Source organism: Aotus nancymaae, unplaced genomic scaffold (genome assembly GCF_030222135.1).
Source record: "Aotus nancymaae isolate 86718 unplaced genomic scaffold, 86718_ANA_hifiasm-v0.15.2.pri h1tg000006l, whole genome shotgun sequence".
Taxonomy (NCBI): Eukaryota; Metazoa; Chordata; class Mammalia; order Primates; family Aotidae; genus Aotus; species Aotus nancymaae.
In genome coordinates, this window is record NW_026988417.1 from 32,568,748 (window position 1) to 32,640,836 (window position 72,089).

The following is a 72,089-nucleotide window of genomic DNA, read 5'->3' on the forward strand; positions in this document are numbered from 1 at the left end:
GTCTTACATGGTATTGCTTTGTTCCTTTGCTGCTGATCCAGAAGCTTGAACTAGGTTTACCTTTAAGGAAAGTTATGTTCCATCACCTTAGTTGGGAAGTAGCCACATAAAGTATTTGAGATTCTTTTTCATGGGAGATTTATCTATTTCTACCCAATTACTTATGTATTTAATTATTCATGTCATTATGAACACATGAATGTTTACTTTATACTTCTGTTTTAATTCAATTCTTCTTTGTTTTCTTGTTCAAATTGTTCCAGCTTTGAGAGTTAGAAACTTTTGTAGTTGCTTCCTTTGTCATACCCCCATTAATAAAGGTTGTGGTTTTTAGCACACCTGCTTGCTTTCTGACACCATACTGTGCTCAACATTCATCTTGAATATTCCCTGCCCCTATCCTAGAATCAGGCATTATCCCTGACTCCTTTATTTGAGAGTAGTGTTAGAAACCAAGACTTGGGTGTGGTTTTGAGTGTATTTGTTGTGCTACTAAGGTGTCACTGCTTCTAGACCCTGACAGCAGGTAGAGCTTGGAAAATATAGATGTATAATATATGCTAAATGCATTTAAGATTATCAAGCAAAGGTCACTGCATATGGTTTAGACTCTATGAGAATTGTACCTACTAGAATTGGGGAGTTCACTGACTACACAGTCAAGTTCAACAGCTCTGATAAAGTTAACACTGAAGTGATTCATACAATCAACTTGTATGAAAATAGCAGAGATAGCCTATCTACTATTAGCACAAGCTGCCCATAGGAAGCAACATTTTAGGCTAAAAGCAATTGAATAATTGTATCTAACAAAAAGTCATTTAAAGATAAATATACATATACATATATGTCTTCCTAATAAGTTGGTTTACTTTCACTATGCTGAATGCTGTTCCTCATACTAATAAGTATATGAAACCATCATAATTAGTAAGGCAATTAAACAGCAAATATGAATAAGCTCTACAGATAAATTGTACTACATTTTACCTATAGTCAATAATATGGAGCTGTTCACTTAAAAAGATTGTTAAGAGGGTATATTGCATGTTTAGTGTTCTTACCACAATAAAATAAAACTAAAAAAATAAATATTTAGAATATTTTTAAATGCTTATTTTGAGGTAAAAAAAATGTACCATTAATAAATGAAATCAATATACAAAAATATTTCATTTTATCAAATTAAAAATATTTTAAATATGTTTTATATTATTTATAATGTCTTGGCACAGTGGTAGTGGAAAGTAACAGTAATATAGAAAATATTTAAATAAATGAGGGATTCTGCTTTGGGTCAAGAGGGAGTAATAGTAACACAGTAGAACAGAAATCTGCTTACCTCCCTCCAAAGAGGATAAAATATATAAAACAATAGTTTGCAAACATTTCACAGACAATAAAGCACTATCATCTTAAGAAGTAGAACAAGATAACAAAAACTAAAAAAAAAATTAAATTAAGGACTGCCGAAACTGATTGGCTTAAGAAAGTTTTCAGGATGCAATGAATGGAGAAAGAAATCAATAAAAACCTGGTAGATTCCCTGTCTTCAGAGAAAACTTTGGTTGTATTTAAGACATGTCAGGCTGAGAGAGGATGTTGACCAAAGGGCCTTTGTATTCCTCTCAACCGAATTAAACTTTAGATAGGTTTCTTTCTGCCAATTGGTCTTACCTTCCTTTTATTAGAACTTTTACTTTCGAAAATTTGCAGGGATAAATTCTTATTCTGCCTCTTTGAGATGCAGATCTTCATAAAATCCTTGTATACTCATCACTTTGGGAGGCCGAGGCGGACTCCCGATCATGAAGTCAGGAGATTGAGACCATCCTGGCCAACATGGTGAAACACCGTCTTTAATAAAAATGCAAAACTTAGCTGGGTGTGGTGGTGTGTGCCTGTAATCCCAGCTACTCGGGAGACTGAGTCAGGAGAATCGCTTGAACCAGGCAGTCAGAGGTTGCAGAGAGCTGAGATCATGTCACTGTACTCCAGCCTGGTGACAGAGTGAGGCTCCATCTCAAAAAAAAAAAAAGCCCTTGTATACTACTTGGACAACTTTGTATCGTCTTTCTCAAGAAACTGGAAGCCGTTTCTTTGAAATGTAACCATCAAAGAAGATAATGCCTCTATCTCTCAGTCACTATGGGAGGGTAGACACCTAGCTTTCATGGGTGCAAATTAGCAAATACAGGTGACTTAATCACAGAGAAAAACATTTGCATACTGAGGACTAATTCAATGTGCTCAGCACATCTCATTGATCAACCTTCCTTTTAATGTTCTTCAGTACATTTCCACTATCTCACCATAACTGTTCAAATACCCTTTCCTTCTGTTTTAGTGCAATTGAGTTCAGAGTGAGTTCTGGCCTCTCTCCCATTGTAATAATATTGAATAATATCTTCATTACTTATTCAATTTTGTCCCGGTCAAATTTTGATCTGATAATGTGAAAATTGACTAGTTGCAAAATACTTTTACTTTGTATATTGCAAAATAGAATTTACGTTTCAACCATATATTGGGCTTCTAGAGTTGCACAGTAGAAACTTTGAGAATGTTGGGAAGAGGGTGTGGATTGACTAGGAGAAAGGAAGTGCAAAGTAGTAAAAAGCTCAGAATATAGTAGAGGATGAAAAACTCAGGTGCTTACATATTGTGTTGTGAGTCAAAATAACAGCAACATGAGTCCTAGTGGAATTAGTTTGCCCCAAGCTTTACAACAGAACAATTCTCAGCAGGTTGTCGTAAATATGAAGACAAACTTCTCCCCAGAGGGAATCTGCTGCAGCTTCCTTATTTATGATATTTTAGAAAATGACTTCATCAGCTTTTTCTATTAACCACAAGGGAAGAATTCCTCTAACTTGTCCAAGGATGACATTTATTTTATATTTATGAAGATTTTGAGTTCAGTTGGTGTTTTGGTTTTTTTCCTTGCAATAATGATCTTGATTCTGACTTGGTCTATTACCTAATTCCCTATGTCTAGTTTCTTTATCTGTAATTTGGAGATAACAAGATGTGGAGTGGTTGCCAGGATTAAAGCAATTAATATATGTAAAGTGTTTAGTAAATATCTAACATAGTTAATGCTCTATAATTACGTATTATTATTATCATTAATCAAAGTCAATGCAGATCAGCAAATACAAGGAAGGAGAACTTTTTAAATGGTTGTTTCTTGGTAATATACAAAACAATGAGATATGGAATTTTGCATTCCCCGCACTTCATCCCTTACTTCTAAACTTTGCATAACATTTCTAAATTATCACTCTTCTGTACAATTTATTCACTAACTTAATGCTCAATCAAGAAGTAGCTCATTTCATTTATAAAGTGAATAACATTATTTACTTCATGTGCATTACACAGGAAAAAATATGTGCTTTTTACTTTGTTCAGTGAGCTACACTGAAACCTTAGATGAATAGAGTATAATTTAGAAAGCATGAAACATTCAGGATGGCTGCTTATATTCAAATAACAGAAAGATGGTAAACAAATCTCGATGACTAATGACACTGAAATATAGAGTATTGTTTAGAAAAATGAGGCTTCCTCTTATGTTTTTATCTTAAATAAATTACAGTAAGTTATATGTTTGTTGCAAGTTAATGAGTATAGTCTTTGTAAGTCATCTCTGATTCATATAGTATTTTACATTAAATCAGAAAAACTGACATGTTTTTCTCTTTGTGTTGTTATTCTGCATTAAAAAACTATCAAAAATAATTCAACTAAAATATAGCTTTAATTTTGATTCACTATAAAGTCATATTATTTCTAGAAATCTCTATGATTAAGGAAAAGGATGATATTTAAATTATTAAAGTTAAGTTGCTTTGGGTCTGTGAACTATTTTTGTATGTCAAAAAATAATCAATTGTTTAAACATGAACAATCTGATATCTCCCATAGTGTCAGTAAATGTATTTATTATTGAGATCATAGGAAAATTGTTTTTATAAATCCAGAATCATTGAATAAGCTATATAAACTTACTTGTCTCTAAGGTAGTTCTCAAAAAAATGAATAAAATGGCATTTCTAAATATCTTATGGGATATTGCCTTGCCTCACATTTGAAATGATTGCATTTATATACCCTAAGTATATTCTAAGCTCCCTACAATATTTTCAGTTACCACTAAGTTCTCACTGGGTTCTGAACATCTTTCTTTCATGCTGTTCATTTTCCTTAACTTTTGAAAAAAATTTAAGGGAGAATCCATGTAAACTATAAATTACCTTTAGTTCCTGATTCAACTAAAGGAATCAACAGACAATTGTCATATGTGATTTGTGTGTGTGTGTCTGTGTTAGCATGCCATTGTACCTCTATTTAGGGGGTATATAGTGTAGATCACTTCATTTGAAATATTCTGTAAAGGTATTTTAAGTATTAATTACAATAAAATAAACCTTAGAAATGTACCTAAAGAGACATATTTTCCTTTTACAATTGAACCTTCATAATATTCAAACTGCAATATAGTATATTTAATCACAGACTTAAGACCAAAATGTATGCCTAAGCATAGGGATAAGGAAATATTTTGCTTTGAAATGTTATTATTTTCCTTTTATATTTATGTTGCTATTTGAGATTAAATTTTTGTTGTTTGCTTCTCACAAAATTCTCAATACCAGGAGTTGGGAAGCATTATTCTTTGTTTTTCAGCTGATTGGTAATCTTCAGCATTGGTACTTTTCTTTGTCTTAATCTTAGTCATTTGAAGCACAGCCTCGTTTCTGAGCCTATCATCATGAGTGCTCATCTTAACTCTATTATTCAACACTCAGTATACTAATATCAATTTAAAAGGCCATTGAAATATGAGTTCAACCAAATATGATTTTTACATCAAGTCTCTCATTTCAGAAGTTTCTGATACTCAGCTTAGAATTTCTATAGTGTTATAAATTAGTCACACAAACTTTTTGGGTCATCTGAAAAAATCCAAATTATTATTATAATTTTTGCAAACAGCCAACAATTATTGTCACTTAATCTCTTAATTCACTTGATGATGAAACAATATAGAAAGGGGGTAAATAAAGTAGACTCTTGAAATCTGAATGTATTTCTTATTTTAGTAGTGGAACTAAAAATAATTTATGTACACAACACCTAGAATCTTTCACATTTTCGTATCTCAGTATGTCATTTCTATAGTATTACCATGTTCACCAAATAGCCTTTTCCTCCAGATTTGAATAATTAAAGAATTCTTGACTGCATGTGATTTGTTTAAGGTATCTCCCTGAAACCAAGTGATCTTTAATAATTCAACTACTTCAGATTAACTTCCCTGGCGTTGGTAATGCAATCCCATATTGCTAGCTTTCTTCACGTAAGAGAAAGACCCCTACCTGAAGCTTCCATCCAATGTTCATCCCTAAGACATTGTATCATCCATTCTACTAGTCTCCCAGAATGAGGATGCCAGGATACCTCTATCGTATCATCAGTCTCTTGGGTAGAGCTCAGTATGCTACCCTTTTTCAACAATCTGCATTCTAAGAATTTTTCATCTGAGTCTCCCTCCTTCTTTTTGTGGCTCCCTCTTCTGCTTGGGAGTGAGGAGTGCACAACTTAATTTTACTCAGTCATGCCTAATTTGTTTCCTTGTTTTTTCAGTTAGTTCTTTCATCTCGGCATGCTTCTTGTAATGCCCACCTCAGGACAAAGGTTCAAAATCAGACTGTAGGCTCAGAGATCCCTATGTTCTTTACCAGAGCAGCCCCCTTCCCAAGTCTTGTACCAAAGCTCCCAACACTTCTAAACTTCACTTTGATATCTTTCCTTTCAATACAACTAAATTTCATTTTGCCGTGTTTTAAATTTAATATCTCTACTTGAAAATATGCTTTTCTGTCTTCAGTACTTTTCTGCATTTGCTCAAGGAAATTTTTTAAAATACTGCTCCAGCACCCTACCTATTTCATATCCAAGCTCAAAAACCACAGAAATTACGGACATAGCCAAGATACCAAAATTATGCAAACATTCATGCATCCATGCACAGACACTTGAATAGATACATGTGTGTGCATATGTGTGTTTGTATATAAATAAGCATACTGTGCTTTTCTGCAGGGTTCATAAAGCTAAGAGCCAAACTGTTCAGCCTCCTCCGCTTATATCACAGGCAAGAACATCATCTTCTTTTAGGAAAAATAGTTGTATTTTTTCATTACATTCTAGGTTTCCATTTCAATTCTAGCACCTGGAAATTAAGAATGTTTCTGGAAATACAGAAACGCACACTTTTTATATTCTTACACATCTCATCCCAATATGGTACAAGAGTTTCATTAAGCCAAGCATAATGACACATCTGTTTCCAGACAAATTGTTTGAAAGGAATTATCATTAACCAATGGAAATACACTGTTATTTAAGAAAACTCTTTAATGTCTCAATTCTAATGTCTTAAATGTCTAATTTTAACCAAAATAATTTATATTACTCTTACAAAAATCACTGTTTAAGGTCAACTTTCTTTCACATAACATGAAATATTTATTATACACATTTTGAAACAGAATTCCCACAGTAAAATGCTACCTTGGAATAATTCTCTTCCTTAGCTTTCTCAAGGAAAGTAAAAAATAGGATATTTTTAAAACAACTCTGTCACCTTTTCCATGTCTTCCTTTCTGGAACTTATTTATTTTTCACTTGTGGAGTCACTTTATGGCTGGCAACATTTTTTTTTGTCACATCTATCTTTATTTTCATGAAGGCAGAGTCCCTCATAAAAGAGATAGACCATTTCCCCAACCAACCTTTTGTAGCCTCCTCAGTCAAAAATATTTGGCTACAAGGGCAGGAGGGAGGTTCTCAACAACCTATCTGAGATTCTGACACTTAGGTTTATACATTGCCTTCACAGAACAGGTAAAATTTACCTTTCTGGCATACCTGTTTTTATGTTCCAACTCTCTCAGTCTTCACAGTGGCAAAATCCTACAGAGGGATCCCCTTATACTGACTTGTTAGTGTCTACCTTTTTCTTCTAGCCATTGTTACAGCCTGGCATTTAATAAGGATCATCCTCTTCTGAATTGTAGGCTTCTGGGATTATTCTTTTATTCTCCCCTAAAATAACTTTTCCCATTTCATCATTTGGATTATATACCTCCAAGGATCATCTGAGAAAGTAAAAGATTATCCACTTCACTTTTTAGAAGTGGCTCTACTAAAGAATAAAACATGAACTGACCTGCAATTTTAGAAATCGATGAGTTTTTCTTAAAATTCCTGCCCAGGTATTCATGACGGATGCTATTTTTCAGTTTAGTGGAATCTCCTGTTTACCAGAGTCCCAAAGATATGTGCTCACACATTCTCCTGCTTGTCAGGTCAAATTCTTGACACTCTATGTACATTCTGTTCTGTAGAAAGGATGATCCTACAAGGTGAGTATAATGAGAGAGGAGCAATATAAGCAACAACAGCTTACATTAGTCTGAGCTCCAACACAGAACACCAGGAGAGGAGGATCCATATTTTTCCTATTTTTGGTCCTTGAATCTAGGCTTTCTTTCCAAGCATTGATGCCTATTTAACAAGCCAAGGCAGCAGCATGAGTGAATACAACTACATAATTTATTACTTAGCACTGACCCAGAATGAAAAGGTGAGCTTTCCTTGAGTGGTGGGAAGGTGGGAGGTCTTTCTTTTCCTGTAATAACCAATCTCAAGTTTATTCTTTAGAAGTCACATTCTTTCTCCATGACCTTTAGCAGCAAATCCTTCCAAATTCCTTCATGACCATTCCCCAAGCAAGAAATAACCAGTCTTCTTTGCTATTTACTTCATTTACCTATGTTTCCATTACCATAGTATCACTAGCATCAGGCAGTGGTTCTGTTGTCAAGGCAACTAAAATGTTTACTTCTTATAATCTCTGCTAAGTTTTTGGCTGTCCTCACCTTTTTTAAATTCAGTAACAAAATTCATTCCTTGTTTCTATATACTTTTTTACTGATTATGTCTTCATCAGTGTCTTTCTCACCCTCATTCAAATCTGAATAAACTACATGTTTATCTCACACATACTAATTAATTTATGTCTACTATACTAACTTACTTTGGTGCGTTTTTTTGTCCTGCTAGATCATAAATATTTCCTCGAGTCATTGTTTGTCACTAGTAAAGAACTACAAAATATTTATGTTTAAAGAACAAATATAAGAAGAGCAAATATTTGGAATGGGAATGGGTGGCCAGAGTTTTGAAAAGCAAACCAAGAAGGCCATAGATCCCAGAAGGCAAAAGACAGGATCAAGAAAGAGAAATGGTCAATCTTGACAAATGATGAAAATGACTAAGTAATATACCTGAAAAGAGAAAATTGTAGTAGAAAAATTTGAATGCTTAATTCCAATGTGCAGTATTTTTCAAATGTCTACTTCATATTTAAGTAGAAATATGAAAATACGTAAAGAGAAATACCTAACTAAATATGAAGTAGACATTTGAAAAATATTGCATGTGGGACTTAAACATCCCCCACACTCATCCTATACAAGGTTGTTTTGCACTGATAGTGACTATAGTGAAAGTATCTACTTCACTTAAGGATGAATCAAATCAAACCAAACCAAAGCCAACTTCTCTCTCAGGAACCATGCTAGATGCTTTACTTTTCATCATAGTATTTGATTATTAAAACATTGACTAATTAAAAATGAATATCAGAAGAAAGCAGGAAAGAAAATAGAAATAGTAAGGAAGCATTGGCACTGAGGAACATAGCCAGGGCTAAAAACATTTTGAGGAAACAATTCACTTTGCAGATCCTCTCTGTATTGAGCTTTATTTTATTAAAAGTAGTATTCCTTTTAAAGCGGCAGTGGTTAATGACAATTTCAATGGCTTCTGAGTTTTCTGACTGTGGAAGGTATTCTTCAAAAATGCCAACTTTCTTCCTGCCTTCTTCCCCAATAATCCACTCCTAATTTTCTCCCTCCATGTAATCCCTTTTCACTTTGAAACGTCTGGCCTATCTAACAAAGAGATTGCAGTGCAGATGATAAAGTAACAATTCTGAAGCTGGATCATAGAATGCTTGTGGCTTCTTGTCTTGATGACTTGGAATTTTCAGTTCTGGGAAACAAACAGAGACACAAATACCATGTGCTGAGAAGCTCAAGACACATGGAAAAATTATGCACAGGCTCTCCAGGTGACAACTGCAGATAAGCAGGCATTTGAAAGCCAGCATCAGCCAGATGATTGAGTTTCCTTGGCCTTCCAACAAAGCTGAGCTTCACATGACAGCAGTCCTATCTAACAACTAATTACAACTGCTTGAGATACTCCAAGAAAAAACCACTTAGTTAAGACCACAGTCCACCCTACAGTCTACAGAATTATGAAAGATAGTAACACGTTTCTGTTTTAAGCCACTAAGTCTTAAGTATTTTCTTATGCAACAATGGATAATGGAAATATAGTTTCTAAGTAGAAGATGCTTTTTTTTCTCTGCAATTTTTCTCTAGCTTCCAATTCCACTCTCCATTAAAAAAACAAAAAAAAAGGTAACACAAATAGACAAACAGGCCTGAATGACACAATTAGACTCAAATGAAAGAGCCATTCCAGAATTACTATAACAAGTGATTACTTCAATGCAGATGTAAGTTATCATTTTATCCAAATTAACTTTAGTCAAAATGCGTTGACTTATATGAAAATACTTCTGAATGTTTAAAACTTCAACTGAACTATGCTGCATTGTAGATGTTTAGGTATAAGTGTTACATCACTGCAAAGGTTTCTATTGCTTGTCCTAGGATAACAAAAGCTGTATCATTTATCTTGATGATTGCCATCAACTATATTATATCCAAGTAAATTTCTTCCAGAAATTTAATGGAAGCAGAGGTTTGAGCAGTTTTGTTTTATTTTATTTTCTAATGTATGTTTTAAAAATCTATTGCATGGGTTTTAATTTTCTATGTTCTTTTTTTTTATTATACTTTGTTCTGGGATACATATGCAGAATGTGCAGGTTTGTGACATAAATATGTATGTATCACTGTGGTTTGCTACACCCAACAACAGGTAACCTACATTAGGTACTTCTCCTGACAATATCTGTCCATAGCCCCCCACACCCTGACAGGTCCCGAGGTGCAATGTTCCATCCCTGTGTCCATGTGTTCTCATTGTTCAACCCCCACTTATGAGTGAGAATATGCAGTGTTTGGTTTTCTGTTCCTGTGTTAGTTTGCTGAGAGTGATGGTTTCCAGCTTTGTCCATGTCCCTGCAAAGGACATGAACTCATCCTTTTTTTGTGGCTGCATAGCATTCCATGGGGTATATTTACCAAATTTTCTTTATCCAGTCTATCATTGATGAACATTTGGGTTGGTTCCAAGTCTTTGCTATTGCGAATAGTGCTTCAATAAACGTACGTGTCCATGTGTCTTTACAGTAGAATGATTTATAATCCTTTAGGTATATACCCAGTAATGGGATTGCTGGGTCAAATGGTACTTCTGATTCTAGATCCTTGAGGAATTACCACACTGACTTCCACAATGGTTGAACTAATTTACACTCCCATCAACAGTGTAAAAGCGTTCCTATTTCTCCACATCCTGTCTAGCATCTGTTGTTTCCAGACATTTTAATGATTGCCATTCTAACTGGCATGAGGTGGTATCTCACTGTGGTTTTGATTTGCATTTCTCTAATGACCAGTAATGATGAGCTTTTTTTTCATATATTTGTTGGCCATATAAATGTCTCCTTTTGAGAAGTGTCTTTTCATATCCTTTTCCCACTTTATGATGGGGTTGTTTTTTCTTCTAAATTTGTTTAAAGTTCCTTGTAGATTCTGGATATTAGCCCTTTGTCAGATGGATAAATTGCCAAAATTTTCTCCCATTCTTTAGGTTGCCTGTTCACTCGATGATAGTTTCTTTTGCTGTACAAAAGCTCTTTGGTTTAATTAGATCCCATTTATCAATTTTGATTTTTGTTGCCATTGCTTTTGGTGTTTAGTCATGAAGTCTTTATCTACGCCTATGTCCTAAAAGGTATTGCCTAGGTTTTCTTCTAGGGTTTTTATGGTTTTAGGTCTTACGTTTAAGTATTTAATCCATCTTGAGTTAATTTTTGTATAAGGTGTAAGGAAGGGGTCCAGTTTCAGTTTTCTGTATATGGCTAGCCAGTTTTCCCAATACCATTTATTAAATAGGGAATCCTTTCACCATTGCTTATTTTTGTCAGGTTTGTCAAAGATCAGACGGTTGTAGATGTGTGGCATTACTTCTGAGGCCTCTGTTCTGTTCCATTGGTCTATATCTCTGTTTTGGTTAACCTCCTCTTGTAGTATAGTTAGATGTCAGGTAGCATGATGCCTCCAGCTTTGTTCTTTTTGCTTATTTTGGCTATATGGGTTCTTTTTGTGTTCCATATGAAATTTAAAGTACTTTTTTTTTCTCTAATTCTGTGAAGAATGTCAATGGTAACTTGATGAGGATAGCATTGAATCCATAAATTACTTTGGGCAGTATGGCCATTTTCATGACATTTTCCTTCCTATCCATGATCATGGAATATTTTTCCATTTGCTTGTGTCCTCTCTTATTTCCTTAAGCAGTGGTTTGTAGTTTTCCTTGAAGAGCTTCTTCACATCTCTTGTAAGTTGTATTCCTAGGTATTTTATTCTCTTTGTAGCAATTTTGAATGGAAGTTCACTTACGATTTAGCTCTCTGTTTGTCTATTATTGGTGTATAGGAAGGCTTGTAATTTTTGCACATTGATTTTGTATCCTGAGACTTTGCTGAAGTTGCTTATCAACTTAAGAAGATTTGGCACTGAGACAATGGGGTTTTCCTTTTTTTGTTATACTTTAAGTTCTGGGATACATGTGCAGAACGTGCAGGTTTGCTACCTAGGTATATATGTGCCATAGTGCTTTGCTGCACCAATCAACCCGTCATCTACACTAGGTATTTCTCCTAATGCCAAGCCTCCTCTAGTCCCCCACCCCTCAACAGGCCCTGGTGTGTGATGTTCTCCTCCCTGTGTTCATGTGTTCTCATTGTTCAACTCCCACTTACAAGTGAGAGCATGCTGTGTTTGGTTTTCTGTTCCTGTGTTAGTTTGCTGAGAGTGATGTTTTCTAAATATACAATCGTGTCTCTGCCAACAGAGACAATTTGACTTTCTCTCTTACTATTTGAATAACCTTTGTTTCTTTCTCTTGCCTGATTTCCCCATCCAGAACTTCCAATATTATGTTGAATAGGAGTGGTAAGAGATGGCATCCTTGTCTTGTGCCAGTTTTCAAAGCAAATTTAGTCTGTATCATAAATTGCAGATCTTGATAGAAAAGAACAGGTACTCAAAAATTTGAAAATAAAAACTGTGCAGAAAGCACTTAAATTTGAATATAAGTATATATGCATTGTGTATGTATTTTTCGAAAAAATTGATTATGCTTACACTTTGTTATATGTATGTTTTTATGCATATTAGAAACTTTTACCATGTTTTCTTGATATTAAATATGCTACCATTTATATAATAATTTTAGTGGTTTTAAAATATTTTATTTTATGGGTACATGAGAATATATAGTAAAATTTCTATACAGGATATTTTTATAAATGTGAAGTAAATGATTAGTGACCATATTTCACATTTCAAAATACATACAAACACAAATTTAAATTAGCTATAATACCTGTACTTTATGAATAATTATTGTATGACTAGCCCCCATCCTTGTATTTAAAAAATCCAGAATATATATATATCCGTTAATTTAGAAATAAATATATTTATTCCCTTTTGTCTCTTCTAAGAATACTCATCATTCTTATGATAAATGCAAGAATTACAAAGGCATATTCTGTCTCACTTATTCAATCAAAACAGGGAAGAATGTATTGTATTTATTCAATTGAAATAAATGGCACAGAAGAGGAAGATAAGTGAATTGGTCTATTGCAAAGTCTTTTAGAATAAGAAATTAACATTGAATTGCATATGCATTTTACTTTCAGTGTGCCAGAGAAATACTGAAATGAAATTTATGTCTCAGAGGTCTGTAGGGATAGGAATTTAGTCATTTACTAAATTATTAAATTGTACTCTAAGAGTCATTAGCTTAAAAGTTTATTATTGGATTAATCTATGCTATCACAGGATTCTTTTCATATTTAATATTCTTTTCAGACTCTTCAAACACTTTCTGAAGGTTATAAAGAGTTTAAGAATGATCTCATAAGAGAACATTGTTTTCTTACAAGTTAGTTAGTTACAGGACAGAACCACAGACTAAGTTGGAAAATCTCTTCAATATTCCCCATGTCCAATGGATTACAGTGATCCATTCTTTAAAATCACTAAGTTAAATAAGGCAGTGGGAACTTTAGCTCTAGTGCATCTATGCTAGTATGGTAAGAAGGTATTTATTTTACTTATTTTGTTTTTTTTTTTTAATTTAATCTTTTATCCATAGTTCCCTGGTTTGTTGAGAAAAGTTTAGCTTGACTTTTCAGCAAAAAGGTTAAATTTTTAGTCACTTTACTGATATATTTTCATACAGACTTTGTTGACTGTTAATTCTACAGAATTTTCTTTTTAAATCAGGAAAAATTGTATAGCTGTTTTTGAGTAGTCCATTGATGGTCACTGTCAAAATACTCAAAGCTGAACTCATTATGTTTTGTAATTTTTACCTTTTTCCTCATTACTTATCTTGGTGAATGATACTAATTAATCAAATAAAGACCTAAGGATATGTGTAGATTACTTTGCTAGCTTTGAATGTGTTTTCCTATTTCTAATATGATCATATGGTAATCCATTTCACTTATTACTGTATAATATTTATAAAATTTAAATTTATCCATAATGTCTCTGTTTAAAAGCACCCTAATGCTCAGAAAATATAGTTAAAAATCTTGAACCTATAAGGAAATTCATCATATGATTTTGCTTAACAGGTCTTTCTACTACTTTCTATATGCAGTTGTATCAGTCAAAATTATGTTTAGCTTCTAGGAACAAATATTGAAAAATATATTTTTTAGAGCAGATATGTTTATTTCTCACACATACATATATAATCCAATCACCTGTATCCCAGGCAGCAAGACTGAGGAAGAGCCAAATGAAATTGTGCTCTTAAATTGCATGAAAGCTAATCTCTATCTGAATATATTTAGTGAAATCTTAGTTATATGGCCTTATGGGGATATAAAGAACAACCGGATATTCTAGTGATTAAGAGAGAAAGAAAGCATTGATAAACAAATAGAGAAAGGAAATTAATACTTGGTAGAAAACTAGTGTTTCTGCCACAGCATTTCTAATCAAGACATGTAAAATGATTTGCTTTCTGAACATTTCATGATGTCTCATGGACATTCAAGGTATCCTGTCTAGAATACCTTGTTCTGTCTTTGTGTAGAAAAATTCTACCCATTTTTTAAAATTAACTGGAGTCTGTCCAGAAATTTTCTATGGCGCTTGCAGTCTTATTTACTAATTTAGTGTCCTGTTTATACCCATGTTATTATGACTTGCCATTCAAAGTACTTTATAAAAATAATTTCAGTTACACAAGTACAATAGTTTTTTAAAAAAAAAAATCAGTTTGCTTGTTTTGCTAAATTTTATACTCTTCTACATTTAGGATAAAATCAAAGCCTTAAAGGAATGAAATAAATATTAGGATGAATGAGGTACCAGAGAAGCATAAATGAGGGAATTTTTCACTTTTATGTTCATCTAAGAGAAGAAAATAATTAGGATTTATCAGATCAAAAGCAGATTGACTTAGGTAAATTCTGGGAAATGTTATTTACATATATGACCTTTTAAGTCTTGCTAGTTAATAGGACAGCTTGCAAGAAAATAAAAGTGTTTTTAATCATAAATCTGTTTTTCCAGCATGGAATAAGAGCTACACACTTTTGTGTTTCCTTTATTTTTTTTGGTGTTCAATAATTATGACGTAAAATTAAAAGCCTCTAATGCCCTTTCCCCAAATTAAAATGCGTAGAAACATAAAAACCTCTTGTCAAAGGGTAAGTGCTTATAGCTGTTGAACATTTTATATGATTGCTTTATTAATTTCTCAAGGCCAGCTAAAGAGAAATGCTTGATTATGTGTGATTGCACACTATATCTTCCTGGAAGAAAAGCTATTACACCACCACTGATGGCCATCCATAAAATGCAGTATCTGTTCTGACCCTAAGAATGAGACTCATTGAGCTAGAACTAGATGAATAGTAAAAGGCAGGGTTTTTCTAAAAGCAAGATGGGAGACGTGTAGAGGTAACTTTAGCAGTAGGGAATAAGAATGTAACCCTGCCTTACATCTATTAAATTTATACAGCAGAAGATTAAAGCATGAACAAACACTCATGTAAAAGGAGAGAAAAGATGACTCCGACCAAAGGCAATGGTAAAATTGTCTTACAAGGTAAAAAAAAAGTGTATTACCATAAAAAATATACTTCTCTAAGCTACTCGGGTTGAAGAAGAATTTTAACAATTATATTTATATTATTATTTATTTTAATGCTCAAATATTTGAATACATGAGGAATGAATCACGCTCAACCCATTGATAAAATCTGCTACATTTAAACATCCTCCACCAAATGCATTTTGCAATTGAAAGTGTTTCCCTAAGTCTAAATGTTTCCCTTTAGTTGTTACCAGCTTTCTTTTCCATTAGTAACCTTAATAGAATATGTGGTATCTGATCTGTAATAACTTCTTTTCAGGACATTTTTATTTCTTTTTATTTTGACTAATAGGATATAAAATTAGGAATTACCAACGTTAAATGATATCATATGAACATAGAAAAATAGCTGTTGGACAGTTCTATTGGTGACCAATCCAAAAGAAACAATGTGAAAATATATGATTCAATGTAAGAAAAATAATTCCAGATATAAGGAATAAATACTATATACATCAAAACCTTCTTAGATTTTAGCAATTAAGATTTGCTAAGAAGTAAATAGTATGAAGTTATCTTGAAGGTTAAATCTGAATTCTAGTGACTGGAAAAAAATAATGTGTAATCAAAGACCAAATAAAATATTTCAGGGAGAATGGTCCTATAACTTAAGAGAATAAGTCATTTTAATAGAACTTTGTAAGCATTCTTTCACATAAGCAAGGCCAGTAAGGTATGTTAATAATAATCATTCTAATTAGCTCTTGCAGGTTCTCTAAGACTCTGGGGTAAATGTGGCTGTGGATTAGGCTGCCTGTGCTCAAGCATAGAAACTACCACACACAATATATATGTGACTTTAGGCACGTTTTTCAATTGTGTTTTTTTTTTTTTTTTTTACTCTCCTGCCTGGTCCTTGCCCTCAAAAAAGATTGTGACATATCTCTGGACCAGCCCCAGGTGATGTGACTCTCCTGCTCACTCCCTACCAATAGGTGTAATTGTAACATATATTTTGCCCCAGGTTACAATCACTATGATGATTCTCGTGCCTTGAACCAGGCAGTAAAAGAGATACACACTGCCTAGCTAGGCTTGGGAAAACAAATCTGATTCTAAGTTTTCTTTTCTTTTTTTTTTTTAAAGAAAGAAAGAAAGACAGAAAAAGAATGAAGAAAAGAAAGAGAGAGAGAGAATGGGAGTATTGCTTTCTTGTCCAGGCTAGAATGCAGTTTAGTAATGGGTATTGAAAACCTCTTTTATACCAATAATTATACTTAATGATGTAGACAGGAAGGAATAAGGGAAGAACATAATAAACAAGCAGCCAACCAATATTTCATTTAAACCTATGAAATGCTATGCGATTACTAAGGAGTGATTTACTTCCAATTATGTAGTCACTTTTGGAATAGGTGTGAGGTGGTAATGTATGTTTTGTGTATTTGAAGTGGAGAGTTCTATAAATGTTTATTAAGTTTACTTGTTCCGGGTCTGAGTTCAAGTCCTGGATGTCCTTGTTAATTTTCTGTCTCATTGATCTATAGAATCGTTAGCTCTTCTTGTTACATTGATCCTTTTGCCATTATGTAATGTCCTTCTTTGCCTCTTTTGATCTTTGTTGCTTTAAAGTCTATTTTATCAGAGGCGAGAATTGCATCTCCAGCTTTTTATTTATTTGTTTATTTTTACTCTCTGGTTGGTAAATCTTCCTCCTTCTCTGTTTTGAGTCTTTGTGTATCGTTGCATGTGAGATGGGTCTGGATGCAGCATACCGATGGGTTTTGGCTTTTTATCCAATTTGAATATATATGGGTTTAATTTTGCCATTTGATGCTAGCTGGCTGTTTTGCCCATTAGTTGGTGTAAATTTTTCATTGTGTTGATGCTCTTTGCTTTTTGATATATTTTTGGAAAGGCTGATATTGTTTGTTCCTTTATATGTATAGTGCTTCTTTCATAAGCTCTTGTAAAGCAGGTCTGGTGGTGGTGAAGTCTCTAAGTACTTGTTTGTTCGCAAAAGATTTAATTTTTCCTTCGCTTGTAAAGCTTAGTTTGGCTGGATATGAAATTCTGGGTTGCCAGTTCTTTTCTTTAAGGATGTTAAATATTGGTCTCCACTCTTTTCTAGCTTGTAGGGTTTCTGCTGAGAGATCTGCTGTTAAGTCTGATAGGTTTCCCTTTATGGGTAACCTGACCTTTCTCTCTGGCTGCCCTTAGTATTTTCTCCTTCATTTCAACTCTAGTAAATCTGGCGATTATGTGCCTTGGGGTTGGTCTCCTTGAAGAATATCTTTGTGGTGTTCTCTGTATTACCTGGAGTTGAATATTACCCTGCCTTGCTAGGTTGGGAAAGTTTTCCTGAATGATATCCTGAAGAGTATTTTCCAACTTAGATTCATTCTCTTCGTCACATTCAGGTACACCTATCAAACGTAAATTAGGTCTTTTCACATACTCCCATATTTCCTGGAGACTTTGCTCATTCTTTTTATCCTTTTTTCTCCAATCTTGTCTTCTCATTTCATTTCACTAAGCTGTTCCTCGACATCTGATATCCTTTCTTCTGCTTGATCAATTTGACTGTTTAAACTTGTGCATACTTCGCGAAGTTCTCGTGTTGTTTTTCAGCTCCATCAATTCACTTATATTCATCTCTAAATTGTCCATTCTCGTTAGTATTTCGTCAAACTTTTTTTCAAGGTTCTTAGTTTCTTTGCATTGGGTTAGAACAAGTTCTTTTAATTCACAAAAGTTTCTTATCTTCCACCTTTTGAAACCTGCTTCTGTTAATGGAACACACTCATTCTCCATTAAGCCTTGTTCCGTTGCTGATGAGGAATTTCGATCCCCTGTAGAGGGAGAGGCATTATGATTTTGAGTATTCTCTGCCTTTTTAGGCTGGTTTCTTCCCTTGATTATATATTTATCCCTCTGTCGTCTTTGTAATTACCGACTTTCTAAGTAGGTCTCTGAGCAGACGTCCAACTTGTTAATTCCCAGCACCGAAATCTGAGCAATCCACTGCGCCGGCCAAAACAGCAGTGTTAAGATTGATGGTGCTTTTCTGCCCGGGAATCTCCGGACTCTGCATCAAGAACTGCCGTGCTGAGGTGCCAGCAAAACCGCTGCGCCAGCCACAAGAGTCGCCTTGGCGACCCGTGGGGCTCCTCTGCTGGGAATCTCTTAGTCCGTGAGCAACAAAAATTCATCTGAAAGTGTGGCGTCCTCTCGTTCTCTGCACTTTCACTGGGAGCTACGAGCCCGAGCTGCTAGTGATCAGCCATCTTGGATCTCTCTCCCATTTTTCAATTCTTACTATTTTATTTAACTAGAATAAGTCTAACTAAAGTCATTATGTGTGTATGAATGTGTATATACATTTTCCAAATTATTTTATAAATTAAATTTTTATTCATCTACTGAAAAGCAGAGGTTTGTTTATGTTATATGTTCCTGTTTTCCCCACACTTCTCATCAGAAACATTGACTACTATAGAGTTTTTAGCAAATTTAGCAAGTACAAATATTATCAGAATTTACTCCAACTGTATGTGATGATTTGGCGTGTACATTCCATTGTTAAAATAAAAGTTTAAGATGAATTAAATTTAAAAGAATTTACGGTCAGGTGACCTGACTCGCATCCATAATCTCAGTACTTTGGGAGGCCAAGGGAGGAGGAACACTTAAAGCAGGAGTTCCAGCCCAGCCTGGGCAACATAGTGAGACTCTGTCTCTACTAAATAAATAAACAAAAAAACAAACAAACACAGTAGCCGGCATGGTGGCATGCATTTGAAGTCCTAGCTACTCAGGAGATTGAGGTGGGATGATTGCATGAGCCGAGGTGTTTGAGGCTGCAGTGAGCTATGATCACACTACTGTACTCCAGCCTGGGTGACAGAGAAAGAATCTGTCTCTAGATTTTAAAAAAATCACAGAGGTTAATTGAGCAAAGAGTACTTTACAAATTGGTCATGACTCCCAACCAGAACAGGGTTCTAGTGACTTCAACACCAGGCCTGTAACATGGTCAGACATAAAAGTTAACTGACATACAGAAAACAAAAGTGAGATACAGGAACATCTAGGTTGGTTACAGCTGGGTGTTTGCTTACTTAAAGAGGATTTGCTTATTTAAAGAGGATTTGTCATTTAAACAGGATTTGAAAAGTTGGCTGCATGTAATTGACTGAACCTCCATGATTGGTACAAGAGGTTACAGTTCACTATGCATGGAGAGACTGTTAGGCCAAACTTAGAATATATAAGGAGGCAGCATTAGGCCAAGTTTAATTTAATACCATGAAAGAGTGATACCAATGTTTCTTCCTTGACAACTATTTCTACCAGCACATTAAACAGTCTATAATTATTACATAGAAGGTAATCACAATATAGCTCCAAAGGATTCAAGAGTATCAGAAAAAACACAGGCTGAGTTATGAAATTCAAATAGTACGAATTAATACATCTTAAATGAGATAAGACATTTACCAAAGAGCACATATTTTCCCTACACATTGTCCACACCTTTGAAAATACTTCCTTTTTTAACCCTTCTTAAACTTATCTTAATGTAGTTACATTGGTATCAGCTATAGCCTTGACTGGTACAGTTATTAGTATCAGAACTGGCTCTATGCAACAAACTACCAAAATAGGAGTCTGGTTTGTTTTTCTCATACATTCAAGCAGCACAGGGCTAATCTCACTGCTAGGGGAAATGTGACACATGTCGTTTCTGGCACACAATTGCATCACAAGTATTCAAATCATTTCTGGTATAATATAGAATGAAATGCAGGAGGAGGATAAGGTGATAAAAATTCAAATTGTTGTAACAATTAGGTGCCATGGTAACAAGCATAAATACACAGACTTGGCTTCTTCTGACATTCCCAGACAGCATATACAGAAAAAAAGAAAACTGAAAAATTATGAAGATACCAATTACAACCTGTCTGGAGAGCCAGAAGACCTCCAAAGCAACTTTAAAGGAATTTCTGTTCACCTATAGTAACTAGGCAGATACAGTTGAGGACCAAGACGTTATCTAATTTTAAGAGCAGAAACATTGAAATTCCACTTTGAGGCTAAATCTTGCCAAGTCTCTTCCGCTATGGTGGAGTTTGCAGGCTATGACTCTTAGGCTACCATCCTTTTTAAAAAAATAAATAAAATATCTACATAAAATATAACATATTATTTATAAAATTTATAAAAAATAAATACAATAAAAATAAAGTGTTATTATGTATAGTCACAATATTGGTTTACATAATATTTATGGCTGCTCTTGTGTTACAGTGGCAGAGTTGACATACTTGAGTTGTTTCAAGAAAGACAGTATGGCCCATAATACAAAAAATAATATTTCTTAACTTATCCTTTAAAGAAAATATCTGCCAACCCCTGTGCCATGGAAGTGGAAATTGTGAAAAAAATATGGAATGGAATCTTTGAGAAAATGTAGATGAGTCTGAAAGACCCTAACCTCCAAGACCTATGACCTACCATATCTTCATGTTGTGAAGGCAACAACACACCCAATTTTCAAAAACCATTCACTGCTATATAAGAAACATGGGATAGTGAAACAATTGGATATATTAAGCACCTCAATCACCTGTCATATAACAAGAGTTATGTAAACTTGAAAGAGAAGCACAAGGAAACAATGGCTTATACACTAAATTATCAAATGGGAAACTCTGGTATCAATCATTCATGGTGTTAAATTAAGTTCACTAACTGAACTAACAGAATGTTCCAATCAAGTTTAGCAAGATCCTGAAGCACATGCAAGGGAGTGGGTGCTATACAAAGGAAAATAAACTATAAAATTCTATTAGAAAATTTTATTGACATGGGTGCACATTTCTGGGTTTGGGAATTTCACGTTGCTTTGTTCTACTGGGAGTGGTGTTAATAGTTTATTAGATTAACTAAATGAAATGTGGACTCAATGTTAACCTCTAGTTAATAAAGTCAAATTGTTGGAAATTCTCTTGCACGCTACAGAAGGAGTTCCAAGACTCAAGGATTGACAATGCTGGAATTAATTTATTTTGAGCAACCTAATCAGCTGCCTGTTAATTACGTTCCAGGAGGACTAAGAATATACTCCCTTCTCCAAGACCCTCAAAATGTATTGACAAGAGAAGTTGCAGACAACAGCTTTTTTGAACTCTGTGGTGTCTATTCTCTAGAATGATATGGAAATTGCAGAGATTAATGCCACCGTAAAGTGGGATGGTGATTTCTGCAACACTCTCATTTAACTTGCTGGTTTAAGCAGTAAAGCTGAGGCACAAAAAAGTAAAGTAACGTGCCCAAATTAGTCTAATTCAGGGACTTTGAAACCAGAATTCCTGTTTATGACAAGTACATGATATTTGACCTTATAACAGTTATGAATTTAACGGAAGTCAATGGACGTGGAAAGTATCAAGATAATTTTAGCATATAAAAGGGCCAGATTTGCTGATGAGAAAGAAATAGTGTACTTTAATTGCAAAGCAAGAATGAATTATGAAAGAGAAAAAGATGATACACTCATATATGTTTTGTTTTTTTGAAAGAGAGAGCAGAGCAACTTTCAGAGTTTCATTGGAATATCAAAAACTTTTGGGTCAGGTGGGGAGGCTTACCCCTATAATCCTAGCATTTTGGGAGGCCAAGTTGGGCAGATCACTGAGGTCAGGAGTTTGAGACCAGCCTGGCCAACATGGTGAAGCCCTGTCTCTACTAAAAATACAAAACTTAGCCAGGCATGGTGGTGGGCGCCTGTAATCCCAGTTACTCCGGAGGCTAAGGCATGAAAATCACTAGAAACTGGGAGGCAGAGGTTGCAGTGAGCCACAATCATGCCACTGCACCCCAGCTTGGGTAATAGAGCAAGACTCAGTCTCAAAAAGAAAAACAAAAGAACTTTTGATCACTTGAGCATTTTCAGCAAGATATTGTTATTGAAAGTATTGTTCCTTTGAATCATATCAGTTCCATGAAATACTAGTTACATAATGCATATGTAAAATTGAGGCTGCTGGTGACTATTAAACTATAAGAATTAGAATATTTTAGCATTATAAATAATTGGGAATATCAATTATAGAAGCTACCAAGTTTAAGACACTCTAGTCGTGGAATGTGTATAGTTTATAGTGCAAAGAAGTTTATCTGTATATGACCTAGGTAATGAGTTTTGCTACCCTAAGGGAGGAAGAAATGCTCTAAAGTGATTAAAAAATTCTGCAACTTCTTTTTGCAATCCCCAGGAATCAAGGTCGTAAGTCAGTTCAAGGGATGAATGTGGCCTCCATTTTCTCTGGCCTAAGGTTAGATGATTGAGGAAAGAAACGGAGGCGAAGCAACTTTTATCCTAGAAAGAAGAATGGCAATAAGGATTGTGGACTTCTCTGGTTGCCAGTGGAGGTAGGGCCTGAGTATAGTATCTTTAAACTTATAAAAAAAGTAAAATTATATTTATTTTATAATGAGCTACTTAATATCTTAAAAGCAAACCTGAATGCTGATATTTAAAGTGACGAGAAAATCTATAAATCAGCCTAAGCATTCATCAAAGCAAGGAATGATAACTAATATGGATTAGTAAGACAGTGAAGAGTTTTTTTTTTTAAGTATTGCTTTTAATTTACACCTTTTTGAGTCCAGTTCCTCTATAAACAATAAAGGAGTTTACCAGATGGAAAGCATCCAAAACAATGTTGCATGCAATTCTATAAGTTCTTGAGTCATCATATTTTATGCTTAGAACAAGTATTTATCTCAAGAAACTGAGGCTCACAAGAGTTAATTTATTCCTAATGCATCAAAGAGTGTATCAGACATAAAGCAAGAATTCCATGCCAGGGTTCCCTGACTCAAAAAGTCATTTTCCCTATATCTCACAACCACCTGGTTAACATAATAAAAGTCAATATCAATCCTTAGATCCAAATGACCACTTGGTTACTTTAACTGCCAATGAAAGTAAATGAGATAAGACCCTGATGAAGGACACACTAATACTTCAGTATAAAACTAGAGCCATCTCAAATTAGTAAAAAATGGCAGGATGGCACAAAACTGCTCCTAGATTGATTTTAACCTTTAGAAACATACTGTGGAGCATATTATCTGACCATATTACCTAGAATACATTTCATTCTGAACATTTTAAATTCTGTGCTATTTGTAAGCATATTTTTATGCAGAACCAATTGTGTCAGATGTAAATCTCAAGAAAAAATCATATAGGTATTCTAGGAAAAAATGTATTTAGAGTAGATAGGATGTTGGATTACTTTTATGAGCACCATAAGGATGCCTTGTATATAGCAACTGTTGTCATATTTCTAGCATGTCAGTTACAGATAACTACTTTCAGAATGTATGAATAAATATATTCATTTTGTAGTGTGTAGCAATTTATGCCAATTAAGCCATATATGTTGCATTATATATGAGACAACTATTTTATTGGCTTCTTAGCTACCTTGTTGCAATTCTTTGTTTTGGTAAACTTACTATCAAAATAAGCACACATTTTCTTGGCATTAAAATGGGTTAATTCATGTTAAATCATTATTCAGTATGATCTATTATTCATAATATTCAGTTACCTATGTTGAAGTGCTTATACATCTCACTGTGCATCTTAGTTGGCAGCAAAGGTTATTTATTTATTTATTTATTTATTTATTTATTTTGAGACTGAGTTTTGCTCTTGTTACCCAGGCTGGAGTGCAATGACGTGATCTTGGCTCACCACAACCTCCACCTCCTGGGTTCAAGCAATTCTCCTGCCTCAGCCTCCCAAGTAGCTGGGACTACAGGCATGCGCCACCATGCCTAGCTAATTTTTATATATTTTAGTAGAGATGGCGTTTCGCCATGTGGACCAGGATGGTCTCGACCTCTTGACCTCGTCATCCACCCGCCTTGGCTTCCCAAAGTGCTGGGATTATAGGCGTGAGCCACCGCGCTGGCCCAGAAAAGTTTATTTAATGAATCTTTTTTACTTGCTAAAGTAAATTGAATGAGGATTAATGCAGTACAATATTGTTTTGACTTTTTACGTTAAAATGTGAGCTATCATGATTAGTAAGCTGATTCTCTACAAAACGCAAAATGGAGAAAAAATAAACACAATATCAGGGTTATTATTTATCTATGCCATCTGTACTTATAAGTCTAAGTCCAATACTGGGAAGTTTCATTTATGGAAAATGTGGCAGAAATTAAGAAGGAATCTAAGCAAAGCAAAAAAAATAATAATAATGAATATATAAAATGCCCTGTATAATTTCCTTCTGTAGGAATACTTAATGTAAGAAGAAAAGGAGAAAGGATCACTTAATTCTGGTGTTCAGGATTTTACAGAGAACATTAAAAAAATGAGCATTGTTTGCCTACTGATTTACCCTACTATGTAATTTGCAACAGAGACACACAGAAATTCAGGAGTCATACATTATGAACTGGCCAAAGAAAAAAATTGTTTTATGCTTAGTTATCTTATTTTAATAAAAACAGTCTTCTGTATAATCACTGAGACAGATATTTGTAGAACACATTTATTTTTCTCCCTTTGTAAGGATTCAGCATGGGAGAGAGAAATCATAACTTCACCATATTACTGGAATTCAAACTGGGGTAAAAACTTCCCCTAAAAAAAAATTACATGGGAAGAAAAGGAGAGTAGGGTAGAAGCAGACCTCAATCATTAAAGAACTCGTTTTCCCTAAAAATAAATTTTCTTGGTTTCCAAAATCTCAGGCCAATTCCATCCTGTCCACTTCTTTGTATACATTAGAAAAATGCACCTTTTCTTGAACCAAGTACCTCCACATGAGCCCAATGAGAAGAACAGAGAGAACAGTAAACTTGAAGGTCACTAAACCCTTCACAGTAAGTTGCAAAACTCTATAGTTTTGCATATTCTACAATATGGCAAATTGTATTAGCTGCAGGACCTCCAATTCCTCTCCTCATCCAAGAATTTTATTCTTTTGTCAATATTCATATTTTGGTATATGTTCAATGTTAATGTAGATTGAAATGCCATGAGGATGGAAGCCAGGTCTATCTAATTGCAGTAAACAGGTGAAAGGAGGTACTCTTAATTACATAGTAATTTGTTGTCAATTTTGAAAATCTTTTGACAATACAAATATGCAAACCTGTTGTCAATTATTTCAGAAAATCAGAACAAATGCTTCTCACAGCTATAAAATTGCATAATCCTTAGCCTATATATTTGTTTCTAAATATTTCATAACTAATTTCTATGTCCAAGGAGATGTTCTGCATCTACAGTGTTCAATAATACTATTGATGAAACAAATTCACTTAGTAAAGTAAGAAAATATGAATGCCTTTTAATTGGTTTTTGAATGTTGGCATGTGCCAATTTCACTATCAAGTCGCTTAAGGAATCCATATTTGAAAATGTGTTTATTACAATGCAAAATTCAAAATAAACAGTTTTAAAAATCATTCTGATTTGTTTTAAATAGACAGTGATATGTGGCTAATTTTGGGAAAAAATGCATTTAAAAGCTGCAATAAAACATTTAATCAATTTCAATGTGTACAGTTTCCCAAACAGATTAAATTCATTTTGAGTTCCTACCATGCATCAGGCATTAGGTTTGGCTTTTGATGTTAGGGATTAAAAAAGTGAATAAAAGCTAATCTCTGACCTTAAAGAGCTTACAATTGGCTCTTGACAACTTAATTTTTACCAAAATGAGTTCTTGAGAGGAGTAACAATCATCTTTGCCCTAATGCTTCCATACAGTAAATTGGTTATTCTGTGTTCCTATCTAATTCCAATAGCTTGCTTCAGAGGTTCTAGGAGCTAAATTACAAGTCTGTTTATACAGTTCTACTGGTTTCATACAAGTATATTACACATGCTCAATTTTTTTTTCTTTCATTTACAGTGGTAGATTATATACAGTGATGCTTTATATAGTTTGCAAGAAAACAATACAAACAGAAACAAATAAACAATGAGAACAAAGTTTTTAAAACCTTTCTAAAACTATTGTTAAGGATTCAAATTTAAAAATAAAATCTAGTTGAAACAATCCTTGTCATTAACCAAAAAAAAAGAAGCATAGTAATTTCAAGGAGATACATTTCTTAAGCTTCATATCATCAAATAAAATGAATGGTATTCATAGAACTTACAGTTCTAAAATCATGGTGCCTTACACTGAGTAATTTTATTTTTGGAAAGTAGTTTAAAGGGATAAAAAGGCCAATAAACTCATTAAAAATGGTATTTTTTTAATGAAAGGGAACATAGTCCAAGAAAATGTGGATGATGACAAAGGAATGATGAAGGCTAGAGGAAGGCACTGCTTACTCTCTCTCTTCAGTTTCTTGCAATGTTCCTGTGAACATGAGCATTTACAGGCCTCGAGAGTGTTTCAGTGGATAAACTTCAAAGATATCTGAACGTGATGCTTTACCCAAAGCCCTAAATGGCCATTGTAGTTAAACAAACTATCCTTCAGAAATCATAAATCTCAGTGTAATTTGCAAGCTTCTTCTTTCATAGATTGGGTAAGTTTTGTGTAATCTTATCTTGAAGTGGTATTTGGTTTGCGGCCTATCTAATGTTTATAACTCTAGAGTGACATTTTACTTTGATGTTCAATTGTCCTTGGATGGAAGTTTGCAATATGTAAATCTGTTATGTGATTCTGTAGCCACACCAGACCTGGTTTAACTTTTATGTAACAAAATTGTTAGTGATTTTCACTTACCATGGATCTTCAAATTGAAGTCACATAAATTGAGCATTCCCAGATGAACCAAGCATGCAACCACAGACGGAGCATCTTAAGTGCTTGGACTAGGGAACAAGGACTGAATTTAGAAGTAGGCATCACATGAGAGCATTTAGGATCCAATCAGATCAAGCCCTGGAATTTCTCCATGGCAAGATCCAGACAGATCAAACCTCCCAGTATCACTTCACTGAAAGGTCCAATCAGATAATGCTTTATTACTCTCTGACAATAAAACCTGCCTCAACCTCAGCTTGAAGGAGAAAAATTTAAACCTGACTCCTGTCTCCTTGCTTGGCTGCCTGGATATAAACCCTTTTCTCTACAAAAACCCAATGCTTTAGTTTTTGATGTCTGTTGTGAATGAGAAATCAAATCCAAATATGGTTTGATAATAATTCTGCTTCTCTTTTCATACTCTCATTTGTAATCACAGAGAAACTCATAGTGATAACTTTTTATCTTTTTGTCTTTGTTTTATAAAATTTAGTGTTATACTTTCTAGAAGTTTGAATAATGTTAAGGTCTTTGAAATCAGAAAATGAATAATTTATGTGGAGTGTCTAGTCTTGCCCAGTACACTTTGTCATTCCACATAGAAAACATCTCCTACTTATACAACTGACCTTAATTCATGGAAATTTCCAGGAATGTGGAATATATCAACCTGTAGAAGATTAAAATATATGATAAAACAGAACTAAGAGTAAATGTACTGCCTGGTCTTCTAAAGAAACAAGAAATATCTAATCTTCAAAACCACTTTTTGGATGACTATAATCTAATTTTAAATTCTACTCTCTTTGTAGGACTCAAAAATAAGAGTTATGAAATCACCTTTACTAATGATCTAAGGGGAAAAAACAACTTTTCTACTGTGAAAATGTAGAAACATCATAAGTACCTTCTCTAAAATTATATGGAAGCTTTATTCTACATCGTTGGGAACCTGTTCTGGTATTTGGTAAATGTGAATCATAGTCATATGCTAAATAATGACATTTCAGTAATGAAGCATGTATATCAATGATGGTACAACAAAATTATAACAGAGCTTTAAAGTTCCCCATTGCCTAGTGACATAACAGCCATTGTAAAGTCTTAGTGCAATGATTATTTTTGTATTTGTGGTGATGCTGGTGTAAACAAACCTATTGTCCTGCCAGACCTATAAAAGTATACAGCATGTACAATTTTTTGTAGCACATAATACTTGATAATAATAATAAATGGCTGTGCTGCTGGTTTATGTGTTTATTATGCTTCTTATCACTATTTTAGAGTATACTCCTTCTATTTATTAAAAAAGTAAAGTTACCTATAAAACAGCTTAGGTCATGTCCTTCAGAAGATATTCTAAAAGAAGTTATTGTTATTATACATGATAGCTCCATGTGTGCTACTGCCCCTGAAGACCTTCCAGTGGGACAAGATGTGATGGTAGAAGACAGTGATATTGATGATCCTGACCTTGTGTGGACTAGTATGTGTGTCCTAGCTTTTAATTAAAACATTTAAAAAGTAACAAAAAAAAATGTTGAAGTAGAAAGAAACTTTTAGAATAAGGATATTAAGAAAGAAAATATTTTTGTATATCTGTGCAATGTACTTTCTAAGTAAAAAAGTTTTAAAAAATTAAAAGTTTTTAAAGTACAAAAGTTATAGTAAGCTAAAGTTAATTTATTGTTAGAGAAAAAATATAAATTAGTACAGTCTAAATGTACAGCATTTATAAAGTTACAGCAGTATACAGTAATGCCCTAGGCCTTTACGTTCATTCACCATTCACTCACTGACTCACTAGAGCACCCAGTCCTGCATGCTCCATTTATGGTAAGTGTCCTAAACAAGTGTACATTTTTTCATCTTTTCCACTATATTTTTACTGTACCTTTTCTATGTTTAGTTATGTTTGAATACTCAAACACCATTATGTAACAATGCCTACAATATTCAGTACAGTAACATGCTCTACAGATTTGTAGCCTGGGAGCAATAAGCTGTATGATACAGCATAGGTGTATAGTAGGCTATATCACTCAGGTTTTTGTATGTACACTTCAGTGTTGGCTCAATGACAAACTTGCTTAGGGATGTATTTCTCAGAACATATCTACATCATTAAGCAATGCATGACTCTACCTGTTTTATTGTTTTTTGTATGTTTAGGCCTCTCTTGATTTGCTCCATGTAAAGTTATTCTTTATTGTATGACAATTTCCCCAAAATTGTGTTTCAAAAATCAAAAGATTATAACCTTTTCTAATAAATTCTGATAAGATTTTTTACATTGTCCTGATAAATGTCTTGTCAATATACATCATAATTTCCATGGACCTTTAAGAATTTGCCACAATTATTTTATTATGATTTTAAACTAAAAATACAATGAATGTGTGAAATTGGAATTCTTTTTTTTAGTTGTGAATAGAGGAAGAATTATCACATCCGTGTTTCTGAATATGATTTCTACTTCTAGGGATCACAAAATAGCTTATTCAGTTCTGTTGCAACATTGCATTGCAAACTTGTATATAATTTGCCTTCTATTATCACCTCTGGGTCTCTTTGGCACTGAACACAAGTTTTACCTGTCCCTTGAATGTGCCAGGTTATTTTTCCCTGGATGCCTTATGTGGTTTGCATTTTTACAAGCTCACTCTGAGTTTGTACAACCTTTTCCATATTTCTAACCCATTTCAGTGCAGCTGTATTATTTTCCTCTCTTCACTTTGTTAACCTGTCCAAATTTAGAGTAACTTGAAAATTTATGTTTATATTCTGATCTAGCTATTCTCCCAGAGTGCTAACAATAGAGCCAATATTTTTTGACTTGAATAAAGCAGAATAAAATTTTAAGTAAATGTCTGGAATGACCTGACCACAAGGATAACCTCATATTTATGAAATAAGAACTCGATTTTAAAGTCATGACTATGTAATTATTGTGAATGCACATTCTCAAACATTTTTGTAAGGTTCTCAAACATTTTATGTTAAATAATGAAATAACAAGCTGTAAATTGTAGTTTGCAATTGTTGCTTGGTAAATAAGAGCATTTCCTTCTTGAATTTGGGAAAATCGTCATTGTTCAGTTAGACAAAATGCTCTGTCAATTGCCATAAATTTTATCATGCAAATTTTTTTAATTGTATATTTTGTATTCATTAAAATCTATCACATAGACTTTATATTTTGAAGTACTTTTTAAAGCCCTGTAACATTTTTTAAAGCGATGTGGCTTGGTGGCTTCATTAGATCATCTATATTTTAAAATATTTTAAAAAAGATATGACATTGAATTTCTGCTTTCCTAACATTAATGACATTGTTAGGCCTACAATTTATTTTTTCCCTTCTATTATTGGAATACATTGTGTATCTTTGGTTTACAGCTGAAAAATTCTATTTATTTTTCTCTCTCACTAGTAGTCAAACTTTCTAATAAAGTTATTTATCATTTTTAAAAAAGGTACATAATTTTCAGCCATACTTCTGGCATTGTTTTGCATTGTTGATGAATGAAAACATTTATTTGAAGAAAGTTTTATTGCCATTTTTGTGGGAAAATTAAACTGTTCAAAATAACAAAATTATTCATTTAGTTAGGAAAAATAATGTCAAGATCATAATATGGTTATAATTATAATGAATGTCGTGATACAACTTTGTAAATTACTTTCCTCAACCACTGATCTTCCAAAAGCCTGTGCTTTCAACGCATTTTCTAACGTTGCAATCTTTATCTGTCTTCTCTCCCTTTGATTTCATTAGACTTCTTAAGCAAAAGATTTTTCCTCCCATAAACACGTTTATCCTTTCTTACAGTTTCCCATTAAAATAAAGCCTATAGAAAAAGGAGTGCACAGGAAAGATATTACATTTCTCATTTGCCTGATGCTTAACTCTCATTAGTCCTCCCTCCTTTGATTTCCTTTTAGGAGCTGTGCTCATGGTGCAGTGTGTGTTTTCATAGCTGGCTTAACTAAATGGTTCATCTTTTGCAAATCTGGAAGGTAGGTAAAGAAGCTTTTTAGTAGGTAATTCCTTTACATAATCTCTGTTTTCTCAACTCTGATTTTTTTCAGTTTCTTCAATAAATAAATACTGACAAAAACAAAGCAAAACAAAGATGGAGAACTTTACTCCATTTAACTTTTTTCCCATTATATGTCCATGCTTATTATAGAAGTTCAATATTTTAAATAATTTTTCATGAAAGCTTACAGGTGTATACACCTTGACATAAAATAAAATAAAAAAAGCACTTTGAAAACTTTTAATTATATCATGGGTTCTACTACTTCTCATTGAATCTCTAGATTTAATTATGTTTCCTCTGTTCTTAGCTCTCTCAGAACACTTCTTGAATTACATTTGTTCCTGACAGAGTAACAAAATAAAACTACTATTTCACTCTTTACTTTGCAGATTCACCGATGAGATTTACAGTGCTTTTAAAATTTCCATTTATATTTTAAATTATCAAGAGCAAATTTTTCTCTCTCAGCACAGAGAAAAAAATAAAATATTTTGAGGGACATGCTGGAATTTCTTTGATCATATTCTTTCCTAAGACTAGCATCAACCACACAGAGATTTTACAACAAAGGGACATGGAAACCATTTTCTCCACAAATAGTTCTTGGGACCTTGGGGCAGCCTTTGGATTACGGCCCACTAACATCTGAAAGTCAGATTAAAGAGAAATGCATTCCTAATCCTGCTGTATTTCTACCAGGGGTAGAAAATAATTATGCTTGCATAAATACTTTATTAGAGACTTAGAAAATTGTCTTTTCAGATAATCACCTATGTTCTTTTGCCTAAGTGCTTAAAGTTCTAGGTCAAAAGTATATTGCATTATTTTAACAAGCCTGTATTGAGAGAGAGCTTCCATTATGTCAAGCAAAACATGGCTTGGTGCTGTTGATACAAGCCAGTAAATTATCTTCTTGGAAGTATTTTTGTTTTCTTTATTTTCATTTTATTCAATACACAAACTCTGAGAACCCCATTGTTCTATATGATCTTTTCATGTGTTCTTAGTTTCAAATTAACAGAACTTATCACAAAATATGATTGTGAGAGAGTTAGCAGTTTGGCCGTAGTCTGCTCATAGGTGACCAATGTATTTTAATGGAAACTTTGGGGAGATTATGGTGTCAACTTTTATTATTTCTGTAGAATGAAGTAAGAAGGTCAAACTTTGAGAAAATTCAAAGAACAGAGGCATTTTTGAGGACAGAAGGACTTGTAGATTTTTTCAATTAATTGTATAGGGTCAGCCCCAGATTTATGGACTACTCATCTTTCATCTTAATCAGCTATTTTCTTTATGATAATGTTAAGACAATTGTTCCAAGCTTAAGACCCTGATTGTATATTCAATTGAAAAGAGTCAATAAAATGTCTGAAAGATTCCACAAGCTCAATGTCTCTAAAAACAAACTCATTACCACATTCCCTTTCACACACACACACACACACACACACACACACACACACACTCTGAAAACTAAACCTATTTTCAAATAAAAAATACTAAGTTAATGCTTTCAACTTAGTATTGCAATTTAGAATCTATGAAGAATCTATGGATTTGTGAAACCCATCTCCCATCAGACTCTTCAGGCAATCAATTACACCTCAACAATATCTTTGTAATCTTACTTTTCCTTTCCATTCTTGCTGTCATAAATCTATGTTAGGACTTCTTTTTTACCCTCAGCTCATTAAGAGATTTACTCATCTCTCTTAACTCTATCCCATATTCCATATCTCCTCTAGTTAATCTTCATAAAACAGTAGTTTGTCTTAGGAATTATATTAGTTTGCTAGGGCTGTGTAACAAAATACCACACCCTAGGTAGCTTAAACACCACATATTTATTTTCTCATAGCTATAGAGGCTAGAAGTACAAGACTAGGTTTTGTTTCTTCTGAGGTCTCTCTTCCTGGCTTGTAGATGACTGCCTTCTTGCTGTATCCTCACATGTTTATCCTTGGGTCTATGTGTTGTCTGTGTCCCAATCTCCTCTTCTTATAAGGTCACCAGTTATACTGGAATAGGGTTTATCCACATTACCTCATTTTTCCTTCATTACCTTTGTTGTGATTTTCCTCTAATTTGGTCTTGCGGTATCTCTGTCAAGGTTGACTGTAAATCTATAAGTGGCCATAAGAGCCCTGATGGGGGAAGTCAGGTTTGGTTGTATTGATCAGGCAGAGGTAAAACCAAAAAGTATAAAACAGAAGTAACATGTTAATTATAGATCCAAAGAGAATAAGAGTGTCCATGTGGGATGACGGGAAGCATTGGAGAGCTCAACCAGAGGGTGGGGAGGAAGAGAGAGAGAGAGATAATGAGTAAAAACCTATGGGACTCTGCCATCTATGCCTTATCAAGGTCCATGGGTATTTTCCTTTAGGCTTTCCATATGGATTATAAATTGTCTTGTCTAAAGAAAATACTCTCTAAGGAAGACATTTATTTTCATGACTGGTGTTAATTATTAGATTTTGTCATAGCAGCTGAGGGATGTGCTAGGTTTTGAGTATTTGAGATAAGGAACAAAAAGTCTCACATATATTGCAAACACACACACACACACACACACACACACACACACTGGGGAAGTTTGACCAGGTCAAAGGTTATAGTGACTGGATTTCAAATAACCAATGTCAGGCCTAAAAACAGATGCAGAATTAGCGACTAAAAAACAAATTTGTGACAACTTCTAACTCCAAATATAGTAACATTCTGAATTATTGGGAATTAGAACTTCAATATCTGAGTTTTGAGGAGACACAAGTCAGCCCATAACAATGTCCAATTATTTTCCCAAGTATATGTAGCCTTTCCAAACTAGCTCTAATGCATCTCTTTATTCTCACCTTTTGACAATCTATACCATCCCATTCACCTACAACTGGTTGAATGTCAGTAAAACTGCTTCTTCCTGAGGTGCATTTATCAATACTCCACCTGAGAAATATCTGGTCTTTCTGCAAATGCATTCTAAATGTTACCTCCTATGTGGTAGGGTAATCACCTATATGGAAAAATATGCATTTGTTTATGTGGAGAGTAAAATGTAGAGTCAAATGTCATTGGAGTATTAAAAGCTGACCTTATTTTTATCTCATTTGATATCTCCTTTTTCCACTCTTCTGTTTGTCCACTTTTGCTTTCTGCTATCTTGTTACACGTATCCTTCTAAACTAAATTAAATAATTAAATTCTTATTTTAACAAGATGGAATGTAAAAATGTTGCTAAAAATCAGTGCCTACACTGACATTGTGCTTATTGCAAAGAATTCAGTTATGAATAGACTGATTCATACTATCAGGGAGTTTATGCCAATGAAGCAATCTTACATACCTGTATTATGGAATTTACCATATTGTATTTTAAATTAATTATATACATTATGTCTCTTTAGCTGGACAGTAAGCATAAATATCAAGAATATTAATTATCCATTTATTCATCCTGAGGACCTAGCACAATGCCTGAAACAAATATTTTTTTAAAAAAAGAAAGAAGATATGGCAAAATAAATAAAATAAGATGTGTTTTATCTTTACTCAGGGAGGACCAAGTATATAATTTAGACATTTAGGTAACTTATCTCTAATGGATCAAAATGAGATAATTAATTTAAAATATAACTTTTAAAACTATGGAATCTCAGTTCCTCTGGTCAGCAGCCATTTTTATGTCTGATAGCAATCATATTTTACTTTTTTGGGGTATTGAAATCTTTCCTTCATCTTTGTGAAGTACTAGGAAAAGGAAGCTTTCAAATGTAGGCCATTCTATTGTAGATAGTATCATACCAAACATTACTCTACCTCTGTGTACAGTAAGTAATCGGATCAAGTATTTCAGTCAATGGTCAGTAGTTAATCCCGGTCATTTGGTCTCATAATATGTCATTCAATTTCACCTTGACAAGAGATCATATTTCTCCCATATTTTAGTAATGGTATAGCCAACAGGGATGATGAATGAGTTTCCTGGTTCTGCTTCTTACATATTGTCCATTCTCTAGATTGTAATTTAGTCTCTTTTCTCTCTTTGCTGTCTACATCTCTCTGAGCACTCTCATCTACTCTCTTGAATTCAATTATATTCTATACACAGATTATCCTCAAATCTAAATCTCCAACTAAAACCATCTAATTTAGATCCTATAGGTTCAAATTCTTGTGTATGTCCAATACAGGTGATATCAGTGTCTCTAACACTGAGCTCATCTTCTTTGGGGAAGAAAAGTTACATGCTTTACTTACTCATCACCTGTTTCAACAGATGTGTCCACCATCATTATTGTAAAAGCTAATTAATCATTCTTGTTTTATGCTCTGTTAATTGCCTTATTCTTTGTGGAACTTCTGAAATCTTCCCAGAATGCAAAGCTAAACATTTAACTCATCTGCTTAAACCCTTGCAATGATCTGCCTCACTTTTAGAACAAAGTTTAATTACTTTGCACAATTTATCTTACCCTATAAGTTCAGCCACTGCTTACCTCTCTCTCCATTGTCCACTCTGTGGCTCAGCTGACACAATCTCTCCCTCTCTCTCTCTCTCTCTCCTCTTACTCTCATCCCCACTACACATCCCTGAGACTATAGAGATTCCTCCAGTGAAGAATTCTATTGTATTTTTCTCTCTATCTTCACAATTACTAGGAATATTTTGTAGAAATCTCAGTCTAACCTAGCTAATACATATATTTATTTTCAGGTTTATGACTAGACAACCCTTCCTTTCGGAAATGATTTTTAAATGCTTGTTCTAAGTGAGATGCCTCTTAATCCTCTTACTATATGCTTGTATGCATTGTGGCATGCCTACTTTTGTACTGTGTTATAATTTCCTATTTGCCATTATTACAAGAGCCATTTCTATCGGATAAGCATTACATTTTCCACATTTAGTTCAGCACTATTCATAAATGATAAAATGAATAGTTAATATTCATTAGATGGATATCAAATGAAGGCAAGATGCCGGATACTTCTGGTTTAGAACAAAATTACCTAATATAACAGATCTTTTATTTAAACCAACAGAAACCCAATTTTCTTCTTATTACTAAGACACAAACACATTTGTTTAAAATTTCATGTCTCCATGCTAAAATCTAACCAAGCATACAAACTTTTATTTATTTTCAGTTGATATTTTAATTTCCATCTTCTCTTATAACTAGGATTGGCCATGTGACTTACTTGTGGCTACAGAGACATTAGTAGATTTTGCTTTAGGAATACATTTTTTTTTTCTTTTCTTCTAAAAGAACTGATGTAAAAAGACAGCTTGCTGCTCCCATTCTGTCCTTCTTGTTCTTTTTTTTTTTTTTTTTTTTGAGATGGAGTCTCACTTTGTCACCCAGGCTGGAGTACAATGGCACGATCTTGGCTCACTGCAACCTCTGCCTTCTGGTTCAAGCAATTCTCCTGCCTCAGCCTCCAAAGTAGCTGGGATTATAGGTGTGCACTACCATGCCCAGCTATTTTTTTTTTATAAGAGATTGAGTTTCACCATGTTGGCCAGCTGGTCTCAAATTCCTGACCTCAGGTGATCTATCGACAAAGTGCTGGGATTACAAACATTAGCCACTACACTCGAGCCTTCTTGCCAAAATCAGGCATGATTCTTGAAGATATAGCATCCATGGTATAAATCTGGGATGATAATCAGGAGAACAAAAGCAACTTTGCTAAAACAAGAAAGAAGACATTTTCTGAGATCTTTGAATAAATTGTTGAGCCACCAGCACAAAATTATTAGCTTTGGGCTTCCTACCAAATAAAATATAGATAACTTCAATGATATAAACAATTGTCTATAGAACATTTTGTTATTTCATAACAGATATACTAATCCTCAGTCATATTAAATATAGTACCTAGTAGAGTGCCTGGATCATACTCAATATTAAATAAAATATATTATATAAAATGTATGAGAAATGATACTTTTAGCATTTGCATATAACTTAATAATCACAGTTTTTTTCACATTAAAATTGATGTAATGTAAATACTGTTATTTGAAAATCTAAAATATAATTGTATAGACACATAATACTAGTTCAGTTATTTTGTTGACAGTTAATTATTTAGATACCAGCAAGTAAATAAAAAATTAAGTAGCTAGTTATTAGTCAATAGAATAATTGCAGTCAAACGATAAGACTGAGGCTAATCAATTGTACCTGAAACAGTTAATTGCATATTCATCTTGAAATGATTGTTACACTTAAATATTAGCAAGTACCCATATTTATGTGTCACAATTTACATATAAAGCTGAGAATTTTAAGGCTTTTGAAACTATATTTCCTTCCAGGAATTTGATTAGGAAATATATTAGCAATGTAAATAGCACTTTATTTATAAGTTTGCAATAAATAACTTTTTGATTTTGTCAACTTCACAAAAGTAATTCCATTTACTCGTGATTTGGAAATAACTTTAAATTAAATCTTACTTTTATCATCAGGTCTCTTCTAAATTGAACTAAGTCATCAGGAAGAATAGCAATGAGCACAAATAGCAGAAACCATATATATCCATCTCCCTCCTTTTGAGTAAATTCCAATTTTTTTCTAAATATAAAAGCATGTTTTTGTTAAATATATTATATATATTAACATATATATATATAATACGTAGAAAGCATTTCTAGTAAATCCGTGCAAATTAACTTGATGGTAGGAATTGATTTCAAGGAAAACTATGTTTAGATAGCATTTGAAATTGTTTCATATTCTTTGATCTGTAAAGATACTCTTTAAAATTTTCTATACTTAGAGGACAAAAGAACCCTTAAGGCAGAATAGAATCCCTGAGTTTCTAGAACGATCTATTTTCTTGTTTCATTATACTTCTGATTTTGTATACATGGTAGGATTTAAAAAAGAAATAGCATAGTTGAGGGTAGTGGGTGAAGTGAAGATATGGAAGACCCACAAAGGAGTAGCTGGAAAGGTGTCCCTGTATCAGCAACCCATCACTGCAGTTTTTCCACTGGCTAGTTTAAATAGGCTTATTTACAGGAGAATTCTAGATATATTGCAAAGCAAATCCAAATATTAATGCTTTTAAAATGCAAAGATGAGTTAATATGCATATTTGTCTCAATTTTTTAAAGGACAGATTTCAAGAACAACTGTATTGCTGTTTCTCTTTACTCAATGATTTTTAACTGTAATACTATGTAAAGCATTACTACTAAACAAATAACATTATATCATCTAGGCTTCCCCCTCATGCTTTTTCCCTTCTAGTAAAAGCAAAGCAAAACAGAACAATGCATTCACATACATACACACACACACACACACACACACATACACACACACACACACAGATTTGTTAATAAAGACTAAAACTGTGTATTTAACAGAAAAAACTTTTGAAAATGAAACCCCAGAAGATTATACATCCAAGATGTCACATTGTAAAATGCATGTCACCTAGAAAACAAATCAAATATAATGCAAAGTTATTCTGTGTTTCATTATATTTCTACATTTAAGGAAATCAGTAGCTACATTAAAAATAAAACTGGATCAGTATAAGTTTTTCAAAGGTCTTCTGGTGGGAAGAAATAATCTATTTTTCTCATATGACTTTTTCCTTCTGGTTTTTAAATTTGTTTTTCATAGAGATAAATGCTAGTAACTTTGCAGATTCTTTTTATTTCCTTATTTGTTTTAATATTGTCACTTTTTGCTCCATTTGGTAGTAATAATAACAATTATTGTGATATAATTAGCATTACAGTGATGATGCTAATGACAGTGACTATGCTTATAACTAACTCTTATTGGGTGTGTAATATGTATGCTAGACAGTGTTCTGAAATCTTCACCATTATTAACACTGTACCTTTCAGAGAATTCTATGAAGTAGGCACTGCTAAAGATGAGTCAATGGAGACACAAGCTAACTAACTTATTTAAAGTCACACAGTAAAAACATGAAAGGGCTAAGATTCAAATCTGGGCTTCAGAAAGTGTATTCCTGTTTATTACCCAATCCTGCCTCTTATAAGTAGGATTTCCTTGGCAAAAATTAGTGATCCTAATAATCAAATAAGAAGGGTCTCTGAAATCCATAAGTTTAGAAACAACTTGTATAAGACAAATAAAAAATCTAAGGTCTGCTTGAACTTACATTACATTCTAATTCCACTACGTGGTCAATTTACTTAACCCCAAATCTGGAACCTCAGTCAACTTATGTTATAGAGAAATAATACAAAATCTCTATTTGGCAAGACTTTGAGTATTATTGATAATGGATCTACTGTGCCTGTCAAAATTGTATTACTTTATTTTTCTTTGTTTCTTTTTGTATTTTCTAATTTTTCTGAAATGTCTATATATTACTTACATTAAATCCATATAAATATGATTAAACTGAACATAATATTTCATTTACAGAAGCTAAAACATCTAATTGGTATTTAAAATAAAAATAAAGACTGTAGAGCTTTTCATTCTCTGAATTACTATATTATTAGCAGATTAATATTGATGACAAACCAGAGTCCCATATTATTACATAAATAGATTTTTTTAAACTGGAGATATAAAGTATAAATAGATTATACCTTCTCCTACCCCACATAAATATTTCCTCTACACCATCACTGCTTTCAAGACAGAAGAGCAAACTTTAAAGTGAGCATTAGCTGGCTCATCTTTCAGGCTTCTTTCCAATCCTTTATGATCATTTTATCTAGTTACTTTCTCATTTATTTCTCCAGTTATGCCAAAAACTATACCCTCCAGACATTTTCCACAAGTTAAACAGCAAATTAAGTTAGTAATCAAAAATACGAATTCCAAATTGCCCAGCCAAGAACATGCTACCAAATTAGGCATTAGACATCATAAATGCAAACAAAAAATTCATATCATCCATTTAAAATTTTATATCCTTAAAGATAAGAATATTTTGGTATAAAAGTTATGTGAAGACAGTTTCTTTTAAGGAAATAAAAATTCCATACATTCCATATGTAAATATATATGTAACTGTATGTACACATATGTATATATAGCTATGTGTACATAGGTGTATAATTTAAACATATTTAGTAAGGTTATATATAAAAATATGTTTTCATATATGTTGATCCAAACATTAGTTAATGATGAGATATTTTATCTTATGATTTCATAAATTCATGACTTCATGATTTTATATTTTATTTAATCAGCTGAAATGCTTTCAGTTGTCAGCAGTAGAAAGTCCAGGCTCAAAGTCTATACTCTTAGACGACTTTTTTAGAAGTCACGTTTTGAAAGTATGCCTTGAAGAGACATTCACAGTGGTAATTGAACATTTATTTAAATATGTAGGCCTGGCATGGTGAACATGCCTGTAATTCCAGCACTTTTTGAGGCCCAGACAGGAGGATCCCTTGAGGCCAGGAATTTGAGACCTAGCCTGGGCGACATACTGAGAAAAAAGCAAAAAAACAACAAACAAACAACAACAAGAAAACCATTAGGTAAGCGTGCCTAATTTGGTGGGTGAGATGGGAGGACCACCACTTGAGCTCAGAAGTTCAAGGCTACAGTGAGCTAGGATTGCACCACTGCACTGCAGCCTGAGTGACAAAGTGACACCCTGCCTTAAATAAAAGAAAGAACATTAAATTAAATTAATATAAAGAAAATAAAATAATATGTTATAATTGTTGATAGCTTTGTATGAGAACCAAAAACATACAGGTTTTGTGAACTGGTTTTAGTTTACTTCAGCAAGTGTCTTTGCCTACACTTAAAATTCTGCAGCATATTTTAAAATACATCTTTTACAGAGATATGATTTTTTTCTTCAATGAATATTATACATTGTTTAATTTAAAAGATAAAGGGAAGACATTATTCTGTAAAAGACAAAATGAAAGGATTTCAATGCAAATGTCAAGTTGTCTGTGTCTGAGATATAAAGACCTTGTAGTTTTAAATTTTATTTTCTTCTCACAGATTCCGTAACTAAAGATAATGTTTAATCTGTTACCAAAGTCACATATGACTTTTTGGATACTTCTATCAGTGGCACCTAAGTCATACTTAATGTTAAATAGAATGACAAGATAATCAATTACAAGATCTTGGAAACAAACCAACGCACAAACCCAGATGTGATTTTACAAATACATCTTTAAAAAGCTGGACAATGCCAGAGTTAGATAACAGTAGAATTGTTACTTTGAATGGAGGTGGATGAGCTTATCAGGAAGCACTTATATTTGCCCTTCTGTTTCAGAAAAATTTTCTAACTTCCAGGTAATAAATTTTTCAGCCATCTGATTTTTTTTTCAGAAGGAACTAAAAAGCCAGATGTTTCCAATATCCAGAATCCTGTTGCAAGCATAAAAGACTTAGGATACTTAGTCAGCATTTATACTTTCAGAAATTTTGAAGAGAAAATGTTCATGTAGTATTGTATTCCTGACAGAGATTTGCTATTTTAAAAATACATACAGCTGTATTTTCTGGCACATATTTTGCTAAAAACACCAGTGTTCAAAACAACTACAGACATTATGATATAAAGGAGAAACTCATATTTGAAAAAAGCAGTAAAGTCTTCAGCTCAAAATTAACTTATTTATGTCACTTATATTAGTATCATAACATTTTATCAATCTCTGTTCTTCCTTTCACTGCAGCAGACGTATTTTGCCACAGAACCATCTTCTATGAAATAGCTATCCCTGTTTTGAAAAATGAAATACCCTAAGCATGTTGTTAACCACCTTAATCTCATTGGCTCACTTGGTATTCTCTCTCTCTCTCTCTTTCTCTCCTCCTCCTCTTCCTCTGTCTGACTCTTAACTCAAGGGACCAGAATCTGGTGGTAGCATGTGAGATCAATTTGAGGGTGATGGCAGCAAGAAGTGGAGTACTAGGACATAGAATGTGGAAGACATGCAGTCCAAAGATGATTATAATTTGATAAAACCCTAGTAGTCAAAAATTTCAAGAAGTATTTAGGGGGAAAAACAATAGACATTGGCAATAAGATGCAAAAACCTTGAGGTTTTTCACCCATTGGTATTTATAACCTCAACATCTTCTAACTCATTTACTCTCTTTTGCTGGACATGAAACAAATCCTCCCACATTCTGTAAGAAGTATTTCTGTGGCATTCATGAAATTATTAGAATGGAGAAGAACATCAAAGTTCAAAATAGATTGATGTGTCTCTTGATTCAATCTTCATCAGTGCTTAATTTACATATGGTCTTCTTGCCTTAACTAAGGCAAGAGTAAACTAAGTAATAGAGCTTTCTGTGTCAGGTGTATTTTCGTAGCGCCTATCACATTTGACAAGTAAACAGATGATGTTTTCAGAATAAAGGAAGAGAAGACCAGGGCATTGAATCGTAAAATGACCTCTAGATTAAAGGTAAACAATATAATATAACCTTATTTATTTTACCTAATAATGTAGAAAGATCTGCTGAGGTGATTTTGCATTATATTATGATTTATAATTAGCATCCTTTGTTTGCTTCTATGACAACAGAATTTTCCTTCTACCCTCTAACTAACATCTAATCTGCTTGATCTATTGCACATCACTTTGTCTTTTCATAACCAATTACAAATTTAATCTTAGCCATAACTCTAACTTTAATCCTTAAAAAAATTTAATAAATGTAGACTGTTATCATAGTCACATTAATTATAATGTTCTTGTCTATATTTTTTCTCTTATTGACACTCCTAGAAAATTTATATGAAATTTGGAAATAGGCAAAAGATATTATTAGGCATATTGTCAGTACAATCCTGGAATTTATTTTCTCTTGGCTAGGCCATTTTACAACTTGGTAGGGCATTTAATTTATAGATTTTGGGCTAGTATAAAAAACGATAATTTTGGTTAAGCAAAACAGACAATCCTAGATATGTACGTCTTTTTTTTTTACCTCGTTGTATTATAATCATTGATGTAACATACCCAGAAATTTTATCCTCCTATACTCAAGCTTCTCAAATGCTTTTTTTAGTTGTTTTTAAGCTCTTGCTATTTGCTTCATTAAATAGTTGCATAAAATCTTATAACCTGTGTTCATGTTTATTTGCATGAGTGTCTTAATTGTACTCTTTAAAAATATATTTTAACAATATTGCTCATTAAGCTATAATATCTATGAGAAAAGGGAAATATTGTTTTTAAAAATCTTTAGATTTAAGATAATACCTCTTAGTCTAGTGGTATATATATCCTTAATAATGAAATAAATATGTTGAGTGTAATGTAAATTATATATTTGTATTTATCATCATGGTACAGACTGTGTAAAAGTACTGCAATCAATTCTAGGTATCACAACAATCATTTCATGATACAGTTAAGTTTCCAGAAATAATAGCACTAAGAACTCAAGTTGCTAAATCATGTTAAGAAACATAAACAGCAAAACTGTAACATGGTTTGTTAATGTATACATGAATACAAATGTACAGCCACAGAACAGGGGATATGTACACTGCGGTATATTCACACAGTGGAGTGCTAGACAACAAACAAAGTACATATGAATGCTCACGAATCTATTTTTCTAAATGCTCCATTAATTCATACCTATATGTTACTCATAGTAAATATTTGTGAAATGTTATTCTGTATCACTGTAATGTTAAAACCAGAATAAGAGGGAGAAATCACTGCTTTGTTTTCTAAATACTGAATAGATTTTTTATGTTATTCTGAAGTGCAAGGGTTAGTGGCATATATTAATTAATGTGGTATAATGACCTCATATCAAAATGAAGTCTACAAGTACAAAAATTCTATGTGTATTGTTCAAATACTGAGAATCATCTATAGAAGACTGAATATTAAGTCATTTAGTAGATAAAATAGTTTTATTATAAGTATTACAAATGTGTATATGTTATATATACCACATAACTATGTAATATTTTAACACTTAGACTGAAACAAACTAATAATATTTAGTGATGACATCAGTGCAAACATGACAACTATTCAATGCAGAAAACATAAACTCAGAGGCATTCTCCTATCTTGGAAATTGTGAATAGACCTTCACAGAAAAGGAAATATGTGAAGGTAGATGTTCAATCTTATTAGTAATTAGAAAAATGTTTTAAATTAATCTGAGATTCAATTTTCTAACCACTTAACTGATAGAAAACCCTCTAAAATAAAAATGAAATATGTCAATAATAGGCATTGGAAAGGATGTGGATTCACAAGCTATGTGGGGGCACAAATTGGCGCAAACACTTTGGAAAACAGTTTGGCATTAACTGCTTAAGTTGAATATTCATCTACCTAATGACCAAGTACTTCAAATTCTAGGCGTATATATAAGAAAACTCTTTCACATGTTCAGTAGAAGACATGTAAAAGGCTGTTCACAGAAGTAGTTCACAATGGAAAAAACTTAGAGAACACCAAGTGTTCTCTAATATGAACACTGTGGTTTATTTACACAATAGAATGTTATACATCATTAAAAAAAAGCAAATGAACTACATGGCATGGAGGAAGCTTGGACATATGAAATTAAATTAAAAAATTAAGTCTCCAAAAGATGGATTTTTATTAATATAATAATATTTAAAACCTCATGTATTTTTTCAAGATTACACATAGATGCAATAAGTCTTTTGACAAAGAAAAGCAAGAGGATGGAATGCAAAGAACACGTGTTTGGATGCAGGTTTTGTAGAAGTCCTAATTTTTGTTTTGGGTTATTAGTTCATAGGTCACAACATTACTAAAAGATAAAAGAAAATACAATGGAAAAATAGTAATGTCTTAGTTTCATTTGTTAAGAATTTTCAAATTGTTCAAATGATAAAAATTCAAAAGGTGATAGTAAAAATCTCTTAAATGATTTGGGGTTTCTTGTACACATCAATGTCTAAAGTAAGTTATGTTCATAAATTATTTTACCACCTGCATGACATTCTGAGTTTAAACCATGTTTTTCCTTAACTCAAAATTATTTAATATAGAAACTTGAGCTTATGTACCCATTTTAAGTACTAAACTGGGAAGAGTAACTATATAGTACTTCTCATAAATAAATAAATAAACACGTAAGTAAACCAAGTGTTATTTTTGAACAGATGTAATGATTATGAATATGCAATATGTTACTGTCTATATAACCCAAACATTATATCTTTAAATTATTAATAGATATGCACATATGATATCTAACATCTGATTTCCTTGTGTGTGATAATTAAACTAGATTAATTTTAGGTTTCCATGTAAAAATCATGTCAAAGCCAACTGATTTATTCATTTTTCAACCAACCAGTCTTTTTTGAGAAAAGCAGGTAAATTGACTTTTTTTTTTTCAATTTTGAACCCTTTTTGGGATGAGGTGATCAAGTACATACTGATTTCAAGGATGGAATTTTAAGTCTCAAAATAAGAAGATCCATAAAACATATCACAAAAGTTAGTAAAAATACAGTAGCATTGTTTGGGAGTGCTATTAAATTTATTTTTAATATTGCTTACAAGCTTTACAATATCCTTCCCCGTCTTTATCTAATGTTATGCAGTGTTCAGTGTGAGCAAAGGGCTGGCAAGTGCTGCATCGACAAGAGACAGAAATAAGACATAATTTCATTTCTCAAGGTGCCCACCAGGGAGAAAGCAGAATAGCAATACAAGAAATCTTGTGTCTGGAGTTTTACTTAAAGAACCAACAAATTACTATAGGAAAGAATTACTATTAGAAAAAATAATAAAAATAGGTATTTGTTTCACTAATTTTTTATGCCTTTTTTTTTTTACCAGAACATTTCTTTTGAGGCCTTAATAATAAAATGTACTCTATGTAAAAATTGAAAGCTATCAAGACCCAAGGCATTTATGAAAGCAGAACTTGGTTTATAATTGTTGGTTTGAACACTGTAATGTCTTTCCTGTGTATTCTCATCTTTGACCTATGATCTGGGGATATTCTGCAACTGAGAAATGTGGACTATATAAAGAAAAAAGGACTTGACATTCTATCATGTTAATATACATATGTCTTTGTAGAAAAGATAGCAGAATAAATTTGGATCAGTTATATATCCTGTTAAAAGGACAATATTTCCTATTAATTAGAAGCAGCTTATGAGTTCCTGAGTGAGTTTTCTGTCATGACATGTTTTCCAGAAAATAATTTTAGAGTCAATTTCCTCATACTTTTTTTTAAGACGGAATTTTGCTCTTGCTGCCCAGGCTTGGAGTGCAATGGCACGATCTCGGCTCACCACAACCTCTGCCTCCCAGCTTCAAGTAATTCTCCTGCCTCAGCCTCCTGAGTAGCTGGGATTACAGGGGCCTGCCACCATGCCCAGGTAATTTTTATATTTTTAGAAGAGATGGGGTTTCACCATGTTGGCCAGGCTGGTCTTGAACTCCTGACTTCAGATAATCTGCCTGCTTCGACCTCCCAAGTGCTGGGATTACAGGCATGAGCCACCACTCCTGGCCCCCTCACATGTGTTGTAAAATGTGATCATTCTAATGTTTCTCCTTCCTTATTTTAAAGGAAAACAGGAAGAAGATCTTGATAACAGGACCTTGCATAATTAATCAATTGATCACTGAGCTTTATTGTCATATTTCTGCAGTCAAATTTGGGGAGAAAGCTGTTTCACTTTCATCAGAATGTAGCAATGCCTGAGTTCCATCTGGGTGAGCAACCAGCTTATAACAATCTTGGAAAATCTTGCAGGTTTCTCAAAAAAGCCTCAGGTATTGTTTTTGCAAAACCTGGGGCTTTTCTAAGATTTGTTTTCTCAGGTTGATATGTCTCAAAAAGCATTTTTCTAGAGACTGTTACAAGAGTTATGGTGTGTCAAAGAATCAGAATTAAGGTTTTTATTTTTTATTTTTTTTAGGTAACTTAGAAAGCATGATGGTTACTAACATATTTATTTCAGTGTAGCAGTATACATATTCCTAAAATTAGGAGAGAGTTTTAAAATGTTTTTATACACGCAATTTTTTTAAATGTCATTTTTACATTAATGTTCAATGAGTAACAGACTGAAAATAACTTACTAAGTGAATCTCATTTTATAATTAATATTTGTATATCAGGTGTATATATATTTGGAAATACATAATAGGAAATTAATTAGCTCTAACTATTTGTAATATAATGCAAAAATAAATTACACCTTTAAAGGTAAAGTTAGTAACGTTCTGATTAAAACAAAATTAATTAAATACATAAAGTTACTGTATTCTCTTAGAAATGTTGGGGCACAAATTACACAAATTTGTTGTCAACATCAAATAGTATTGCCCATTTGAAAGCTGAAGTTTTTATTTTTTGAGACGCATAAATCATATTAAAACAATATTAACACTTCTAAGTTTATGAACATGTCCATGTTTAAGCATCTCCTCTTCATCTCACACACACACACACACACCCTGCTTGACAATATAGTCCCTTCAATTTTTTTTCTTCTTTTTAAAATACACCCTATATTTTGTAAATAGCTTACAACTAGCTATAGCACTCTTTGAGCACAAAATTAGAATCACTAGGTTTGAATATGGGCTCTGTAAATTACTACCTTGATATTTTAACTCATTTTTTTTTTTGATACTTTGAAAACCTAGCTTTTAATTCTTTATCTTGGGATTCTTTAATGTCCCTGGGCATCATTTATGTTATCTACAAGATAAGATATAATAAATTTTGTTCCACATATATGCATAAATCAAGTAATATTATGAGTTCTCATTAAAGTGCTTCATATACTGTAACATATATGTTTTTATAAACATTTATCTGTTATGTGCTTAGTATGCTGTTAAACTCTGATGTAAGATTAAAAATTTTAAAAATCTTTATGAAAGAACTGTAATCAATTTGAGAGAAGAAACAACCATATGAACAGTCAAGTAGTGACACAAATTAAAGCAAATGGCATAAGATCAGCGATAATGCAACAAAATGTTACCAAATTTCACAGGCCTGGCAGCTCAATGTGGCATAAAACTACATGACAGTATGTAACAAATGTGTAGATCCCGAATTGGACAGCTAAAAAGATCAGCATATTTGAGGCATAATCATTTTGATGGCTGAAAGTAGCAAATGAATTAAATGATGAACAACTCAGAGTCTTGAATGGCAAACTAAGAAGCTGGACTCTTTTTCAGAAGAGAATAGAGTCTTGCGTGCTTCTAAGCAGGAGAAATATTATAATGCCATTAGACCTATCTAGACAAATAAATAAATAAATTTGGCATTAGAATGACAGGTTAATTTACCAGGAAATGCAGTGTAAATAAGAGAGAATATGTCTAGAAAACAATTTCATTAGCTTTAGAAATCTAGCACAAATCTCATTATTCAAAATTATTTAACTTTGGGTGGTGTGCATTTCATCAAATAATAAGTAAATCCACATAAAATTTGACAAAATCCAAAAATAGTAGTCATCCTGCCAAGAGCAACTATTTGCCTAAGGAAGAATCAACAAGTGCCTTTGTGCATATGCACTTTGACGTTTTATGATTAATAAATTCAGAGTATTCATAATTTGGTAACCTAGCTCTTTAATTTAACTTAATTATTCTATTCCAGTGCTAAGACTCTATAAATTATTATTATTATCATTATTTTTATTATTAGAATGGAGACTACATAAAGATTCTGCTGTCCAAGAGATTATTCTAGATTCTGGAGGTGAGATCATGCTGTCCTCAATAATTTATCATGAGAAAACGAATTAAACAACAGAGTTAATTAATTTTACATAGAACTCTTATATGTAATATTCTAAGTGTCCCTATACTTGGGAAGAGTAGAAAGAGGAAAAGAAGAGCAAAAAAATCTGGGAAAGAACTACTGGCTATGATCATCTGGTCACTCCAGTTTAGTGGAGAGCTCAAAATACAGCAGACTGACATCTGGATTTTAGAGTAGCTAGTCAAATGAATTACATTTATTTTGTATCATATTATAAACTCTGATAAGAATGGTGTTATCCTGAATATGTTTCAATGGCAATGTTAACATGCTAGTGTGAAAATAAAATTGGTGGCATTCTTTTAATTTTGTCAAATATAAAATATAAATATCAATTGTTGACTATCTTCTGGATTGTCAGAGTAGCTTATCACTGTATATAATCCCATAAAAGAATTACTTCTGGATTGTCAGAGTAGTTTATCACTGTATATAATCCCATAAAAGAATTACTAAACATTTTGTGGGCCAGGCGCAGTGGCTCATGCCTGTATTCCTAGCACTTTGGGAAGCCAAGGCAGGTGGATCACTGGAAGTCAGGAGTTCAAGATCAGATGGTGAAATTCTATCTACAAAAGTACCTAGATATGCTGGGACATGCCTGTAGTTCCAGCTACTCAGGAGGCTGAAGCAGGAGAATTGCTTGAACCCAGGAGGTAGAAGTTGCAGTGAGCCGAGTTCACACCATTGCACTCCAGCCTGAGCAATAAGAGTGAAACTCTGTCTCAAAACAAACACACAAACAAAATTCTGGAAGATCGCACTTCAGTTACACACTAGAGACAGGCATAGAATTGAAATTTTATTTATTACAGTTCTATGCTATTTCATGGAGAAAATTAGTATTTTTACCACCTTTGCCATGACTGGAGTTGAAAAAGAAGGAATCATGGCAGAAGAAAATTAGGAATAAATATTTTTATGATATATCTTTATTTAAAAAATAGCAATATAACTAGAAATAGGAATAAGCTATAAAATAATGTAATACAAGGTCTATTTCCTCTCTTCTCAAACTAGTACATAAAGGAATCAACTGAAAATGAACATTCTTATTTAGTTAGTCTGTCATGGGCAATCTTTGAAATTCTTCATTTATATCAAGTTTTTAGGTTACTAATATTCAATGTATAAGGTTATTATTTTAAATAAATTTTTGGCATACACATGCTTTTTCTTAAAAGAAATAATTTTCATAGTTACATGAAATGAAATATAAACCTCTTGAAATACAGAATAGTTTTGTATATCTCTCTAATGCATTCCTAATCCTAACTAGGAAGCTGACAATAGGTACATATTCTTAATAGTGGTGGTGATAACTTCTGTACAAAATTTGCTTTGGTTTCCAAGCCAAAAAGCCCTGTGTTAATTGCTAGATTTCAATGTTCAAATCATTATGAGAAAAATTACCTTATTTCAGGCCTTAATTTTGTGCCTGAAAGTGGTGTCTAAATCATTTTTTTTTAATTTGTGTGACCTTGAGGGGTGGTTCAACCTCTTAGTATTTTGTTTTTTGTCATACTAAGTCAAGATAGAAATTGTGCCTCGTAATTGATATTTTGAGGTTTATATAAAGTAATAAATTTATTATGTGCTAAGAAATATGCACCTGGTTTGTTTTTTCTAATTATTTTATATGTGCTATATACACACACATGTATGTCATATATATGAAGTTATGATTCATTCTAAAAGTTTATAAGAAGCTGATTTTTGTTGTACTGCAATTTAAAATCTGTAATTTCTATAACTTAGGATAAAATAACATTTTACCTTTGTACTCTCTTAAACAAGAGAATACTTATAAAAATACAATGAAGTATAATATTTAAGTTAAAATTCAGTACTTGGTATACTATTCATGAACAGTAGTACCGATATTTCATTTTTTGTATCAGCTGAACCTTTTCATGAGTTGCACCCCTTACTTAGTTGAACAGCATGTAGCACTATCATCAAATAAAATTGCTTACTTGTGATTAACTTTATACACAGTAAAGCACTCACATTCTCACAATCATGATTCTTTATATAATTATAACTATTAAATTGTATATAAATAATGTTACTCTATTATTCCTATGAAGAAAAATATCAGTTGAAACCACTTTAGAATTAAAAAAGGAAAGACACAAGAAGAATTTCTTTTCATTTTTAATTTTTATAATGTGCACTTAAAGGCACAGTGAAACACATCAGCACATATAAAGCTTTAGACTTTTTTCTTAAAAATATAGGATTGAAGATTTTACTTAATTCTACTTTGAAATTTACCATAGCCTATTAACTGAAGGCATCCATTTTTTTTCCTATATTATCTCTAGTTATTCATTCAACAAATAATGATTCAGCACCTTGAATGTAAACCAAACCCCACCACAGTGAACAGAATTAAAAACTCTACTAAGTAAAAACATACTCTTTTTTTTTTTGAGACAGAGTCTCTGTCTATCGCCAGGCACCAGACTGGAGTGCAGTGGCGCGATCTCAGCTCACTGCAACCTCTGCCTCCCAGGTTGAAGCAATTCTCCTGCCTCAGCAGTCCGAGTAGCTGGGACTACAGGTGCGCACCACCATGGCCAGCTAATTTTTGTATTTTTTTTTTTTTTTTTTTTTTTTTGAGACAGAGTTTCGCTCTTGTTACCCAGGCTGGAGTGCAATGGCACAATCTCGGCTCACCACAACCTCCACCTCCTGGGTTCAGGCAATTCTCCTGCCTCAGCCTCCTGAGTAGCTGGGATTACAGGCACGTGCCACCATGCCTAGCTAATTTTTTGTATTTTTAGAAGAGACAGGGTTTCACCATGTTGACCAGGATGGTCTCAATCTCTTGACCTCGTGATCCACCCGCCTCGGCCTCCCAAAGTGCTGGGATTACAGGCGTGAGCCACCGCGCCCAGCCTAATTTTTGAATTTTTTGGGGTTTCACCATGTTGGGGTTTCACCATGTTGGCCAGGATGGTCTCAATTTCTTGATATTGTGATCCGCCCACCTCAGCCTCCCAAAGTGCTGGGATTACAAGCGTGAGTCACCACTCCCCGCCAAGACATACTCTTGAGGCACACACCTGTGCCTATAACTCCAGATTGAAAATCTATGAAGCTTTCCTGGAAAAGGCCAAGAGTAAACAGGATCCATATTAAGTGATCAAGGCCTAAAATTGTCTCCCTTCCATGTATTTTCTTTCAGTGTAAACTACCTAGGAAACAAGAGTTTTGCTCATTTCTTTCAAACTGTCTAATTGCAAATTTTCAGTTAATGCTTGTATCAGTTTTTCTTTGCATGTTTTCATTTGTGTGTTTGTTGTCAAAGCAATTGATCACAAAGATGTATTTATGCTTTATAATTAAATGAGATAAGAAATTTTAAACAAAACTCTTAATATCCAAGTAAAAGTAGGCTAAACTCTTAGTCTAGGAAGACGAAAATGTGGTGATTAAGTGATATGTGGCAATCGTATATATTATTTTCCAACACTGATGGTGTGGTTATAATGTTTTTGTATTTCATGATGTGTCACAACAAAAGCAGTGGTGTTTTGTCATCTGCCAACTACAGGCTTGAGTATAACATTTCCTGATTGGGCATTTGGGGAACATTCAAATACTTAAAGGTGCTCATCACACCTCTTAGTTACCTTTTTTTTTTTTTGAGGTTCATAAAAACTGTGAGAAACATTAAGCTTTCTTTTAGAATTTGTTCATTGGATGTAAGATTCTTACCTCGCCCACCCTGCCAATGAATTTGGGCTGCCATATTTTACTAATAATACTGGAAAGTCAATTTTTCCAAAAGGCTGACTGTGTGTAAAATATTCACAGTTTACTAGGAAGACAATTAGATACTGAATTCATTTAATGTAATTTTGTGGTTTAACACGTAGGCTGTAGAGTCAGGCAAACTGGGTTCAAATCATAACTCAACTACTTAGCTATCTTTCATATTTTCTCTTAAAATTTTAATATACTGCCAATATATTTTCTTTTTGTTTTCTTTTCTTTCTTTCTTTTCCTTTTTTTTTTTTTTTTTTTGAGATGGAGTTTTGCTTTGTTGCCCAGGTTGGAATGTAATGACATCATCTTGGCTAACTGCAACCACCGCCTTTCAGGTTCAACTGATTCTCCTGCTTCAGCCTACAGAGTAGCTGAGACTATAGGCATGCACTACCACACCTGGCTAATTCCTGTATTTGTGATAGAGATTGGATTTCACCATATTAGCCAGGCTGGTCTTGAACGCCTGACCTCAGGTGATACACCCATCTCAGCCTCCCAAAGTTCTGGGATTACAGCCTGGCTTATTTTGTTATTTACTTATATTTGAATATTCTCAACTCTGTTATTATTTTATGTACACAAATAGTTAACAACTTTCTAAGATAAGTATATTTTCACAATACAGTATCATGATAATTTTTGCTACATCTTATCCTTGTAATAAAATGCTATATAACCTCAGACAAGAAAATTACCTTCACTGACACTTTCTTTATCTTCTAAAAATATTTTTAATTGAGGTGTAGCAAAAATAAAACATTAAATCCTCAGTGTAGAGTCTGGTGAGCTATATACACCTACGTAATCATATTCATTATCATGGCATTTTATTCTTATAAAATAAGTATACATTTAAACTTCAGCAGGCTGGTAGAATTTCAATGTGTGAAGCACACATGAAGTTTTTCATTCCAAGTTATGGATAGAATACATAATTATATTTAAAAATAAATATTTCTATATTAAACATTATGACAAATCTTTTTTGTTTGCTACATTTATTATATAGATGTCAGCCCATGTGACTGTTAAGAGAAAATATACTACAAACTCCAAACAAATATTTTTCTTTCTATTTATCTGTTATTCCACTCAAATATGTGTTGTACATAATGTTAAAGGCTACTGTGAACCCACTGTTATATCAATTGACTTAATAGTTAAACTTATAATGAAAAAAATACAGAGGGTAGACTTTAGTCCATCTGTCCAATCAGCCATCTAATCAGTGCAATGTGGAAAATGATGAATATCTTTGTCTCACAAAATAATGACATCAGAATTTGAGCAAGAGGAGACTGAGAAAATTAAAATCAGTTGGGCCATTTAAAATCTGTCTTGCCTTTTATCTGGCTAAAATAAAAAACACATCCCAGCACTTTGGGAGGCCAAGGCGGGTGGATCACGAGGTCAAGAGATCGAGACCATCCTGGTCAATATGGTGAAACCCCGTCTCTACTAATACAAAAAAAAAATTAGCTGGGCATGGTGGCCCGTGCCTGTAATCCCAGCTACTCAGGAAGCTGAGGCAGGAGAATTGCCTGAACCCAGGAGGCGGAGGTTGTGGAGAGCCGAGATTGCGCCATTGCACTCCAGCCTGGGTAAGAGTGAAACTCCGTCTCAAAAAATAAATAAATAAATAAATAAATAAAAATAATAATAAAAATAAAAAACACAGACAAACTAGTTGAAGAGTTAACTGGCAACAGTATTTCTCCCAGGGAGATAGCAGTGTTTCATAAGAAACATCTTTTTTTTAACTTTTTTTTTAGGTTTGGGGGTACATGTGAAAGTTTGTTTCACAGGTAAACACATGTCATGGGACTTTGTGGTACATATTATTTCATCACTAACGTACTAAACCCAAGTACCCAATAGTTATTTTTTCTGCTCCACTACCTCCTCCCACCCTCCCGCCTCAAGTAGACCCCAGTGTCTGTTGTTTCCTTCTTTGTGTTCATAAGTTCTTATCATTTAGCTGCCAATTATAAGTGAGAACATGTAATATTCTATTTTCTATTTTCTATTTCTGCATTCGTTTGCTAAGGATAATAGCCTCCATCTCCATGTTCCTGCAAAAGACATGATCTCATTATTTTTTATGGTTGCATAGTATTTCATGGTGTATATGTACCACATTTTCTTTAACCAATCTGTCATTGATGGGCCTTTAGGAATTAAAAAAAAGATCAATATCACTGATCATTAGAGAAATGCAAATAAAAACTGCAGTGAGACACCATCTCACACCAGCCAGAATAGCTACTATTAAAAAGTCAAGAAATAACAGATGCTGGCAAGGCTGTAGAGAAAAGGGAATGCTTATACACTGTTGGTGGGAGTGTAAATTAGTTCAACCATTGTGGAAAGCAGTATGGCAATACCTCAAAGAGTTAAAAGCAGAACTACCATTGAACCCAGCAATGCCATCACTGGGGTATATATTCCCAGAGGAATAGACATTATTCTATAGTGAAGACACATGTACATGAATGTTCATTGCAGCACTATTCACAATACATGCAGCACTATTCACAATAACTGTCTCCTTTAGTAGAAATTTCTAACTCATTGTGAAACTTTGCTCTTTGAAAATTTTACCTTCACTTGTTAATTATCTGATGCTCCTTCTTTATTTATGTAGATGCAAGTTTCTTCTCTGTACTATTTTCCTTCTCTTTGAAGAACTTAGTTTAACATTTCTGGGAAGGCAATCTACTGACAACAGATTCCCTGTATTTTTGTTTGTCTGAGAAAGTCTTTATTTCTCCTTCCTGTTTAAAGGATAATTATATAAGGTATAGCATTCTAGGTTTGTTTGTTTTACTTTTTGTTTTATTTTGTTTTTTTTGTGTGTGTCTCAAGACTAAATATTTCACTGCACTGACTTCTTGCTTGCCTGATTTCTGAGAAATTAGATGTAATTTTCATCATTTATATATATATATATATTATATATGTAAGATTTATTTTATCTCTCTTCTGGCTTCTTCCAAGATAATTTATCCATCTTTGATTTTCTGAAATTTGAATATGGTATGACCAGGTGTAGGTTTGATTGTTTGGCATTTATCTTGGTTGCTGTCCTCGTGAGTTTTTTGGATCTGTGGCTTGGTATCTGGCATTAATTTGGAGAAATTCTTAATCATAATTGCTTCAATTATTGATTCTGTTCCTTTCACTTTTTCTTTTCTTTCTTGTAATCCTGTTATGCATATGTTACACATTTTGTAGTTGTTTAATAGTTCTTGGATATTTTGTTCTAATTTTTAGATCTTCTTTTTTCTCTTTGTATTTCATCTTGGGAATTTTATATTTTCATATCTTGAAATGCAGAGATTCTTTCCTCAGCCATGTTCATTGTATCATTTAGCCCATCAAAGGCATTCTTCATTTCTGTTATAGTTTTTTATCTGTAGCATTTCTTTTTAATTTTTTCTAGAAATTTTCATCTCTCTTGCCTACATTATATTTCTGTTCTTGCATATTGCTTACTTTTTCCATTAAAGTTCATAGCACACTTATCAGATATATATTTTTAAATTCCTGGTTTGATAATTTCAACGTTTTGCCTTACATGAGTTATTTGGCCTTCTTATGCTTACTCTGCCTGTCTCTTCACAATGTGTATTTTTGTGTCTTGGTATGACGTACACTTTTTGTTGAATGGAGAATATGATGAATCTCAGTTTAAGAAACTGTGGTAAATAAGCCTTAAGTAATGAAAAGGTAAAGTGTGGAAAAGGGAAGTGTTCTAAAGTTATATAATTAGGTTACAGTCTTCTGTGCCCCTGGACTATAAGCTTCAGAGATGCTTCTCAATTTCCCTATTGCCCCAAGTGTGGGGCTACAGTGAGCTGTCTGTGTTGCCCAGGCTAGTCTCAAACTCCTGGATCGAAGCCATCTGCCTACCTCAGCCTCCCACAGTGCTGGGATTACAGGTATGAGCCACTATGCCTGGCCAGCAACTTGTGAATGTTGAGAGGGAAAAAAAATAACATATTATACTTACTTATATCCCTTTCTAATTTTATCTTTATACATGGTAGTTGCTCAAAATAATTTTTAAAAGGTGTTTATACCAATTGGGTAAATATGAAGTATGACTTGAGATACTAAATAGATGATAAGTAGAGAGTAGAGTTTATGTATTAAAATATATATCATATTAGTCACATTCATACAATTTAAAGAAGGGAAAGGAAAACTAACAGCTGAAAAAAATTACATGATTTCATTTTGTTTTTAAAATTTTAATTTTTAAAAGTGTTGAATACATAAGGAATCTTTACTTCTAGCCATGATGAATAAATATGAATTAGATCTATTCTCTTGCCTTAAAGACAAAATATATATATGGAACAATGTATTTTAGATATTGTATAATAAGCAGTGACATCACCGTCATACTTGCAAGAATGAATCAAAATAGTAGAGCTTACCATTGTCTCAGCTTACTGTTTGAAGAATTTCCAAGACATTATGGAGGGTGTGTGGTGAAGGATCAAAAAGAGCTCAGTTGTTAACTTTAGTTGATGGGGGAGAATGCATAAAAGCCAAAATGCCTAGTATTTCCAGGGTAGATCACCAGAGAGGAGAGAGCTCTAGAGAGAGAAACTGTGGAAAATCTGGAAATCTCTATAGATTTCCAAAAACTTCTGGAAATCTACAAAGATTCCTCCTTGGATCTTCATCTAACTACTGATTAGTGTAAGTGCATGAGGAAAGTAACTGAAGATGAAAAAAGAACTACTAACAAGGGGCAAATAAGACAATCTCCAGAGCTCCCACAGAGTTGAGATATTCCAAATTCCACCAGCCAAAATGAAAAAACATCTTAATGTACTGCACAATGAATGGAGTACTCAGAATAAAATTGCTTCATTGAGGTACAAAATTAGCCCCAGACTAAGGGCTGCTCTTGTCCCAATGAATGCAGTAAAAATGCAAGTCTCAAAATAACCAAACTGTTCCCAAGATATTTTATTGTGTGCCAATAATATATTAATTGAAATTTTAAGTCTAATATAAAATAATGTAAAGTGAGTAATTTTATATCAGTACAAAACAATATAAACTAATAATTCCTGGCATTCGATCACAGTAGTCAAGTATGCCCAAAAGGCAGGAAAATGTGACCTACAGCAAAGAATAAAATAAATCAACGAAATGTGACACTGGAATGAAACAAATGGTTAAATTTATAGATAATGACATGAAACAATAATTAAAATACATATTTCCTATGTGAAAAAAAGTAGAAGATATTATGACTATGTTATGGAGAGACATCAAAGGTATGGAGAAATTAAACACCAGAAAATAGAAAACATAGTTAGTGCAATAAAATTTCACTATATGCCATTAAAAGCAGATTAGACATCCCAACAAAGTGGAGTATTTAACATGAATTATAGCAAGAAAAAAGAACAAAAATATTGAGCAACACATCAATGAGTTTTGGAAAAATTTTCTGAAGTAGGACACTGGAAACATAAAACATAAAATAGAAAATAAATTTTAAAAAATTAGACTTCATAAAAAATAAAAAAAATAGTGAGATTTGAAAGGTACTCAAAAATGAAATGGAAAAACAAGTTACAAATGATATATTTGATATCTATTGGACAAATGTTATATTTATCAAATGATATATTTGACAGATGAATTATAACTACATTATGTAAAGAACATCCAAAGCGCCATAAGAAAACAAGCAATCCAATTTAATGTCCAATTAAAAAATACTGGCAAAATATCAGAAAAAGAAAGTCAAGGAAGAGATAAGAATGGCAATTTAAAAAATGAAAAAATACTCAATGTTGTTGGAACTGAGAAAATGCAAATTAAAAGCAAATCAATATACCATTAAACAATAATTAGAATTGTTCAGAAATTTATTTTAAAAATAAAAACCTAAAAACTGGAAGGATATGAAACAATTGAAAGTCATACACATGGCTGATGGTAGTGTGAAATAACTACTTTGCAAAATATTTGCTGGATAGAATCTTACAGAGTTCTAATTTTTAAAAATGTTTGTATTACTGTTGTTGACTTGTACAAGATTTGCCTAAATGTACTGACATATTAAACAGAATCTTTTCTAATTATTTTATTTATTTATTTATTTATCATCTCAAATTGTCTATCTGGAATTATCTTTTGTTCTACTTTATATACATTCTTAACAAATTTTTATATTCTCCTTATAATAAAGTTTCTTGATTTTGTTTATATGATCATGACTTTCTTTTAGTTATAATCTGAGATTAGAGTTTTGGTCAGAAATATTTTCTTAGTACAATAAAGACATTTATTCTAATATCTTATAGATATCATTGTTGTTGTTAATAAGTTGGTTTTTAGTTTTAGTGACATTTTTGTAAATTGTCGTTTTTTTGATTTTTCCATTCTAAGACTTTTTTTCTTTTGGAGATTAGCAATTTTATTCTGATGTGTTAGAGTGTGGATTTTCTTGGGTATTTTTACGATTCCTAGATCTAAGAATTATTCTGGTATCATTATAGAAATTTCTTAGTAATACATTATTAAATATCCCATTTTTCTCCATTCTTTTTATGATCTCCTTCAGAAAACCCAGTTGTAACTGTTGATTGCCTTGTTATGCTAGCCTGTAAATCCTCTAACCTCTTTATCAGGTTTCAGGTATATTTGTCTCTCTGAAGTACATTTTGGTTTTTATGTTTCCTGTGTAGCTTCTACTACTTCTTTCCTCAACTCAGTCTGTAAGTTTAATTGGCTCATTGAATTTTACATTTTACTTAATTCTGTAAGTTCTATAGGTGTACTTTTATACTACTTAGCCTTTTATATAGTCATTATTTTTATCATTTTTTAAGCTGAACTTTTAAAATTTAAATTTATTAAGCATAAGTATAGTGTAGAAATGATAAATATTTTTAAAATTAAAATTCTTTAAGAATTGAATTCTGCTGTTTGTTTCTTTTGTGTTTCACCCTAGATATATTGACTCCTATACATTCTTTGAAAATGTAAGATTCCTTGAAAGTTTATCTTTAGAAGATGTTTAAAACCTAAAGAGAGTAATTAAGATTGCTTATTTCCTGTACCCTGGAGGCATCATAGACTTACAATAATTTAAAATGTTCTGCTTGAGGCTTTTTGGACCCTATAGGTAGTGTCTCCTTGGATACAAACACAAATTTGGGTGAATTCTGACTGCAATATTTCAGCCTTCAAAAAAAGTTATTTGGAAGTGTTATTCTGGATATTTAGTCTAGTGTATTTATCTTTATAACATGGTTAATAGTCTTATATTTTATCTGTTAAAACACACTGTCAAAAAGCAATATATGTTTTAATCTATCTCCAATTCTTATTCTCATTGTCTCATTTTGCCATGTAGACATAAAAACTGTAATTGTAAAAATGTTATTGGAAATATTTCAGAAGTTTTACATTAACAAATAATAGATTTTTTTGTCACAGTCATTCTGGTAATCATCAACATAAAATTCTGTTATTGCAGAGTACAAATCGAAACATATGAACAAAATTCATAAATAATTAATTTAATATCCTTGAGATAAACAAAAATCTTAGTTTCTAGATAGCAAACCTAAACTTAACTTCCCATGAAAACAATCTACAACTGGACTTGACTTAAGTATATTCTTATAACAAATAACTGAGACTCAGTTAATAATAGCAGCTGGGCTTTAACCAGTCATGGGCTGAAAACCGAGCAGACCATGTATCCATATAAGGCAAGTGCTTCGTCACACCATACCTGAATCAGGTAAATTCTGAGCTATAATCAATCTATCTGTTTCTATATGTCATTTCCTTTTTCTGTCTATAAATGCTGCCTGCCTATGTTGCTTGATGAAGCTTTGTGAACCTCAACTGGTTCAGGGGGCTACCTGATTAATGAAATATTTTTGCTCAAATTAATGCTGCCAAATTTAATTTGACTAAATTTTTGTTAACAGCTTATCATTCTATTTGCATTAATTTTTACTAAGACAAAGGATTGAATTATTTACAGAAAATTGTCTACAAATAGTTATAGAACATTTAGAAATATGTTTAAATAATTTTATACACTGATATTTTAATTATTTATTAAAAACTTTGATCTACTCTACAATGAATAAGTATATATTTTTAAATGAGATATAAAATATATGTAAGTGAGTTCATTGTTCTGAAAGAGCATGATGAACAGATGCCCTGCAGAGTGTTTAGAATTCAGCTGGAGAAGAAAATGTCATCTTTATTTTCCAAGAATACTAACAATTCTGGGACAACTTTCAGAAAAAAATAAAAATAAAAAGATTAAAATTTCTACAAGAGTTTTTTTTTAAATTTTATTTAAAAAACTTGGCAATTTAGCCAATCATTCACTTCACTGGTTGAACTAATAATTTTAATCAATTTCCATATTTTCCTTTTCTGATGGCTATAAAAGTTTGCTTACATTCATGTATGTATCCCGGAATGAATTGAATGTGAATGAATAATTTATAATTTATTATGTTTGCTGTTTTTTTCAGGAAAAAAAGTGTTTGCCTAAAATGGATAGGTTTTCTAGCTGAAACCAGAAGTCTAAAACTTTATTTTTTTAAATGACAGGAACAAATGTGGTTTAAGAGAACTACTAATTTCAAAATATTTTTAAACTGTGCTTTTTTATTTTTCTGAGTACATAGTAGTTATGTATTTTTATGGGGTACATGAAATATTTTGATACACAAAATATTTTAATAACAATGTTATAGGGATATATGTAAGGGAAGCTCAAGTAATAGATGATTTGAACTATTAAGTTACATATAAATATTGTAAGATATTCTGAGGGCAGTGAATACCTAATTGATTTTCCTGTTCAATCTTAGAAGGAGCCTTGGAGCTAGTTTATACTAGTAGTTTTGCTGTCTCGCTTTATGGCCCTCCTAAAAGCATAATTATATAAATGATCATGTATTCCAAAGAGTTCAAATGATAAAATGAGACAGTTAGATTAAAAAAATGGATTTCATATTTCATGGCTTAAAAATATATTTTATATTAAGAAGTCATGTATAGAGTTTAAAATTAAATTAATAATTTTAATATATTTTTTAAAAACATAATTTTAAAACTCAGAAAGTCAAAGTTATATGTGTTGAAAATTGAGTGACTGGGGAAGCAGACTTTAAGATAGAGATTATTTTACAAAAAGTTATTTAGGGTTCGTTAGGGATCAAGACCTGTTGGAGAAGAGAAGGAGGCAGGAATGGGCAGAAAATTAAATTAGACTGCAGTGTAGTCTCAACTAATTGTGCATAGTATTCTTGAGTGGTGATGGCTCTTCAGAGAGTCCCCTTGCCGGCCAAGACACCAGGCCTTTATATATCCCTGTGATAAGCAGTCATAGGATTTAGATACCCTTGGAAAGAGAGCATGACTTAGCTGAAGCATCTCTTTTCTACTGAAGATAACCTTGAAAAATGCTGACCATTGAGCTATGTCAATTAGCAATTGGGGAAATATGTCACTCCATTTTGAAGGGGCCTCGGGGAGTCATCATAGCATCCTTCACATTATCTGACATTTATCTTACACTAAATATGTTTCTTCCTGTGCTTAATACTTAGCATGCACATTTCAGCTCATATGCAGAACATCTATGAGGCTAAGAAATTAATAATTATCCCCAAGCTACCAGGATACAGGTAGTATGCCTACAAGATTGGAGTTTATATTAACAGCCAACATTTAACTATACTTTGTAACAGTGCTTTAAGTTAATATGTTCTGAAAAAATTTCTTATTACCAAATTCTAAATTCTATTACCATCTTTAGGAATATAGAGATAAGGAGAAGCTTATCATGGATCCATTTATCCATTCCATGGATAAATTTCTCATGGAATGTAGAAATTTCTGCAAGGCAGAAAGACATTTAATATATATACATTCAATGAGTCAACATATATTAAAATATGTATTCTGAATTACTATATTATTAGCCTCCTGAGGCAAAAAGAAATGGAGAATGCCTTGCTCTTTTCCCCATTTTATGTTTTTTTCCTAATGAGCTTACAGTTTATTAATGCTGTATACCAGGTAGATCCATCTGGTATGGCTGATTCCTGGCATTATAAAGATATCCCATTTGAAGCTGTTCTTTAATGTCACCCAAATTTTATTCTTATTCTTTATATGTGTGTATATGTGTGTTTGTATGCCATAAAAATTAGGTATATATTATAATAAGGGATATGATAAAATGTATAATAGATAATACAATAAGTACAGTATATATGTTTTCTGCCTATAACACTTAAAATTATTTCTTAGTTACATATTCTTTGGAATTTTCTTATATCTAATTCTCCCCATCTATATACTTTTTCTATACCAATGTGCTATAACCTGTTAATGGGATGTATGTCGCTTTATTAGTATTGTATCTCCAATGGGGGCCAAAGTTTAAACAATGATGGCATCTTTTAATTTTTGTTCCTTTTTGTTTTTTGCATATATTGAATCAATATTTGTAAAATCCTGAGTCTAAATCAGGAAGCGTTGCATTAACCTGAATGTTTATGATTAGAGGTACCTAACCACTATGATTTGAATTCCAAGAATAATGCTGATCAAGTCACTTAAATTCATGTAATTTCCTTTACTGTAAAATAAAAAAATGCTAAATTTTTTCTGACCTTACATTTTTCTCCAAAATAAAAAATAATATAAGCAAAAGCTTAGAGAAACTAAATTACTTAAAGACAATAAATTAGAATTTTTATCATTATAAATATTATTTTAATTAAAATGTTTTGATGATTTATTTCTTTGTCCAAGCTTTTTCTAAAGAATGACCAGGTCACACCAGCACAAATTATCTTGAGTTAAGTCGCTGCTAATCTCTCTGAATTGATGCCCTCCAGACCTACTCTGTAACTGTCACTTCCAAAGTGCTGGTTTATACAACAGATCATTTCACATATTGTTACCTGTCTCTTTGCTATTAGCACTGGTATTTAAAACTTCCTCTTTAAATCATTAACTCTTCCCAGTTATATGTAAGATTTCATAAAGAAATATACTTAGCCAGTATTATGCATGATTCTTGTAAAGTTACATTCACAAAATAGCAATTTAAAATTTTGCTCCTAGCTTGTAAAGTGACATGTTCATTTTTAAAATGTTTCTGTACTAATTAAAATTGCAAATGTCAGTAATAAATGTTTTTCAATATTTCCTTGTTATTCCAAAATTTCATAGAAAGACTTTCATGAGAAATCTATCTAGTTATTAGAGTAAATAATAATTAAGATGTGATTATACAAAATGCTTCTTTTTAATAATGGTAGTTGTGCAATTTCTAAAATTCTACTCTTGCTTTTTGTACTATGCTTAGGTGAGACTTTTAACAAAATTATTCATATGATTTTCCCTGATTCATGATTCTTAATTCATGTATCTGTATTTAGTTTGTTATCTTATATCTATTTTAAAGATCTTATTACTTTAAATTATCCAATTCAGAAGAAAGGAAAGAGGGAGAGAGAGAAGAAAAGTAGAGAGGGAAAAGAAAAGAAAGGAAGGAGAAAGAATTACATCTTTGTTTTAAGGTGAAGTGCATAATCTTTTTGGTAGTACAATTACCCCTTCTATGACAAAATTAACTTCTTCACTGTGAGCACTTAATTCTGACTTTATGTATGTGAAAAGAATAATAGAATTATTAATGCTGAAAAAAATTAAAGATTATTTGCTCTGGCCTTCATATTTTACTCAGAGTATTTTAATAACTTGTCTAAGACAGCTGGCATAGCTAATATTCAAGTGAGAAATAAAACTTTAAACCCTACATCTTTAGATTTCCAGGCCAGGTTTCTTTCTGCTATTTAATCTAATCATCTTTAAATCTTCACAGCTTTACTCAACATCTCTGATCTCATTCATACTCAGAATGATCACAATATATTGAGGTTTTTTTTTTTTTTTTGAGATGGAGTTTCGCTCTTGTTACCTAGGCTGGAGTGCAATGGCGCTATCTCGGTTCACCGCAACCTCCGCCTCCTGGGTTCAGGCAATTCTCCTGCCTCAGCCTCCTGAGTAGGTGGGACTACAGGCACGCGCCACCATGCCCAGCTAATTTTTTGTATTAGTAGAGACGGGGTTTCACCATGTTGACCAGGATGGTCTCGATCTCTTGACCTCGTGATCCACCTGCCTCGGCCTCCCAAAGTGCTGGGATATATTAAGGTTTTAGGATTAATCTTTTTGCCGTATCTCCTTCTTATATGAAAAGGCAAATTCGAATCTAAAAATTTTTACTTCACTACTTTCACAGAAGTGAAAAATAACTTAGTTATTATCTTTGGAATTATGTCATTTGCTTGAGAATGTTTCTGTTGGTGAAAGGCACTAAATTTATTCTGAAGTTGCAACTTTTACTGCATGGATAATAATTACCTGTGACATACAAATTAGTGATTAGTGATCATTAGCAATAACCTTAAATATGTAATGCATAATGATTCTGTTGCAGTCATTTTGAAGGCTATGTTGATAAAACATAATTTATCTGTAACATTTCACTAACTTTAAAACACATATACAAAGCACATTTTTAATACAGAGGCAAAGGAATATATAAATGTTTAACTTTCAGAATTTGTTTTTGAGTTTGAAATATCATATTAAAAATTATATTTTTTCATTTCAAGGCAAAAGACACCCTGTTTTTATAGCAAAAATATCAAATAAATTTCTGAATATTCTTCATTTACTGTGCTGCTGTTTCTTACCATTTTTGATCTATACTTACAAATGTTTGAGCTCTGGCTGGGTGCGGTGGCTCATTCCTGTAATCCCAGCACTTTGGGAGACCGAGGCAGGTAGATCATGAGGTCAAGGGATTGAGACCATCCTGGCCAACATAGTGAAACCCAGTCTCTACTAAAACACACAAAAAAATTAGCTGGGCATGGTGGCATGTGCCTATAGTCCCAGCTACTCAGGAGGCTGAGTCAGGAGAATTGCTTGCAGCCAGGAGGTAGAGGTTGCAGTGAGCTGAGATCGCATGACTGCACTCCAGCCTGGTGCCTGGTGAAAGAGTGAGACTCTGCCTCAAAAAAAAAAAAAAAAAAAAAATTAAAAAAGTAAAAAAAAAGCTTGAGCTCATAATCTGTTCTAAATTTACGCTAGAAGAGAAAGTTGAAGGCTTTCCCTTAGGTAGAATATAATATTTCTGTATATTATGCATTAAATATATTTATACCTGTTATCCAGTCCTATGTGAATGATTAGCCTATTATAGTTACTTAATATCATTAAGCAAGCAAAAACAAAGGAGATACAAATGACCATAGAAAACATGTCTCTGATTTAAGTAATCACACATTTTAGGAGATAAGATGAACAATTAAACAGATAATTACAATGTAAATTTGATAGTGCAATGCAATATGAGCAACTGCCATGGAACTACAGAAGAAAGAGTTGCTACATGTGCTCAGTTTAATCAGATAAACTTTACCAAAAACATATGTGAACTTCATCTGGGTGGTTAGGTAAGGTTTGCCAGATGGGTAAATGTCAGAAAATCATAAATCTGTAGATAGACACAGAAAGAAGAAAAGAAAGAAAGAAACATAAAGGGATTGAAACAATGGTGATAAATGTCAGGACTGAAGGAAAGAGCAGGAGGAGATAAGAGAGAGTATATATGGGTTGGGAAAGCAAGTTTCAACAAGATTTTGAAGGCCTTTGTTGTGTTAATGAATAGTTTTTCATTTGGATATGAGTAACAATGATATAATACAAATTGAAAAATTGCATGATAAGACTTTGATCTTAGGAAGACAGCTAGAGTAACAGAATGGGGGGAAGGCTAACTGGAGAACAACATGGAAACAGAAAAACATTGACTTTTTGCTAAATCAATGTGATAATGATCAATTGAATTAAGGAAATAGGACTGATCATGAAAGGAATGAATGGTTTATTTTAAAAGGCCAGAAGTCTTGTTCAGATACTCACTTTTATTGATGTTTGTTGGTAATCGATAATGTAGTAGACCAGTAAAAATTAAACAGCTAATTTAGTCAAGAAAAAAATGAACTGAAATGGAGATTGAGACAATAAGTGTGGGATACAATCAAAACTCAGCTGAAAACTCTAATGTCTAAAAAACACTTAAGAATATTAAGATGTTTTTGTGGTTGTCAGAACAATGGCTCCGAAAGACATTAGATAAGTAAGACAGATAAGCAAGACATAGATAAGCAAGCTAGAAGTTTGAAAAAGTGAATGCTGGCAGCTGTGCCAATAGGGAAAGGCTGCCTGGGGCTAGGTATGTCCAACATGGTGACTCAATCTACCTTTTTCCTTATCAACCATGTGCATAGTAAGGAGCAGGCAACATGATACCAACCAAATAGAGACTCCCATTTGCATAATAAAAGTTTAGGATGGGGTAACCAGCTTCTTCACACACTATGTAAATGTCACACCCAGTTCAACCAATCTTAGGCCTTATATATATCAGACACTGCATCCTCAAGCCTGTCTATAAAACCCTATGCACTCCACCACAGACCAGAAGTCCCATTCAGGTGCTGCCTTTCTCAAAGGAGAGAGGAGAAGTGTCCATGTCCTTGATTTAGCTGGTATGAGGCAACAAACCTCAGGTACTACCCCAGACAACAACATTGCTTCATATTGGGGACTTTGTCCAGGATCCCAAGATACATTCATCAAAACAGTGACTACAGGAGTGAACCCCAACTCTGTCCTTTCATTTCAATGCTCTCATCTTCCATTTTAGAATCAAATCAAAACAAATACTGGGCCCACTTTGATGACTTAAAAGTGATTAGCATGGCTGCCAGCCTTATGAGATTTGGAGTACAAGCTTGCTGGGGAGAACATGGAGAATCCTCCAGTACTCATGGGTTGCTGGGCATATTGGCCATGTTTGAACTAGTTTCATTTCACAGAGCATATAGCTGTTGTGTGAGGCTACACAAAATCCTGAGCCACTGAGGATTTCTGGCTGGGGCTACTCCCTGGTGTTATTCAAAGGCTTCTGGACTGACCCCAGTCTCCAACCACCCAATCAAGTGTCAGCAACAAGACCTCCAGCTTTTTTTTAATCATAATTTCCTCCTTTCCTATGTCCTATCCCCTTTCTGAATGAAATGTGTGAGAATTTTACAATTCAGGGAAGTAATCCAGTTAGGCAAGATTCAGGAAATGCCATAGTAACCAGGAATATCGCTCAAGGGAATGCCATTTTTGTGGTTTTCTAGAAATAGAGTATCTCCCCCATCCCCACAATGAGCATCTCTCTCTGTGTCCTTGGCTGGAGAGCACATGGTATTTCAAGGTCAACACCATCACCTAATGGAATAGTAATCCTCTCCATGAAGCACATTGTTGGCCCTTTGCCATAATAGTCTAGCTTCCCAATTCTCCTTTGTTTATGTACCCCTCTACTAGATGCCAGACTTTATGTCACTTCTGTAAATGAGAAAAATCTACCTTCTGCAACAAGAAGAAAGATGTCTACCGAAACCAAATTTTAGTCTCAATACTGTCCTGTTAGCAGGAAAACCACCATTGTGTCCCTACATTATCTTAAGACACCTATTCTTCCTCCAAGTAAAATGGTACCTAAATAGTAAGGGGATTTTAAATCTGGAAGTTAACTGGAACCATTTTCTAAGAATAAATGCTTAAGCATTGGCCATAATAGCAGGATATAGAGTTCAATCAAGCATACTCCCTCCATTAAACAGGGAAGTACAACAGTTTCCCAAATTCAACTATTATATATATTTTTTTCTGAGATCCATCTTTCCAGGAGACACACAGGCCACGTAAGTCTAGAAGTCAAAGGGAAATCACAAGTGGCAAACTAGAGTCACATGGGTAAGTGTGACTAATACCAATCTCTTAGTTTCTCAGGTTCCATGGCTGGGGGTCATGCCTGCCTGCAACCATGGGTGACATGTTTAACAATGTGCCAGGAACCAGGAACCAAGAGGGGAAAACAGAACGGGGGACATCTCCACTGTCTTCCCCTCCACCCTAGGTCACACCAAAATATAGACTAAAGGGATGCAATTTTCTCACTTCTCTTTCTAGATGGGCAGCAGACCATCTTCAGCTTGTACCTTTTTGGAGTGTATTCTGAACCACAGGGACACCTTCGACCCTGAGACTTTGATTAAAAAACAGTTCATTTTCTTTACCACAAGGATGTGGCCTTCTTACTCTCTTGACACAGTCTGGCCTGTGGAAGGGAGCTTTGATTTTAATGCATTTCAACAATTAGATATTTCATGCAAATGTGAGGGCAAATCATCCAAGGTCCCCTATGTACAAGCTTTCTTTGGCCTGTGAGACAATCCAAACCTTTGCAAGCATTGCACAATTGACCCAGCCCTTTTAACAATTATACCAGGCAGTCCCAAAGGGAATGATTTCCCAAAACTAGAAAAGCAACTTCTAGGGAAATCATTTGAGGCAGCTATTGAGTGTCTCATCCCTTCTAGTCTCCCTTATCTAGGGCCACCTTCAACCATGCCACCAGTTCCTCCACCTCCACCATCTCCCCTACCTTCCCTCTTACCCTACAGGAAAAACCCAATGGAGTTGATGCCACTAGGGTTCAAGTTCCTATCTTATCACAAGACCTTAGGCAAATAAAGGGAGAACTAGGCTGATTTTCTGATAACCCTGATAGATATATAGAAGCTTTCCAAAATTTAATTTAAGTGTTTTACCTATTATGGAGGGATGTTATGCTGTTCCTAAGTCAAACCTAACCACAGATGAGAAGTAAATAGTTCTGCAGGTAGCAGATAATATTGGAGATGAGCAATATGTCTCCTACAGTAGGTCAGAAAGAAAAGGAGAAAATAGGGAAAGTGAAGAAATAGGGGAACCATGATTCCCAATAGGTAGAGAAGCAGTACCTCCTGATAAACCTAGATGAAACCCTCAAGTGCAACTTCCAAATACACCGGCCCTCCCTGTCCCCCCCAGTCCACATCATCATCACCTTCAGTTCTACCACCCAAAACCCCAAATTTTTCTATGTTTTTTTTTTTTTAATCTTTTCATGGTTTAAAATGGCTCCAATCTCTTCTTTCATAATGTTCTTCTAACATGGGAAAAGTTAATTTCCCCAAACTTAAAATGCTTGGCTTAGAGTTGAGTTTGGAGGAAGGGAACACAGAAGCCTGGCATGCTGGCAAAAGAGTAAAAGGCTTTTTTTTTTTTTTTTCAGTCAAGCTTTTGGCTTCTCTCTCCCTGTAAATTGGTAAAAGTGATCATGAAGATCACTGTTTATATTTTCTGTAAAGTTTTAATTGATGAAAAAGGATTTGTGAAGTTGGTCTTAACCTATAGCCAGACTGGTGTGCTTTGCATGTCTTTCTGTATGGTTTTGTCAAAAGAAAGGATTCCTTAGGTTAGAATGAAGGCCCAGGACACTTTAGGCCAGCTGTTCAAGCCAAACCAAAAAACTGGTCAGTAAAGAACTGTGCTACAGGCCCCCATCTTGTTTTATGTCCTTGAAAACAGGACCTGTTACCAATTGGTAATACTCTGCTTTAGTCTCTGCCATTTTACAATGGCTGTGTTGTGCTTAGTTCCTGTGAGGGGGGCCAGAAAATTAGATAAGCCAGTTCATCAATCTGGGTGGTGCCAGCAGATCCAGCAAAGGCAGGGTTTTCAAAATATCTTAAACACTGATCTTGTGAGTAGTTTAGGGAGGGTCAAAATTTTGTAGCCTCCAGCTGTGTGACTCCTAAACCATAGTTTCTAATCTTGTGGCTAGTTTCTTGGTTTGTTCGCCAGGCAAGAGGAAAGTTTATTTTGGGAAAGGGCCACTCACATCTTTGTTTTGTACTATAAACTGTAAATCAAGCTCTTCCCAGAGTTAGTTCAGCCTATGCCTAGGGATGGGCAAAGACAGCTTGGAGGCTGGAAGCAAGATGGAGTTGGTTGGGTCAGATCTCCTTCACTTTCTCAGTCACAATTTTGAAATGATGGTTTCAAAACTGCTTACCACCCCTTTGAAAATACCTCATAGACTCATGTTTAAGTCATAATCTAAATAAGGCTTGTTGGTTTCACCTGTGAGTTTATTTTTTGTAAAGTTAAAAAGCAAAAAATCTTAACTGCTTGGCAAGGCTAAAGTCAAGTAACAAAAAATTTTAAAGGATTTTCTTAGAGTACTCAGCCTAATTAACAATGAATACCCAAATTATAGGTATATTTAAAAGTCCGTTATGTTTTTCTCTGCTTAGTTTTTTTTTACTGGAAAAAGGCTTAATTCTGCTCCATCGACAGAATTATTTTTCTCTATTTTTTGTCTTGCCACTTTTTCTTTTTTTTGAGATGGAGTTTCACTACAATGCCCAGGCTGGAGTACAATGGTGCAGTATTGGCTCAGTGCAACCTCCAGTTCCTGGGTTCAAGTGATTATTCTGCCTCAGCCTCCTGAGTAGCTGAGATTACAGGCACCCATCACCACGCCCTGCTAATTTTTTGTATTTTTGGTAGAGACAAACATTCACCATATTAGCCAGGTTGGTCTCAAACTCCTGAGCTCAAGAGATCCACCCGCAATGGCCTCCCAAAGTGTGAGAATTACAGATGTGAGCCACCACACACATGTCTTGCCACTCTTAATGCACACATGAGAGGCCCTAAGATAACGTCTGGTAGCCTGGGACTCTTTAGGAAAAACAAGAGGCATCACAGACCTCATTTTGAAAAATCTTCTGTTTTCATGAAACCCAGGAATTAAAAGTTAATAATTCCCTCTCAACATCAAAGGCTCTGATCCGTTTTGCATTGTGTTATCCAGTGTTTTGAGTTTTGGGGTTATCAGACACTACTTCACATGATAAGAGACCTTTTGTGTATAATAACTCGGTAGGAAATATACTTTAAGAAATAGCAAATAGTAGTTATGAAGAGATACTTGATGCTTTGCACATTTGTATCAAAAAAGCATGCTCTTGGCCACCTAGAAGATATAAAAACATCCTCTCCCCCAATGAGAGATGAGACTCCCATGGAGAATGAGCTAATTACAGAATGGGCTGATTGGCTTTGGGTTGTCATGCAATGAAATTCACAGTAGAACCATTGTACTGTGTTCTCTCATAGTATTTTCTTCTTTTTGGAGATGCACAATCCACTATATAAT